The sequence below is a fragment of the Ctenocephalides felis genome, unplaced genomic scaffold (genome assembly GCF_003426905.1).
Source record: "Ctenocephalides felis isolate EL2017-DRISC unplaced genomic scaffold, ASM342690v1 CF-g0.4_SCAFFOLD_01170, whole genome shotgun sequence".
Lineage (NCBI taxonomy): Eukaryota > Metazoa > Arthropoda > Insecta > Siphonaptera > Pulicidae > Ctenocephalides > Ctenocephalides felis.
In genome coordinates, this window is record NW_020537324.1 from 14,316,859 (window position 1) to 14,377,903 (window position 61,045).

Consider the following 61,045-nt stretch of genomic DNA (forward strand, 5'->3'; position numbering starts at 1 on the left):
GATCCTAGACATCCGCTCATAGCGTTGATAGAAAAGAAAGTCAAGACTGATCGGGTTCCAATTCCATGTCTGTAATATTTTTTTTAAATTTTTTTAATACCTTTTATGTTTGTATAGTTGACACTACATGAACCATTTAAAATTGTTAACTCAGTGCATATATTTCACGAACGAAAAATTGATGGATTTGAAATAAAATATGTTCATTCTAACAATAAGACCGCTTAATTAGATTTTGTTTATATATAAATATTTCATTTAAACATATATAAACGTTATCTAATCTAATAAGTTCTCACATTTGTCTACAAGGAACAAATAATGAAAATTCTGGTTTTTATAATATTTGTTCATAGACATTTTTGTTGACTAATTATTTTTATTCTTTGAATGTTTAATTACGGTACGGAAAGTTCTAGCAATTTGCCTTAAGGCACGATGCCGTGCGCCCCACTAGTTGATTATGTATAAGTATCGGCAACTTGCTTTAAGACAACATGCCAACTACTATAACCATTACAACTAATATATCCATTAATTCATTTACCTAGGTCACAGCCAAACGTCCGCATGGAATCTCCTGTGCAAGGAAATGGGAAATCCATAACAAGTGAAGGCACAACAGCCGAAAGTGCGGCTGCCGCCCAGTCGCCGTCCTCCGGTATCAGAGCGCCCGCTTCCGCGCCGCATACACCAAGCGCCAATTCGGATTCGAACCGATTTCCACGCCTTTTATCGGAACCAATCGTCTCCCGCACCAGTAGCGCTGTGAGCAACATGGGAAGTGAAGTGATAAATGCGGTTACTGAAAGTACGAACATTTAGATTTAGATTTAAGTTTATTTTTATGAAAGTTTACTTATCAAATGCTGTCGACAAAGTGGAAGAGAAAAATGAAAAGTTTAAAAATTGAGGCCTTACACAGCCAGTCAATAGCTTGAAGTATTTTGCCATCATAGATGCCGTTGAAAAAAATTTGATTCGCATAATTAATTTTTATATTAAATTCATATTTTATTAAATTAATTAATGCATAGAAGATTTACTTATATGCAGATTGATTGTGGACTGGAAATCAATGCAGTCATTTAAAGTAATATGTCGACAGCCAATAATACTCTGATATGAATATAATTTTTTTTATATGAGTGAAAAAAGTATATATATATATATATATATATATATATATATATATATATATTAGGGTGGTCCTTAATATGGACATTTTTGAATTTTCTTGCTCCCAAGGGCTCAAAAGGTTCCAAATTGATAAAAAATAATTCTCTGAAAGTTTTAGCTCTTAACATTAACTTTTAGATAGTGCGCAATTTAATCAAATTTCGTATGGAAATAGCATATAAAAATTTTGAAAATTGAAAAAAATATTTTTAGGTATAACTTAGCGACAAATTTATTCATTTTATTAACTTCCCGAAGGAGAAGTTTATGTTTTCATCAAAAAATCCGATTCGCTAATTTTATGTTTTCTCGACGTTTCAAGCCATTCTGAATCGAATGAAACCAAATTTGGAAAAAGTATGTGTGTGTGTGTGTGTGTGTGTGCGTGTGCACCAACAGATTTTTCGCCGTAAATCGCCGTTTTCTCAAAAACGGCTGGACCGATTTAAAAAATTTAAAAGCCATTCGATGTATCTCGATGAGGACTATTGTTTGTCAGTTTTGTGCGACGATCGACCAAACCGTTTCTTCGTAAATAGCAGAGAAGTGAAAAGTCTTTCGTCCACGTTTTAGCCCGCAGTTATGAATCGATTTTGAAAATTCAAAAACCGTTCGAAAGATATTGGTTGGGAATCGTGCTGATTAGTTTTTGGTAGAGATCGGCCGGGCCGTTTTCTTGTAATAAAGTTTTTAAAAAAAAAAATTCGACGATTTTTATGATTATTTTTTTGACGATAGATACCATAGTCTTCTAGATCATACTAAAATATTACGGCCCTACGACAACTGGTTCCAGCTTTAAAAATTCGTCAAAGTTTGCAAAAATCAGTATGGTCTTTTTGGCATTTGTCAAAATTAGACTTTTGTTCGACGTTTTCTCAAAAACGCCTGAACCGATTTTAGAAATTTAAAAGCCATTTGATGTATTTCGGTGAGGACTATCGTTTGTCAGTTTTGTGCAACGATCTGCCAAGCCGTTTCTTTGTAATTTGAAAAAAAGTGTTGAACTTTTCGTCCACATTTAAGCTCATCCTACCGAACCGATTTTAAAAAATCAAAAACTGTTCGAAAGATATTGGTTGGGAATGATACTGATTAATTTTAGATGAAAATCTACCGAGCGGTTTTCTTGTAATTAACTATTGAAAAATAGTGTTAAATTTTCGTCCACATTTAAGCTCATTCTACCGAACCGATTTTAAAAAATCAAAAACTGTTCGAAAGATATTGGTTGGGAATGATACTGATTAATTTTAGGTGAAAATCTACCGAGCCGTTTTCTTGTAATTAACTGTTAAAAAAAAATTTAAGCCTTTTTTCATGGAACTTTTTTTGGCGATATACATCATGGTCTTATAGAACTTACTGTAATATTACGGCCTTACAACAAGTAGTTTAATTTTAAAAATTCGTCAAACTTTGCTAAAATTATTATCGTTTTTTTTTAAAGTAGGATTGATGAAGTATATTATTTACACTTTTTTTTGATTAAGTCGATTATTTACACATATCGGGAAGTTCATGTAATTTGCCTCAAGGCTAAATACCAAACCAACTAGTTAAACAATTTTTCACATGCCACTTTTGTGTAATATTTAATATTACTTAAAACTTTTTATTAATAATAATATTACTTACACTTTTTTTAATAATATTATTACAACTTGGTAACGCCACCACATGCAAATATATAGCTACATGGAAAAAAAACAATGAATTTGTTAAAAAATATAACATATATTTATATAAATTAAAACGTCCAATATTAGTAAACATTAATTAAACGAAACTTTAATATCATACGTGAATAAATTAAGTAAATTTTAAAATTTTGATTGTTATTTGTTTACCTTAATTTGTTTGGCATGGGCGTCGCCTCTCTGTTTCACTTGTAATTACAAATTAAATTTTAAATTTTTATTTATTGTATTATAAGAACTATTTTATGCAAACTGTATTAGATTCACAAAACTGTATCACAAATAATAAATTTAAAAAAAAAATTGTAATTAATCTGCAAGCAATAAATTTGAAATAAATGCTGTCAGCTATAGCATTTCATATATGAACACACAAAAGATAAGAAATTTTATTTTATGTATTGATGTGCGAAATAAGGCAGTCGCGGAAATCATATCTCTATACAAAAAATGATAAGTACTAGTACATGTGTAATATTTATTTATAATATGACAAATTAGTTATAAGTGTGAAGAAAACATACATACACTCATTCATATCAGAATTTTTTTTTCGAAATTGCTATTTTGGTGTCTTTTGTTCCAACTTAGAGTAAAATCTGTTGTTGTGCTAAAAATCGTATGAAAAATATTCTAAAGAAATATAGAATTTTGCATATAATAAACAACTTTGAATTACTTACTGCCTAAAATTTAGGCAGTACATCATACCGTGTCCAGGGAGTCCGTACCGTGTAATATGGAAACCGTGCTATAAGAAAATCGGATTTAACGTACAATCCGTTGTATAAAAATCGTGTTAAATGGATTTAAAAATCAAACTTTACACACATATTGTAAAAGATAAAATAACCAATAATAAATCCTATGAAAAACTGTATGCAATATTGAAGAATGCATACTCCTTTCTTCAGCAACAACAACCGTAATGAACTTGGTAGTCCGATCACTGTCAGTATTTCAACAAACATAGACCACCAATGCTGCATTTAATGATAAGAACTTGTAAATAAACCATTTGAAGTTGTATAAAAATATCGATATAATATAGTTATAAAATTGTCCTCGGTTGGTTGAATTTCTATCCATACTATTTTTTTGGCAAATACCTTGACAACTAAGCAAACGGCAACTTGTAAATTTGATTATTTTTATTCTTCAAATGTTTAATTATAGTACGGAAAATTCTAGCAATTTGCCTCAAAGCGTTTCTCAAAATAAATTACTTTCAAAGCGAATTCAGCACGTTAAGTGAGGCACCACTGCATATAATAAAATGAATATTAAAAATAAATTATAAGTCAATAAATAAAATATATGTATGTCATCAATATAATACTTTATTGTCTATGCAATATTTCAGATTGGATAAACAATTCTACATTCTTGATATATTTAGAACAACAAGTTTTCACAAAATTTACATTGACTTGCAAATATATTTTGTCATAAAATATGTGCTCACATCAATAACAAATGTATTGATGAACACTTTCATCTTTAAATTACTTTTCTGGATCATTGTTCCAAAAATTTTACAACACTTAAATGTTCAATTATAAGGCTAGAAAATTTATTATGTTCAACAAGATAGCTCTTATAATATATGATTGTTCATTATTACACTGAACATCGACGTATTATTTTTAAAAATCCCATTATGAAACGATAGGGATATCCGAATATTGTGAATGTATACAAAGCGAATGGGGAATTTAACTTTACATTTGCTAATCTAAACATTTGAAAATCCATCTTTATTTTAGGTTATTTATTAATAACTGGCTACTTTAGACATGAACTATAATTATTTTGCATTTAAAGCGTAGTATCAATGGATCATAAATAAAAATTAAAAAAATATGTACACAGCTTTTATGGATTTTATAAATAAACCTTGCAAACATGTGCTTTGCTTCGTGATTTGTAAGAAAATGGTTTATGCAAATTATTTAAAGAAAAAATAAATTTAAATAGAATAAGGTGATGAATTCACAAAACTAACTTGGTTTCAACATTTTTATGACAAATCAGTAAATAAAAATGATGAATTAATTATCTTATGTTTTGAATAAAATGAAGAGTTATAAATGATAATCATTGAATAACATAATAAGTATCGTATGGAAACGTTCTTAATATGTCTAGAGTCAGAAAGAACTAAATAATATGAAAAAGTGAGGAAATAGTAATATAAAAGTAGTACAATAGTGTTGCAATTATGTGAACGCAAATATTTTTAAATAGAATAAAATTATATATGTTTTCCATAAATATACTTAGAGCAATCCTGAAATCAAAACAACGTTAGAACATTTTGCACCACTTATTATATAATTTTAGACTAGTGAAAAACTCGCCATAAATTTCGTAAGAATTACTATTGCGATTTGTATTTACTCTCAAATTATACATATATTAATTCTAAATTTACATTTCATATTTATATTTATGTGACAGAATTATTAATTATAGATACAATAAATGCATTTATAAGTTGCATACATGTATTAGGCAAAAGACAATACTTATTCAAAAATTATCATTTCATATTTATATAAATAAATATATATATATATATATATATATATATATATATATAAATACTTTGATATTTACGATAGGCATACGGAACAAATCTTTGTTTAGAGAGAATAGGAAGTGATTAATTATTTTTGGGAAAGTAAGCTATATTTAAATATTTTAGTTCATCATAAATCATCTGCCGCAATTTTCAATCCGGCGTGTAAATTATCAAACAGTAATTTTGACTAAAAGATTTCCTACGTGTTTGATTACACCTGAGACATTACATGTCTTGCCGCAATTCAAATCCCAAGAATTCTAATAACAATACATATATTTATATTTACAACAAAACGCTTATGAATATCTTAAAAATAACGCTGTACAAAAAATTATTTGACCAGAATCCAAAACAATTTTTAACACATTTTCAAAATTTTCTAAAATGTTTGAATATAACAAAAAAATCAGACAAGTAAAACGAAACTTAATTTTCAAAGTAGAACATGATATTTGACAACATACATATCTTAATATTGTATGTTGAATTTCACAGTGAAACCGATATTGAAGAAAAGTTTCCAATGCAAATTTGTACTCATACTTATTAGTATGAGTAATAATTCAAAGTACATAGATTTCGTAAAGTACGTTTAATGAAGGATATTCCAATGGTTTAAATAAAATAAACATATAACGTTTCATAACTTTTGAGTAATAACTTAAAAAATATTATTAGTTTTGCAGTTTTTCAAGTCGTTATTTATGAAAGAGATAGGTATGATGACGATCAGCCTCTAGTTTTTAAAACTGATGCCAAATTAGTGGTCACGGACATGTGGTGATATTTTTTATGCTTTTGAATTCAATGCATGTAATTATTGTTTCTCGCACCTATGATATCGGCCTTATAAATTCTTCAATTTTATTTAGAAATATTGTAGATGTTGCAAATGCTAACACTTGATCGTGTGTTCAAGTATTAAAATTGTACGCAAAATATTTTCTTATTTTAAAATCTACGTTTATATATGCGCACAAGCATACCTAGTAATGACTTCTACCAAATGTTCTATACTTATTTTTCAAATCATCTCGCAATCAAACAATGATATTGGAATGTAGCAGTGATATAATATTTTGAAATGGCCAAGTCATATTCGAATAATTTAACAAACAAAATCAGAACAGCTCATCTTTTTCAAGAATTAAAGAAAACAAAACATACTTCAATAAGTTTTATGAAGGAATTTTTACTTCGATTATAAACATGGCCTTTTCGTGTGGGTTTATATTAATTTTTTGTGATATATTAACGCTATGAATACAATTATGCTCGCACATTTTGATAAATACAAAGATTTTGCAAGGCGATTATTTTTCTAAAATTATCTTACTTTTTATGACTGGTTTTATTATCATATTACACTAATAGTAACCGATATATAAATTAACTATACATTTATTTCCTTAATTATCTTTGTTGTACAACGATAAAAACATTCATAAGGTATGATATTATTTCAATATTTGTATGATTTGTGATAAGGTGTGCAAGTAGATTTCTCGAAATTTGAAAAATCTTGTGATACTCTCAATCAAATTATCAATCTCAATCATTTTGCTTATCTAATACTGAAAACGAAACATTTGTACGAAACGTAATGAAATGCAGGGGTCTCTACAATCTCATGAAATAATCTCCAGCTTGTAAAGGTTCTATATAACAACATAAATATATTTTAAAATTCTACTATACATATATATCATATATACACAAGCGCGGAATGGCGCGATCCTACAAAATACATAACACATACGTTCAACTAATTCAATGACAATAATAAAGAAATCTTATAACGAGACAAAAATTGTACAATAATATGACAAACCTATCACGTTACCAGCTACGACTGTTTCTCCGCTCGACTAAGGGCCAGGGCTAGTTCGAGATCCTCTTGTTCCTGCCTGACCCTTTTTAATCTCAATTCTTCGGCCCGCCGGCTCTCGGCTGCCGCCCAGGCCAGTTGTTTCTCTTCCGAAATAATCGGGGCGGAAATTCGGCCACTGGCTGTATTGTCTACCATCAATCTCGAGAATCCAATAAGGGCCTAGGCGGTTCTGATGCTCTTCCATCGTTCACCGTTTGGTTCATGTTACCATCAAAGACATCCAAACCGAAAAGATCTACACTCGAAGCGTTTTTGTTTTTTGCGTTAGAAGCAGCAGTAGAAAACCAATCGTTTGAAGAAGAAAACGCATCGAAATTATTTATTACAGAATTATCCGATGTCTTGTGTTCGTTATTCAATTCATCCATAAAAGGATCAGCTATATTAGCTAAATCTTCATATCTATAGTCCCTAAACGGATCGTCTGTGAAGTCTTGAACTTTAACAGCCGCTGGTGGTGCCTTGTCTAGCCCTTTATTAGGCTTCGTGTTAGAGTTGAATGCCGATGTTATTTGCTGAAGAGTTTGTGATATTAATGCAAGGGATTTTTTTTTCAATTTTTTTCGTATTGATAATTTTTATTGGTACTTATGTAGATCATATCTATTTATATATTTATATGTATATTATTTCTACAGTCTATCCGTAGTGAGTGTATTATTTTAGTAGTTAGTACGATGTATTAAATAGGTGTTATTTAGTGTTAGTCTCGAGATTAAGGCTGAAATAGAATTATGAAATTTTTTGTTAGCCATGATAGAGAAGCAAAGAATGTCCAGAAATTAAAATAATTTATTAAAACACAAATTAGTACTCATCAATAAAATTGGTCATAAATAAGAAACACTTTTTTACCAAATTTCTGGACAAAGAAATTTTGAAGAACATGCAAATTATCGTTTTGTATCACAACAATAACAAACTAAATTCAAACGTTATTAATAGCAAGCTGTTAGTATAAATTATATAAAAATACACAGAATATTATCAGATAGAAAGATGTTATTTTGGTCAATCTCAAAAACTAACACTAAACAAGCATTCAATTACTAACATTCATCAAATTAGAATTAACTACTTTCTCTAGTAGCATGCAACAGAAAACATTAATGTAACTGAAAAGGGGTTTTTACTAAAAATTATATGCAATACTAAAATGAAAGACATGTAGAATAAAAAGATATGATCATAATTAAAAAAATAACTTAAAATTTACACTAAACATCACATTGAACATTAAAATTGATAAAAGATAATATGTTAATCATGTTCACATGTAAATCAATTGAACTGATAAAGATAAATTATTTCTACTTAACTTTTTAAGAATAACGTAGTATTGTATTACCTATTTTTCATACTTTGATTTCATTGGATATTATAACTGAAACATTTTAAAAGCCTTTCGTATTTAGTAGGTAATACAAACATAAAATGTTCCTCATTTTCATTATTAGAGAAATTCGTATTTTTCTTATTATATAGGGACTAATACATATCTACTAGTAATAATGATTTTCATTAAATTTTTTTTTAACATTAAAATTGTTAACAAATAATTATAAATGAAAATAATATGAAATAAATTATCTAATTTCTATGTTTATTCCATTCAATAGTTTATTGAATGCCACTTTAGTTTGAGAGTTTATATGGAGAAACGATATTTTGAGAAATGCTATTGAAACAATAATGACATAAAGCAGCATTCATAAAAATATTACCTTGCTATCGAAGTCCGCAAAATCGGCGAAACTATTGGTGAGCGCCTGCTTCGGAGGCGGTGGTCTCGCGGGGCCTTGTTTTGGTGGTGCTGGTCGCGGTGGTGGATTCTTACTCTTTTTGGGAGGTAAGGCCGGGCTGGGACTCTCGGCTCTTGTTGGTGCATGTAGAACCGCAAATGGATCGCAGCCAAATGCGTCTTTATCCTCCTGTGAAGATAGCATTAAATAATGAAATATTAATACAAAATTGTTCATTATGTCACAAATAATAATTTAGGATTGTTAAATTTATATTTTATATTTTTTTAATAATCCTTACATCTGGCTTGGCAGTTGCTGTTTTATCGCCGAATGGGTCATTTTGTTGAGAAGCACCGAATGGATCGTTCGTCGGTTTTGTAAAAGGATCGCTGCCAAAAGCATCTTGATTTGCAAATGGATCGCTGTCGAAACCGTTGGTTTTAAACGCTTTATCATCTAAAAGATACAATTATGTTAAATTTATATCATTAAAATTTTAAAATCTTCCAGCTTACCTGCTGCAAATGGATCTGGAGTACTAAACGAAGTTTGATTTGGTTTCATACTGAAAGGATCATCCGACTTTGTAAATGCATCATCAGCCTGGCCATTAGTTTTCACAATAGCATCGCGGAATTCTGGTCGAATTTCAAGTGCAAATTGTGGAACAGATAATGGATCACCGGAAGCTATAGCACTTTCACAAGCTTTTACTGCATCGCTTATTTGGCGTTGGTTCTCTTCTAATTGCGTTATTTGAGCTTTACTCTGTTGAAGTAAAATACCATAAAATTGTAACATTACAGTTAGAATACATTTATCTTACTATTAGTTAGACAACTTATAAATTGCTCTAGAAAAATAGTGTTACAATAAATAAAATTATAATTGGATATGCAAATAAAGTGACCTGGCTGAATTCAAGCTGCATATCTTGTAATTTTTTAGTCAGTTGTTCAAGTTGCTGTTGAGCAATATCTTGCTGCTCTTGAAGTTTCTGTTCTTCTTCCTTCAGCCCCTGCAGTTCCTGCTTTTTAGACGTTAATTCACTTTCTTGAGCCTGCAATGTCTCCTCCTGTTGCTCAGCTTGCGTTCGTAATTTGTCCACCTGAAATATGACCGACAAATGTAATATTAAAGTTAGAATAATTGAAACCAAATAACAACCAACAAACAACTATATAACTGGTATTCAATGATACTCTCACAACACTATATAAGAGCAGATAGAAACACAAATAAAATATTACATTTATGGAAAGAGTAAAAGAGTTTAGTTTTCAGAAATAGAAATGTCATCAAAATCTCATGCTTTTTTTCATTTTACATTCGTAAAATAATATAGAATAAATACAAAAATTATTATAAAGTATTTTATATAAATAGTAAGAAAAGTTACATTTCTCAAACCAAGTACAAAATAATCAACAAGAAATCAATAAGACTCAAGGTACCCAATATCAACACTTTGTGAACGTTATACAAAATAATCTCACCTCAAATTTTACCTTAATGTTGAAACCATTTCGACTCACACAACCACTGAATTTCTAATGTTTTAATTGATATAAAAAAAAGAAATCAAATTGATTGCCAAAAATGAAAAAAAATATTTTCAAAACAACACCAATAAAAATAGATGAATTTCATCTTCTGTGTCATATCAAGAGAACAAATAAGATAAAAGAACATTCGAAGGAAGACCATCTTCACAGTTCACCAAGTAACTAACAGAACACATGCCAAATTGAAAATTAGTGCATTTTACCAAGGAAACTCAACTCTAATTCGTGAACAACTCACCTTTTCTTGCTCTAGTGCTAATTCGGCATTCACTTCTTCCAATTCTTTGTCTACGGCTGAGCACTAAAATCAACATGCCAAATTCGAACTCAAATGCCAAATCAAATAATAAACAAATTAATGATTAATTTTATGGTTTTGATTTTTTAACTCAGTATCAAAATTTAGCACACTACTAAAAATTATGCAATATTATAATACAACACAAACTACACATATGTTGCAAATATGTTGTACAAAACTTTTATCACTAACTACGGCACATAAAATATTTAAAAAAATAAGCATTTAAAATGTGAATTTGTAAGATGAATCAAACTATTATTAATCTAAAATCAAGCAGTCATCAAACATTACCTGAGCTTTTAAGTCATTCAAGCGCTTTTGAGCTTCGCCCTTTTGGTTCTCTAATTGTTTGAAAGTAGCAGCTAGAGTATCCAGTTCACTCTGCAATAAATGATAATTTAGAAATAAATAATAACAATGATATGATTAACAAATACCTGTAAACTTTTAACTTCGCCTGTTTTAACTTTGATATCGGCCTCTTTCTGTGTGATGTCAATTTCTAAAAGTCTTCTTTCTTTGGCCAACTCATCGATATCTTTACTTATCATATCTAATTCAGGATTCGAATAAACCGAAACAGGAGCAGTTTCCTGTAATGTAAATAAACGTATCATGAAATCATAATTGTTTAAATTTAATTTCTTCTTGAAGGTGCTAACAATATACATAATAATAAAGCAATTTCAATGGTCGCCAATGCGCAAATTTGTAATTTTTTACTACTAAATTTCCAAATTTATTGATTAACATCAAAGGTCCAATGCATTGTAACCAGAACGAAATAATTTAGATTTGATATATAATTTGTTAAAATTAAGTCTATTTAAGATAAAGATTTGGAAAAAATAAAATTTAAATCAAAGATTTAAAATCTCATTTTAGGTGCATATAATCATAGGTAAACAAGTATAATGCATATAATGTAATTTAATTGCACAATTGCATAAAGAATATACATAATAATTATTCATTTTCAATGTAAAATCTTTCATGTTTTTACTACTATGACTTTACTTTTCAAATTTATTGATTAGCACTTACACATTGTAGTGAAAACAAAATAATTTAGACATATGATATAAAATAATTTTTGAATAAATGAAATTAATTCTACTACTTAACTTGCTAGTTATTTTGGGGTACTATAATGCTCTCGGATTTAAAAGTAAATTTAAACAACTAAAAGAACTTGCATCAAAATTCCAGAAAAAAGAAAAAAATAATTGGATTGTTATCGACGAAAATGAAAACGATTACCCAGGTACGAATAATATAAATCTAAATTTTGTTACTATTATTGAATATAAAAATATATGTACATAATAAAATATATTTCGTCAATAACCAGTGTTAGTATTAGTTATAATTTTTTTTACTAAGGATCTGACAGGGATAAAGTAGATCTGCAAAAATTACTTTGGGAAGACTATTACGAGTGCCTGCGAAAGCGAGCCGTTGCAATAAAAAATACGATTATCCTGCCCCCAAAGCGCTTTTCTTTTTAGATGGTTCGACAATCAAGTAAGAAAAACTAAAATTTAAGACAAAATAGTAATCCGGTCAACTTATTCTTTAGAAATTAGGTAAAAAAAATAAGTACACAAATAATTATTGCAGTTTGTCGTGCGATGTATGCTTACCACCAGACAGGCAACATGAAAAAGAATCCATAACATGGTGGATCGGTTCATTGAAGAACGATAAATTAAGATTAATTGCAGAAGATGAAAGTACTTCGATAGGTATTAAAGATAAATCACTCACTCTTTACAACATTCAAGTGCAACAGTCTGGCAGGTAAATGTATAAAATATTTACACAATCCAATTGAGATATCAATGATACAAAATAATTTTGAGAACGATATATAGATAGAATAAAATTATTACAATTTAGGTATCAATGCAAATTAGGTAATACACCTACTGCTCCTTATTTTGTGAGCGTGGCAGATGTAGATGAATCACTGATGCTGGTATTCATCAATAAATCATATCTTTTTCAATTCAAGAGCATGCCTGTTTACGAATTGTTTTCAAAATACTAGGTAAAACCATCCACAGCCAAATCAGGACCATACGAGTATGAGCCTGAACAAGTGACGTTATATGGAGGATCAGAAATAATGGTTTCTACGTCATGGTCACCGTGGGAACCGTGTTCAAGGTGATCTTTTAGCCTGGAGCTTTTTGATTAATTAATTAATAGAATGAGAACAAAATAGTAAACTCAATCCACTTAAAGCGTGCATCTTTTATTATTGTTAAAAAAAAATACAGGAAAAAGTATTGATCAGTTTTTTTAGTGACTTTTATTAACATTTCAATATCTGAAGATAAAACTATTTTCAAAGGTGCGGGCAAGTCGGCAAGCGTAAACGAATTGGATTATGTCATGTAAGGTTGGAAAAATTTGAACCTATATCAGAGCACGTGGTAACTCATTTATTTCATTTTTACATTCAATATACCTACGAAACATTAATATTTATTTTGGTCTTAGGATGAAATGCCTCATAATGAAAGTAGGTCAAAAAGGAAGAAAAAGATGAAACTATGGTCTCGTTCCATAGACGTCTTACTTTTATTCCCTGACGGAATCCCTTGTCTTTCACAAACATTGCCTAAACCTGTCAGAGAACTGCCACAAGTAAAAAAGCGTAAAACTTTATTTATGATCGGTTATTGTAAGGTACAGTATACGAAATGTGTAAAAATATAATGTTAATCGTTAATAGCTTAATTTCAAATGTTAATCAAACTCACATTATAAGGTAAAATGTGCAGGATCTGTAATATTTGAAGTACGAGATCAAAATGGAAACATTATAGAAACAGCTAATAATTCAGCAGGTACTTTTTTTTTAAATTAAATTTTAGATCATTTTCATTCGAAATATCTTTTTAGGTATATATTCTGCATTGCAAGATATACCAGATAACCAGAAACCCGTTGTTCGCGTAACTATATATGAAAATGTGGGAATGAGGATGTCTATCAAATGTCCAGGGTACAATTTTAATAAAAAATATAAATTAAATTAAAAGTTCTCATAATTTAGCAAACTTTATAATTTTAGCTATTTGGATGCTGATTTGCCTATAAAATGGAAAATTGGCTCAAAAATATTAAATGCTGATACAATCAAAGAACAATCTAGTGGAAGAATACAAATTAATGCAAATAATCACATCATAATAAAAGGCACTCGAATAGTAGATTCACATATTTATAGGTAACTGCATATTTATTAAAACAGGAAGACTTTAATATTATTATTAACTCCATTGCAGTTGTTGGCAAGATGATGAGCTTATGGGGACAGTAAGAATAGTCATCAATAAGAAATTTCGATTAGAAAATGATAAACATATAGTTCTGTTCGGTTCAGCCCTAATAGCATGTACTTTTAATATATATATATTGTAAAGCATATTATGGAAGAAAACGTAAATTGTACCATCTTTCATGAATAATGAAATAAACTTTATCATCAGAACACATAAATTAGAAGATAAAAAATAAAAATGATGTTAAAAAATTATAAGGATGTAATAATGAATGTAAATAGAGAGAGTAATAAGTAACTGAAATTACTAATACTTTCATTATTGAAATAATTATTTATATACTTAACTAATAATAAGTTAAATATATTTAATAAATATGTTGTAATGAAGATTATTAACTAATAATCCATACTGAGTATAAATTAAAACTTTTTAAATTACAAACAATCAGAAGTATAAAATTAAAGAATGGAATATATATTAAATTAATGACCTGAACTTCTTTGTCAGTTCTTTGGCTTGGTGGCACCATTTCTGGTGTTAGGGTTTGTGGTGGTTCCTTTCCAGCTAGCTTCTGTTCAATTAGCCACATTGCTAAAGCAAATTGTTCTTCGGTCAACTTTCCTGCCTGATTGGTATCACACAAACTCCTAAAAACAAACATCATTTAGTGCCTCAATAAAGTAGTAAAGTAGTAAATGTAAATAAATTGTCTTGATAAAATTTACTGACCATATATGTGCAAGACACAATTGAGGTACTCCAGTTCTTAAGAAAACATCACGCACTTCTGCTCCAGTTACTAACCCGTCTTTATTAGCATCACATTGATGGAAAAGAATATCTGACTTTTGCTTATCTTCTGGAGTCACCACCCATGGTAAAGATGCTGGTTTGATAGGCTATTAACAAAAATACAATATTAAAAAATGATTTTACGATTACTGGTATAAATGTAAGAAGTTTAAGATTAATGTAAGACCTGTATCAATTGTTCAGAAATTATCGTTGGAGCAACTGGCATTTCCTGTACTGCTGGCATGTCAGAAAAGTTAGCAAATTCCTCAACTTGAACCGGTTGATCCTGTGGCTTTGGTAAAAGTTCTGGAGGTAGACTTGCAGGTATAGCATGCTTTTCTAAGGCCTTGTATACTAAATGCATTGCCTAAAAGTAATTAAAAGTTGAAACTAAATATTATTAATATTTCATATTCCAAAAATGTCCATACCACAATGAATTCATGTCTATCTAACATTCCATCCTTGTCATGATCAGCTAAGTCCCAAATTCTACCTAAGGTCTCAACCGGAAGTTTTGAATCCATAAGAACACCTTTCACCTACAAAAACAATTTTGCGTGAATAAATATTATATTTGTTTATTTGTATAATTGTTTTACCTTTTGTCCTGGAATCATCCCATTTATTGGTTGTAATGATTCAAACAATTGGTTATATTTTACTCTTTCTGCTGGTTTTATTGTCCAATCAATTAAAGCAGGTGATGTAGATGGAATAATGGGAGGAATTTTAGGTGAACTTGGTGGTCTGGGAGGTTGTGTTGGCAGTTTTGGTACATCACCCTAGAAAATCATTTCATATAGAGCAGAACTTTATAATGTAAATTCCACGAAAGTAAGTTTTTACTTACAACTTTTGGTGCTGGACTTTCCATCATAATATTTCTTATATTTACATCAAAGCCAGCTTGAGCTAAGGATACCATTTTTAAAGCAACATAGAAACCTGATTTGTCGAGAAATCCTTTGCTCCCTGTATCTGATATATCCCAAACCTGATATAAAATATTTTAATTTATAAAAAATAAAGATCACTAGTAAACATATTTGTGTATTTATATACTCACTCTACTTAGTACAACATCACTCAAACCAGATTTTTTAAGAAATTGGGCAGCTACATTTGCACCTATCACTCCAGTACCTTTTGGATCAATCTAAAAATAATGTTAACAAAAATGACCCTTTAATAATGTTTAACAATGTAAATTAACTCTTAATGATAAAGTAATCACTCAACAACAAAGATAACTGATAATACAACTGATATTAATTTAAATTCAAAGGTTGATCACTTATTGATTTTTGTTATGCTGAATATTTGTATATAATTATTAATATTTACCTTATGATAATATGCCTCATAAATGGCACCATGGCATCCAGCCACCTATAACGAATCAACAAGTATAGTAAAATTACTAAAAATCAATAGGCTGATATGGAAATATTGATAATGGCAATCGTTCTGATGACGTCCAAAGACGCATATATTTATAACTCAGCATGCATTATAGATTATTTTGTGCAATTCATTTAATTAAAATAAGTTGTAACTGATATGATTTGAACAAATAATAAAACACGATTAATAAAATAGCACCGCCCGCACTAGCTGTCAAATGCAATATTCTTGTAGGAGGCAATAGAAGGGGTTATTGAAGATCATAATTTAAGAGATAGACACATAAATTATTTCACAATACTATGATACGCAATACTTTTCACACTTTCAAAATATTTAACCGTAAATTAGAAACAATAACTACCTGTGTTGGTGACGGCACCGCAGCCATCTTTTGTACTGTTTAATACCAACATAAAAAATATTCTTGACATTTCCTCGAAGTTCATGAAGTTCGTGCAAGTTCCATAAGCAACTATCGATAAAATTCGTAAGTTCTTTATGAATATCGATTATTCAAACTTTCAAATTCTTGAATATTTCAATGAATGAATAAAAGTCATTTAAATCATTCATTAAAAATTAATTGCAATCACAGTTCGATAATAATACAGATTTAAAGCTTTGACAATTTTGTATCATTGTATAACATGTTATTTTACGCTACTTCCATATGGTTCAACTTTTATAATGTAAAAAAATTAAATCAATTTTCTAATTTGAGCAAAACTTTGAATATTCTCTGAATTGTAATTACAAAAAAAAGTTTTGGTTCACATATACAAACTTTATTTTTCCTTATTGTTAGTCTTATTGTTTGATATTACATTACATAATAATCAACCATGCATTATTTAATTCATATATTTGATTTTTTTCAATTTCAAATACTCTAATACAAATCAAATATTCTAAAGTATATAACTGTATAAAAAATTATAAATATTAATTAAAAGTAAATTAAATATAAGACTTTTTTCCTCGCCAATCTAAAAACTCATCCGTTTCTTCTAGTTCTACATCTGAATCACTTTCTTCTTGCTTTTTCGTATCAGCATTACGAGCTAACAGTTCCTTTTTGCGTTCTAGATCCAATACTCTAAAACGTAAATGGTAAAATATAATGAGTGCAAAAGTCCTTTGCAATGTTAATATGTAATAAATAATTAATAACCTGGACCAATTTCGAATTTGTTCATCTATTTCTTCAATTTGTCTTTCGGTTGTTGCTTCTTCTTGATCTTCTGCAATTATAGCAGCAGATAGAGAAGTCTGTTCTTTCATTTCTTTCTGAAATCGTTCCCACTCCTCTTCAATTGGATCTTTATATTCTTGATTTCTTGCCTTAAAGATAAAAATATGAGATATATTATTGATTTGTACTGAAATTGTAATTTAAATATAAAAATCAGCAACCTTGGCATCCATAACTGGATCATCAAAAAATCCTTCAGGCAAAGGATCTTCATGATGATCGACTTGCATTTTTTGGTCATCATTATTATTTTTTTCGCTATCTTCATTTTTTTCTTCTTTGACAACTATTGTTTCTGTTTTTATTCTTGTATCATCAAAAAAGTCATTAGGTATATTTGATTCTGTTCCATTTTTTAAAATTCCTCTTAACCTTTTTGGCTCTCCTGCATTTACAGGTGATGCTGGCCTCTTGAATGATTCCGGCGTTGGTACAGTTGTGAAATTTTTTGTTTTTTCTTTCAATTGCTTTGCAGCTGCCACATTTTCCTTATGCTGTTTTGCATTTACGTGAACAGTCCAAACTGACTCAGATCTCACAACTGATTTACAAAGTATGCATGTAAGCTGACCTGATTCGTTGTACGTGTGATTGAGTTAAGAAAAATAATAATAATAAATTTGGTATCGATTTGAGCATGAAGTTGAATATATTGAAAATGTGATAAATTGGTTATATGGAACTTAAAAAAATAGCAATTACTACTTATCATCATATCTAAAATAATATGCACATATATATAATCATATGAGAAGTTATATATAAAATACTAAATAAAAGGATATTTTGCTAAAGGTGATTCAATCTTCTTTGTGGTTTTCGCCTGTTTCCCTTTATGTTCATTCATTAACCTCCGAAGATCACTTTGATTAAATTTCTTTTTCTCATTTTTAAATGAAGCAGACATTATAATATGCACAAATATAACAAAACAAATTCTATATTTCAATTCTTTTCTACAATAATTTTACTCATACATAACCTCAATTTTTTGACATTAAATTGTTTTGAGGTGTACTGCCATCTATATGTAAGAGTGACAATCGCGATTTTGTTTTGAAAAGATCGTTTCAAATATTGATAATAAGTTTTGTCTCAATAAAAAGTGATAAAGTAATTATTATATATTATATTACTAGCAGGTGTTCAGGTATTAGTTTTTAAGAGTACAATTACAAAGAACGTACAAATGAGTTGGAAAACTGTCAATCAATCGGTTCCTGCAAGGACTGTTAAATCTTCCGGTGCGCTAAAGTCAAATATTTACCGAAGTCCAAAAACATCCTATACTCCCAATATAATTAATATTCCCAATGTTTCTCCTAATGTTTTCAATGTTCCAAATGCACCCAACACCTTGTACGTTGCTCCTGGTGACTCAACTTCCACGACAAAAAACAAGTGTAAGTGATTACTTTCAATTTTATTTTATTTAAATATAATTGCTAAGATTTTGATAATAACTTATAATGACAAAGTTAAGTAAACATTTGCGAAAAAATAAATTTTGAGATTTCAGAAGTAACCACTAATTACTTACGCAAATACCAACCATTGAGGTAGAAGGTGAAGTTGGTGCATAAGCCATATTGTAAAAAAAAGCAATAACAAATTAGTTATCTCGCATCAGTTATCATGTTTTATGTTAAGAATCACATATAATTATAATAAAAACCTTTAAACTAATCGTTTTTCATGTGTAATTAATTAAAAAAATGATTTTTAAACGTAATATTATGTAATCGTTGTAACTGACATTTGTAGAAAAATTCAAGAAGATGATCAGATATTGGAAGTTGGTAAAGTATCAGGTAACAAAACAGATTTACTGCAAGGAGAAGACAAACAAAAACACCAAAAAACAATAAAAAATCAGTGCATCGACATAGTTTTATATATAATATTCATTATTGTAGCATCAATAGGTGAGTACATCTTATATTTTACAACTATAATAATGTTTTCAGTTGTTAACATATTTAAAATGGCCGACGTGTCAGTTAAGGATATTTTATGAACGGAAAATTTTCTAATAACAATTTTCAGTTCATAAAATAAACTACTGTTTCATATATGATTTTTTTAAAGTGAATCACTATAGTGATCTATATATTAACATCTATAGATGTTAATAATAGGAATTAATTAAAATTTGAAACAACACAATTTAAATAATTTTCTTCAATAATTATTAATATTTATTAATATTATCAGTTAATTTTTCTTTATATTAAAATGCCCAGGGGTGGTCAACCAGCCCCAACAAATGTTATTGGGTGGTGACCAACCAGTGGTCATGTTCATTAACGCATTTAAAAATCTATTCAATTATGTATAGCAAATTTGTATTTATTTATTTATTACAGTGGCATTTAGTTCAATAGATTCAAATATGTTCTATTTAACACGATCTATGGTTCTGACTTTTGTGGACCGCGGATTTGAAAGCACTAGTGGATCCATAACACTTAGAGACTGTGTTTCTGCAAGTGATTTCTGGGCAGTAAGTATTATATTTATTTGAAATAATGCTTATTTGAGGTAACAAATGAATGAGTGACTACAAAAATTGATAATTTGAAGTTAGTTCGAAACTATAGTAACAAATATTCAATAATTAATATTAAAACAAACAAAAATTAGGCAATTTTTCTTGATTTGCATGTGGTAGATAATTCTTTCATATGATGGAGCGTTTTGGATTTTTTTACTGTCCTCCCATTTGCATGAAATTTTGGAATTAGGTTCATCTTTACAAATAATGTGTAACTTACTATAAGATAAATCGCCTGTCTATACACCGTGTATAAAATTCTGTACCATAAAGATGGATAGATTTCACGATCAAAATGATAATTCAAAACTTTGTGGTTGGCCCCTTTGAGATATACGTTTGAACTTGAGCATAAGATGAACCTAATCACAGATAAATAATCATAATGAACCTAATTCCCAAATTTCATGCAAATTGGAGCAAAGTAAAAAAATTCAGAGGTTACACCCTATTTTGCTCTCCATTTACTGCACTATTAATAAATCATCCAAACTAACAAATATCTTGAATTTGTAATTTATATCAATATATTTTACCTTACATAAAGGTATAAATCAATGTTAATTACTCGATATTTTCTGATAGTATTTGGAATCTTCCTTTCCGGAGTCTCTATACAGAACAAACGCATTGGAGAAGTTGGATTTGCACCAGGATAAAACGACAGAATTTTCTGAAGAAAGTCCGGTTCATGATTATGAGGAATATTATAGAACATCTCCTGGCAATAATGGTGCAGTTTTGAGAGAAAACTTTTTACTGGGACGTGTAAGAATGAGGCAGCTTCGTGTTAGAAATAACAGTTGCCAGGTTTAAGTTTTTTTATTAAATACACATGTGATATATATATATATATATATATATATATATATATATATTCCAAAATCTAACATATACTTTATTCCTCTACTTTCTTATTTTCCAATACAAGTTACAATAATAATAATATAGGGTCCGCTAAATAACTTTTTTTTTAGGGGGTACGACTTAAGCAACCCTACTGTGTACTCTGCACTCTTTACATTTTACTTTCAAATAAAAAAAGTGAAAATATTTAGTGGTTTTTTAATAGAATTTTCAAACAAAAAGAAAATTGGCAAAATATTCAGAAGATTTTTTAAGAAATTTTTCAAAAAAAGCTAGTTGGACCCTATATATTGATAAAAATAGGGTATGCAGAATATATACTCATTATGTATAGAATACATTTGATCTATTTTCTAAAAAAAATTGCAGGCAATGCATAAATAATAAATTTGTGTAATAAACCACAAACTATTTTAAAAAGTTTTTGAAAAATAATTTTGATTTGAACCAATAATAATATTTATTTTAGAATATAACTCTAATTATGGAATTTGTAGGTACATGATGATTTCCGACGCCAATTTGCTGAATGCTATGGATTTTTCGACTCCGAAAACGAATTCAATCAAAATTTTGGCCCCGGAAACAGTTCAGCGTGAGTAAAAGTCAAGATTAAATATATATTTTTTTATTAAATTTATATTTAATCTATATGTTTTCATTATTTTATGCAAATTATCTTCTCTTCTATTTTAGATATACTTTTTACAATTGATTTGCATACTATAGAAATGTATATTATATTGTCTGTAAAATATCTTTTGTTTCATATAATAATAATTATTAAATGTTTCTAATTTTATTAGATGGTGGTACACCACATCGTCAAATTTAAAGGGTGCAGTTTATTGGGGTCATATTTCTGGAGGATCATTATACACCGGAGGAGGTTATTTTGTAGATCTACCACAGGACCAGGAAGAAAAATACAAAGAAATAATATTAGACTTAAAAGAAAATAAATGGATTGGAAGAGGAACTAGAGTTGTGTTCATTGATTTTACAACTTATAACCCGAATGTGAATTTGTTCTGCATTGCAAAGTAAGAAATTATAATACCTAATATATTTTATTAGACATTGTGCTCGTAAGGAATATATTATATAAAACCTGGCATATTTTGAAAAAAATAAGAAAGAGAGATAATAAACAAAAAATAAAGCCAGCAATAATATTGTGCATATTAGTATCTTTCTATAAAGAATCTTGCAAGTTTTGAAATAATTTGTATAAAGTCAGTAATGTAAACTAAATGACTAGAAGAGTTGTGCAAACACCTATTTATTCATTATTAACTAAGTGTTTTAACAATAATCTTAGCTTATTAGTTTACATTACTGATTATATATTATTTAGACATAACTTGATCACTTAAGTGAATAATTATACAACTCTGCCAGCAAATGCATTGTTAAATTCGAAAATTTAAGTTTCTAATCATATTCTAACTAGTTATTGCTTTTTCAGAATAGTTTTTGAGTTTCCGCCAACTGGTGGAATATTGCCCTCAGCTCATTTCCAATCAGTACGTCTGATTCCTTATATTACAAAATCAGATTATGTCATACTGTTTTGGCAATTTGTATTTGTAATATTTATTATATACTATACTGCAGCAGAAATTTATGAATTGGCTTTGAATGGTTTCCGTGAATATTTCAGAGAGCTTTGGAACTATATGGAATGGACAATCATTATGGTGAAATAATCAGATTATATTCTTATTCTCTCTTGCACCATTGCATTTTTATAAATGATAGATTTTTAATGAATTGTTCATCTTGTAGAAATTTGTTGTCAAAATATGTACGTATTGCTTTGTGTATATATTTCTATAATGATAACAACTTCTTCCAGCTCTCTTATATTTGCATCATATCTACCATTTATAGATACTTTTTAATGAAAAAAAAATTGGAAAACTTATCGGATGATAAATACATTAATATGGAATACATCAGCTTCTGGCAAGTACGTTTATAAAATTTTAATAATCAAAATATAATTTTAAATATATTAATAATATATTAAAATCGATTTCAATCTATACTACCATTTTGCTGTTTTTTTAGAGGCAATATAATAATGTGATGGCTGTTTGTTTTTTCTTCATCTGGTTAAAAGTGTTAAAATTCCTCAGTTTTAATAAAACTATGCGACAATTAAAAAGTACATTGAAACGGGTACAGTAATAAACCTTTTTTTTTTAAAAAAAAAACTCAATTATATTATGCTTATTTTTTATAATAACTAATTTTTTTTATTTTTAGTGTGTAAAAGATATTGCAGGTTTTGCTGTTATGTTCTTTATTGTGTTTTTCGCGTTTGCACAGCTTGGCTATTTACTATTCGGAACACAGGTGCATTTTTATAATAAAATTTATAAAAAGGAAATTTATGTATTAATAATATTATATTATTAAGGCCCAGGGATATCGAACCTTTGGTGCAGCCGTCGTTACGCTTCTCACGACAATTTTGGGCGAATTTGATTATCACGAAATCGAACAAGCAAACAGAGTTTTGGGACCAATATATTTTTTATCGTATATATTCTTTGTCTTCTTTGTTTTACTAGTAAGTAATATAAATATCAGCAAATTTTTAAATTGGCCCTCTTAATAATTATAATATTCGAATAAATTCATTATCAATTATTGGTTTTCAAACAATTTAAAAAGAAGTTTTCAACCATCATTTTAATTTATTATTTTATCTATCTAGAATATGTTTTTGGCGATTGTGACTGATACCTATTCAGAAGTAAAACGTGAGATTGAGAGTTCAGGAAAAGGCGAAGATGTACATACTTTTATCAAACGTAGAGGAGCTCGTATTTATAACCGACTTTTTATGAAAGATAAAAAGGACAAAAATGAAAAAAATGATTTAACACAAACGAGAAGAGAAAATAATGAACCTAATTCATCGCCCAATACACCAAAGCAGAGGCAGGCTGATGTTTATGCACAAATCAGGAAAACGTTAGAACTGTAAGAAAATATTTTGAACAATATTGTTAGTAGTATTAATATATTGAAATTCAATAATTATAAAATTCTATATGAAATATAGTTAATTATAATAGTTTGGCAACCAATAATATACATAGTAATGATTTGGCTTAAAAGTAAGGATTTGGTATAATTCAAGTTCAAAGAATAGTACTGTTTATTTCTAGTTGCAATTTCAATGATTTAGAGATTGAAATGTTTTTTGCAAAATACGATATTAACGGAGAACGACGTATTGATGAAAATGAAAAACAAAAAATCCTAGATTATCTTCAAGGAAGAAATCAAGAAAATCGCCAATCAGGTGTGACTCGTGTACGTTTTATTAAACAAAACAATTTTGACAAAATACGATTAAAATCTTATAAAAAACATAAAAAATCTTATCATTATAGAAATGATATAATATATAATATATTAGCAGTGATGAAATACTATGAATTTTAATTTTGTATTATCTGTGCATTTTAGAAGACCAGATACGCAGCAGAAAGAGCACGCTGGACATAGTGAATTCAAAAGAGTTCAAAGGGCAAGTAAAATATTTATAAATTTATAATAAAATTTGTTTCAGAAACTAAAAAAAATGCTAAAAAATGTGTTTAATGTAGGTTGGAAAACAGAGTAAGTGCTCTGGAAGGCTCAATAGACCGCATGTTAGAGCGGGTGAATTTTATTGTCAGCAAAATAGAACTAGTTTCTGGAACACCCAGAAACCCAACAAAATGACATAAAATATGTGCAATATTATAAATATATAATATAATATTTATGGTTATCATTAATAATCTTGAATGATTTTTTTTCAGAAAATTTTTATATAGAATTTTGAAATCACCTTTTTGAACTACTTATTGTCTTTAATTTAACAATAAAAATATTTAAAAAAATATTTTATAAATAAATAAATAGACTTAATAGATTTTTAATACTTTTATATTAATTTACTATAGAATTATTAAAACCGATTTAACCGATAACAGATTCTGTACAAAATTATATTTACATAGAGGCCTATTTTGGTCTCATGCAAATACCCTCAACTGCAATTCTGATCATTAAATTATCATTAGTCCGCTGCCGAGCAATCAGTGTAAACAAAAATATTTAATTTTATATATCAGCGATCATCTAAAATCAAATTACAAGAACAACCGGAATTTCCGATTTCCGAATATTTGGATTTATTACTAAGCTAAGCTCTTAGGTTACAGGTACATCAGTATTTGTTTTTAAAAGAGTACTCTTTATCATTTCACTGCTCAATATTTGTTATATGATTTTAAATTCCATTTTGGCTCATCATGATTTTAAATGCTACAACAATAATGTTGTTCCTACAACCCCCAACAAGTGGAACCAGTGGCGTAGATAGATACCCTCCAAATAGTGTCACATTGATGCCCTGCTTTTGGCGCATTTGCGAAAAATACTCGACCCCGGGGAAACACATGGTTTTAGGGAACTTGATAGTATTCAGTGCTAATCCAGTAAAAAGTGATTTTCAGGTATGGTCTTTAAATTCTATTATGCGTGAATTATTTTATATTGAATGATAAATAGATCTGTCTACAGTTGCTTCAAAATATTTAATCTTACAATAATATATTTCAGCAAAGAATTTTGAGCACAATATTTGTTGTAACAGACCTAAGAGTTTCCCTAATGGTAAAGCAATGGAATCACAAGCACGAGAAACACGATCATGCTACAGTCAGGTATCAAATAATAATAAATTATAAATAATTAATAAATTTTAAGCCAATTTTAATTATGTTAGGGCAAAATATTGTATTCTTTTTGCATATGAGATAGAGGAATTAAAAGCTCAAATTAGTCAACTTGAAAGTTTATCAACTTGGAGTCGAGTTGCAAGATTCATGATACTCATGTTAGGAAAAAGAGATATCAGGTATTATTAATACAAGTTATTATCACTAATTATAATTTGAGAATAATTAAAATAATTGTTTGGTTTTTTATTGTAGAACGCTAAAAAAGATGATGAAGCCTATTTTCGAGATGTTCTTAAAAAATGGTAAATAATCATAAGCAGAAAGTCAATCAATAGAAATCATACAAAAACAGTATAAAACCATATAAAATCATATCAGTACAAAATCATATGTGTCTGTTGCTTAAAACATAGATGTTTGATATATAGCTTATAAAATTGATTTTATTTCTTAGGGGTATATGATGTTATGGTGGGTGCAGAACCAGATCTAGAACAGCCGAAATTTTTAATATATTCTTGGATACCTTATGAAGAAGATGCTTGTGGCTCTATTAAAACTGTAAGATTAGTTGATGAATGTAAAGGAATATTTGTCATTCCTCACGCAGACTCATCCAAAGAATCAAAGTTTCCTAAGGATCTGTTAGGATGCCCGGTTAGTGAAACAAATATTCAAACAAATATATTTGGATTATAATGAACCAGTGAATTATATATTATGGAATAATAATTTGTTAATTTTCCGACACAGATAAATGTTGGAGCTGTTGCTACGAGACCATTTGTAGACAGTACGTCTTCATCCAAAGGCGTAGAAGTTCAACTACTTAACTTGATTGGTAAAATGCACAATTTTAAACCAGTGATAAATATTTCACCAGAGAGCAGATCCCTTATTGGGATATACGACAATGGTAATTAATATTCAAATTTTCAACAATCATACAATAATGAGAATCATAAGTAGAACCAAGTATTCTATTTCCCATCCAGGTACTATGAGTCCTTTCTACGCCAATCTAACATACGAAAACAAGAAATCAGATATCCTTATTGGCGGAATGTTCGAAAACTCTCGTACTCGTCATCATTTTGGGGCCACGGTGTCCTATATGAGAGATGATGTCACTTGGGCTGTAAAAACTTCTATCGCTGGCGAAAAATGGCGAAAAGTTTTTGCAGTTTATTCCAGAAATGTTTGGAGTTCAACTTTTGGCCTTTGGTTGGGATTGACAGGAATATTGTACTGGTTCTATAAAGTGGTGCATCCTGTTGATGCACGATTGTCTGCTGTTGGCACCATGGTTTTGAGTGCCATAATGGGATTACCAGGTAGTAAGGGGAAATTGATTAGAAATCTTTCTAATTTTATCCTTGATTTTAATGTTTAGCTTCTGATAAATCAATAAGTACAAATACTGCAACCATCCGCATAATATTGGCAGCTTGTTTCGTTTTTGGTTTACACTTTTGTACTGGATATCATAGCATGCTCATAAGTGCTTTGACAAATCCTGTAGAACCAACGCACATGTCGACTTCTAAAGAATTGTTTGACTCCAACATCATAATGAGAGGTAAAAAATCAGATTTATAATATTACACTATTATTTTGGAAATCTTTTTATATTCCTTTTCAAGGCGGCATAGCTGAATATTGGAGAATATCTCAACTAAGCGGAAGGAAATCTGAACAGTTTGAAATTTGTAAAAACATGGAAAAATGTTTTCATGAAATCGCATTTGGTAAATTAGAGAAATCTCTAGCAATCTCCAGAGTTCAGGTTTTGGACTTTCTTCTCAGATATTCACAAGGTTCTTAAAGCATTAATAATTCTCCTAACATTACCGATTATAACATACAAGTATTTTTAAGCTGGTCAAGCACTACCAATCCACATATTTTCCGAATCAGAAAATTTATATGAATACAACGTAGTGATGTTAGTTAGGAAAGACTACCACTTATTGGATATGTTCAATTTAGCCATCAGAAATTTAACTGAAAATGGCATAATCAGGAAACTTGAAAAAGATAATGGAATCCATTCAAGAGGTAATACAGCATAAAAGAAATATAGCAATCCAACTCCAAATATTGAAATTATTAATAAAAGTAGTTAATAAATTTAATATTTAACCTTAATGTATATTTTTATTCTAGTGGATGGTTTTCTTAATGACCAAGATGAGACAGAATTAAAACTCAGCACCGAGCACCTTGGAGGTACCTTTTTCATTATATAATTTTCAATTTAGAGTTGATTTTTATATTTAATTAATTTTTTCACAGGAGCATTTGTAGTTTTAGTGGTTGGTCTATTAGCCAGTTCAATAGTATTTGTATGTGAAATTATAATCAGCGCATGTCAACAAGTTAATATTGTTATTGAGAAGAAAAATTAAATAGTGAATATATCTCAAACAACTAAAAGCTTATTTATAAATGGTAGTGAGATGATTCATTCTACAATATGACGCTCATTATTTATTGTAAATTTGAAAACAATAGGAGAATAAATAATAATGTTTATAATGCACGTGTTCAACCTATTTCAGTAATACTAATCAATGTTTAAGCAAAGTTCTATGTTATTTATTTATAATTTCTATGTGAGCAATAACGATAAAGGAAAAAAAATTAAATTCGATATTAATAGCATATTAGTCAAAGGTATTGTTCAGAAACTAAGAAATGTTATGCGCAATATCTTATTTAAATAACAAAAACTAATAATTATTACAGTTTAATCATTTTTGTTGTTGAGATTTGTTTCTGCACATACCGTATTTTTTCTATTCTTAGTAATATAAACTTCCAATACAATAATCGATACTAAAATATAAATTCGATAATTTTAAACAAATTTAATGATTTCATATAAATAAAATATTTATTAAAATTTTAATAAAATATTTTCTACGTTTCGGGATTAATGGGATGCCCTCTTTTTCAAGTAATGCGATTGCCAAACCATATTGCTTTTGGAGCAATTTTGTAAATCTACAATAATTTAATTATTGTATTTTTTTTTAACTTAAAACGTTACGAATGCTAAACAATAATCAATTATCCAGCCAGCAAAACTAATATGAATTTTTATGAATCATGAAAAAAACAAAAAATATTCATATTAGTTTACATTAAAACTAATGTGAATATTTTTTTAAATTTCATGATTTAAATTTAATCAATTCACAATCAAATCAAATCAAATTCACTGTTTAGAATTTAGAAAAATTTGATTCTCATAAGATTTAGATAAATTCTAATTAAATTTATCTTATATTTTTATGGATCAATAGAAAATCAATCAATTTATTATGTAATCAAAATGCCTAGAATAACTTTTATGTACAAATTTTAAACGAAAAATCTAGTAATTTATTTGCTAAACTGTAGCAAATCTGGATTAATGTAATTATTATATTTTCTGTAAAATTAACTAAAACATGATGACGAATACAGAACAATAATTAATTAATCCAGCTAGCAGCACTAATATAAATATATTTTTTAAATTTAATGATTTAAATGTAATCAATAATCTGTTTAGAAACATTTGGTTCTCACAAGATCTAGATAAATTCTAATTTAATTTATCTTATTTTTATGGATTAAATAAGGAATCAATCAAATTTGATACGTAAAATCTAGCGATTTGTTTGCTAAACTTTTGCAAATCTGCAATAATTTTAATTATTATAGTTTTTTTTTCTAATTGTCCAAAAACTTTAATACGAGTACTAAGTTTCGGGATTTAAATTTAATCAATGATTCAGTGTTTAGAAACACATGGTTCTAACGAGATTTAGATGAATTCTAATATAAATTAAAATATATTTAATAGATAAATTAATTAATTTATGTTATTTATTAAATTAAATAGGAAATCAATCAATATATGTATTATGAAGTTAAAGATGCATAGAATAACCTTTTTAATAATACTTTGATACATGAAATCTATTGCTTTGATTGCTCAAATAAATTATATTCATTTAAACATTGTAGTTTCTACATTATGTAAATCTTTGATACCGATGCTAAAAAATAATTAATTAATCGGGTAGCAACATGACTACATAAATTAATATGTATGATTTTTTTTATGTTTCATGACTCGACTCTAAACAGCGATCCACAGTTTAAGAACATGTGATTCTAACGAGATTTAGATAAATTCTAATTGAAATTATCTTATTTTCTTCCGAACAAGATAAACGTGGTCGCGTAGTGGGGCTGCGCCTATGAGAGTAATGCACTCTCTATGAGGCATTTCAATGGTAGCTATCATAGTTGTCAGTTCACAAAATATTTAAAAACAATTATTAATTATTAATTTATTAATAATAATTTAATTAATTAATTAATAATTATTAATTAATGTAGAGCAAATTGAACGAAAACATATATGTTATAAAAAATAATTGGACAATTATAAAATAATAATATTATAATATATAGTGATTGTGCTGGTTCACACCACACAGGGGTAATTGAGAAGCAAGTATAACATATTATTTAATATAGGAATTACCGATTTCTAAATTTATTAATTTTAATATAGAAATAAAATAAAATTAAAATTATTAAGTCGTTAAATAAAATTATTACTTATGTTATTATTAGATTTGATTATGTTTATCACAAATTAACTTAAATTAAAATTAGTTAAAAAATTAATTAAATTTAAATAGACAAATGATATGTATTATAATATATGAAAACTGTTTTCATGATCTCTCATACCAGGCACCCCTGTCTGACTGAGATATGAAAATAATGTATCAACAAAAAAAAAAAAAGAAATACATACACCAGAGACTCGACCAGAATCTGATTTTAATGCTAAAGATTTTCAGAAAACTAATCCAACTTGTTAGTTATTTTCAATTTAAATATTGTAATGACCAAAAAACGAACACGTGTTTAGTACACCTCTATTGCATATTTTCTAAAAGAACTAACTAGCCTCAGGCCTATAATATTTTAAATGTTCGTTCAGATTAGACATCTCTGAAGGTATAAAATTTCATAGAGATCATTAAAAACTATTGCATCTAAAAATTATATTCTCACTAAGTTATTGTTTACTAATTGTAAATAAATATATGTGAGTGAAAGACTGGTTAAAACATTTCATAATTTTCCGCAAACATTTCACTCATTGTCAGTATAATCATCTAATGATGATAACATTTCGAACACAATGCTTGTTTATTTTCAAGATAACGAGAAACAATCAGTAAAAAAATCGTGCCGCTATCAAATCGATTATTACACAAAATATATATATATATATATATATATATATATATATATATTACTCCAAATTGCCTAATTTCTTGGGATAATACAATTATTTTTCTAATAGTTATTCAAGTTTACAGATATCATTGGGATTGGAATATCAATATCAATATGAGTTCTGGAGATAAACCATGCATCATAGTGGTCCATGGCGGAGCAGGAGACATTCCGGATGAAAGAGTTCCAGGAAAATTCAAAGGAGTAAAATTGGCAGCTAGGATAGCTTTGGAGATCTTAAAAAATGGAGGAACTTCAATAGAAGCAACTGAAGCAGCCATCAGAAGTATGGAGGATGATGAAAATTTTAATGCTGGTGAATAAATTTGTTACATTTTATTTTACTGATGAAATCTCGTATTTTCAAAACGATTGCCTTTTTCATAACTCGATAGAGAACTGATGGTTTAAATTTGTTCTCAATACACGATCATCAGGTTTACAGAACTTAATTTTTTTGAAAATTTATACGAGTTTTGATGTTATAAGTATGGAAAATGGTGAATATGAATGGTCAATTATGAGGAATAAGTTTGTTACAAATTATTTTATGTTTCTGATAAAATCTCAAATCGTTCTACCCAAAATCACTACTGGTAGAACAACACTTACAATTAGTCAATTTTATTTCATCTCAAGTCATTTTATCTCAAAAGAAAGCATTCCAATTTGTGTATAAAGTTCCTTTATACACATCGATCACTCAACTAACAATTATTTATTTAATTTTGTTTTCTATTATTTATTAGGGTATGGGTCTGTCTTGACGATAGAAGGCAATGTTGAAATGTCGGCAAGTATGATGCATGGTGAGAAACTGCAGGCAGGAGCAGTAGGATATTTAAAAAATATTGCTCATCCCATATCTTTAGCAAGGAAAGTTATGGAAAAGACTCCACATGTGTTATTGTGTGCAGAAGGAGCTACTCACTTCGCCGAAAAGGAGGTAAAATAGATATTGTTGATATATACGTAAGAAATGAACATAAAATGTAAATTTTCTTATTATTAATTATCTGAATGTGCATTTCAGGGTTTTGATATTCTGCCAGAAGGTTCTTTGGTTACAGAAATGGCGAAGAAGGCGCTGCAAGACTTTATAGACAATGGGGGTATTGGTAAAATAGAAATTGGACACGTAAGATCATAAAATTTGTATTCTAGTTTGAGCAACATAAAAAATATAATACCTAAGTGATAATTTATCATGGTAGGCTAATAAAGAAGGTGGCACCGTCGGAGCAGTAGCCCTGGACTGTTACGGTAACCTAACTGCGTCCACTTCAACTGGTGGTATTACTGGCAAATATAGAGGAAGAGTTGGCGACACGCCACAATTGGGAAGCGGAACATATGCTGATAATAAACTTGGCGCTGTTTCTACTACTGGTATGAAATTTCTTAAGTAATATTTGATCCTAAATTGAACTTTTCGAGAATTTACTTTAATGGCATGGAACTGTATTATAATTGAGAAATTAATGTTAATTGGAAGAACAGTTAATGATTGTTACATGTTATGCACAATACCTAAGTTTACCTAATTCACAATAAGTTTTAGTAACAAAACGCAATAATATCGAACAACCAACCCATGCAATTCCATGGGTTAGTTGTTATTTAGTTCTTATTTAGTTTCATCAAATGGCTTTTAAATTTTTGAAGTCATTGCAGCCGTTTTCCAGAAACAAATGTTCTAGTTTTCGCTCAAATACAAAAACACATATTCTTTTTTCTAACGTTGATGTCACGCGATTCAGAGTGACTTGAACGGTCTAGAGAACAAATCTCTAGATAAAGAGAAAGGTAACTAGATGATTCTTTATAGCGACGGCAAAGTATGTGCTTTATAGAAATCTATACTCTTCAGCACAAGTATTCCTAGTATTCTTGCACAAGTATTTCCAAATATTATATCATGTTTAGCATCATCATATAAACCAATTAGACAACATTCCAAAACCATCTTGATCCAAACAAAAATTGAAAATATCTAATTTTTTCTCAATTTCAGGGCATGGTGAATCAATTCTAAAAGTGTGTTTAGCCCATTCAATACTCATGAGAATGCATCTTTGCCAAGGAATGAGTCCAGACGAAGCTGCTAAAATTTCCATTGACTCGATGCAAACGCGTCTGAATAATACAGCTGGAGCAATTGTTTTAAGTCCTACGGGTGAACGAGGAGTGTACCACAATTCAAAAAGAATGGCTTGGGCCAGCTGTAAACTGGGTGACGATGTTTTGGAATTTGGCATAGAGCAAGGCCAATGTGAAACAGAACCTTTGTGAAAGAGTTAAGTACAGAAGGAATGAAAATTATTATCAATCAAAAATAGGAATGAAATCAATCACTGTTGTCTTCTATAAATCATCTTACATATTTTCATAGAGTTTATAGATTTTATACTTTTATACATTTTGGAATTGTTTAATAAAATGATAATAGAAATTATTACGAACGAAAAAGGCATAGAGGGTATTCTTTGAATATCTCTTTGCTATAGATATTGATCATGCTGCATTTGTCAAATGTATGTTTTTTTCTAATCTGAATAAAAAATATAAGGCTTAAAATAATGATTTCTCAATAACCCCGCAAATAAAATGCAAAATTACAGGCATATTAATAAGTAATATATATTATTATATTATTGATAAATATTTCTCGTGTGTACCTTTACAATTTACATTTTTTAGCTCTATAATAATCAGCATCATATGACTCTATAAAATATTAGAAAATTTAAATTAAATTTATAGACTAGAAAATAATACATTTTTTTCCTATATTTAATAGTACAACCAAGCCAGTGATTTAATACCAAGTATTAAATACCTAATTATTTTTTATACTTAATTCTTATTCGTGTATAAAATATATATGTATAACTTTCCAATATTTTAAATAAAAATAAATAAATAAAGTAATAATGTGTGTAGTACAATGGTTGAACTACTATGAACAAATAATTCTTACTTAGCAAAATGGCAATTCTGATAGTTTTATGACGTATTCGAGATGTATTGGACAGATTTCATAGCACATTTAAAAACAGTTTTAATAACACTAATAAAATCAAAACTTACCTTTAAGCCATTATTCGTTTTTATAGCAATAATGAGCATGAATCTTGACAATTCAAATAGGAAAAAATCTTTTTCTTACTCAATTAAAACATATTCAGTCATCTAAGTAGTTCAGATAAGTCAGATGTGTTTGTCAAAGAAATTCCCAATCATTTTCTTTAGTATTAAGAGATTCATAAGGCTCACTTTTTTCGAGATCATTTATATTATTATTAGATGATATATGAATGTTTTCCAAATTCCAACCACCAGGAATATCTATCACATTTGGAATTTTAATGTAACTTTCATCATCAACTCGATTTATATGATCAGTCTCTTCGTTTGGAGTTTTTCCACTGATTATTGTTTCATCAGCCTTAAAATTAATATCATTTGTCTTAGATTGCTTAGGGGAATCTATCATACTATCATCAGTGCTGTGTAAATGATGTCCATTAAATATTTCCTCTGTGGAACTTTTACAATTTTCTAAAGGATCTAATTTAGTACGGGGTAGTTGCAATACTTTTTGAAAATCTTCTAAAAATTTCTTATCGCTATCTTCATTACCAGTGTTTTGTTTTTGGGGAATAGTTATTTTTTCTAAATTCAATAACTCTGCTAACTTATTTTCTTTATATTTGATATCTTCTAAAATTGATGTTGGACTTCTTAGATCTGGTATTGTATAACTAAAATGTAAGATTCAAATATGAAATTTAATGCAAATTATGTAATTAATTTGTGAAAATAGGTGTATACTAACTTCTTTTTCAAATTTAAAGGAGCAAGTTCATTGGAGCAACAATTACTTTCTGATTTTGACATATTGTTAGAGGCAAGGGAAGTTTTTACATCAGCAGAATTTTCCACTTCAGACTGTATGATTTTTCTTTTCTTTCTTATTTCAGACTTATATAATATATTCTCATCATAGTCCAAATTATTTATTTTGTCGAATGTGCAAAGTTTAGTATAATGCAATGAATTTTGAGAAAAGTGGTCTTGGCTATTCTCTTTCACTTCTAATAGGGGCAACTCATCAAACGACAGTTTTTCTATTGGTGGTAATTCAATGCATTCTTCTGCTTTCACTACTTCTTCACTATCAATGGCATTATCTTCTAAATGCTTACTAAATGTTTTGAGTTTAGAATTTAATTTTGATAAAATTGTACTTGGGGTTAAAATAGACGCAATGTTATTATCTGAAAGTAGTCCATTCACATTCAAAACAGATGTGATCATAGAATGGTTGTATAATCACATAAGATATGGTCACATAAAAAAATATATGATATAATAGAAAAAAAATTCAAATCTGTGAAAAACACTCAGCAATTATGTATAGCTAAAATTTGTAACTCACCTGCTCTGACTATATTATCATCAGGAGCTGTAGAAATCCTGATAAGGCTTCTAGGCCCTTCAAGAATAAATATCTCATGATCGATTATGGACACAGAAAGTATACTATAAAAGATTAAATTTATAATTATATATATATATATATATATATATATATATATATATATATAAGACAACTTACTCTCTAAACTCTGTCAAGACGGCCAAAACTTCAGGTCCATTGGGATCTAATAAATACATCACTTGCTGATTATAAGTCAGCAGATAAGGACCATAAGGTTTAATTATTCCAAAATTTGGTAGTTCTGGCTGAAGAGCAAGACAATCTTTGCCACTTTTTGGTTTTGGATTCAACAAAGGAACAGTAAATTTTGGTTTCCTTAATTTATCCTACCAAAGAAAGCAAAAATTAACTTATTTGCATAATAACATAATAATCAAGAGTAGTTATTGATGTACTTTAAATAAAATTGTTTTATCGACACTGCCATCCAGTTTTGCTACCCATAATCTATGGCCAAGTCTGCAATTATATATTCTTGTCCGTTCTTTTAAATTAGATGATGGAATGAAAGTAGCACCCAATTTCGATAAACTGCAAATGATAATTATAACAAATTATTAAAACAATACAATTTACTATATCATTCAAAATATTACCATTTCCTATCCTGCCTTCCAATTTGTAGAACTTCCCATTTTAAAGTTTTTTGCTCAGTTATTATAGTTCGAAATGAAGTAGAAATTATAAGTTTTGGATTATTAAAACATAATTGAACGATTTCATAAGATTCATTAACTAGTTCTACAGATTTGCATATATGCTAAAAATTAAGCAATATTATGGATTGTTTTTATAATTAATTTATTTACATTCAGAATTATCATAATACCATATAAAAATCTATTTCTGTTAAAACTACACAGCCAGATTTATCTCCTGAGAATAATTTCATTCCATTTTTAGACCATTCTAAAGCAGTTATTGAAGATGTATGTAGATCTCTTATACAATACCTTAAAAAAGAAATTTAATGCATATACATGTCTCTGTTTAATTTTAGCAATTTAAATAATATACCTTTCAGGAGGGTTGGCTTTGAATTCATTTCGTACCAAGTCAGCAGGTATTTCTTTAGGAATAGAAAAAACACTAATAAGGCCATTATCAGCACCACATGCCACCATATATTCAACACTAGAGACAACTTTAATCTCAGTTATACGATTTGTGGGTTCCTGAAAAGAAATAATAAAGATTATATGAATAGGAATAAAAAATAGTTTGTTTTGTCTGTCTTAAAATCTGATTAGATATTGAAAGTTTGATTATTTTACCTCGCACTTTAATCTAATAAAATCTCCTTTTTTCCTATCATACCAGATTGCAAATCCTGCATTCGTTCCTATTGCTATATATTCTGTTATTGCATCAATGCATGTTAAACACACATCAGTAATGAACATGCCACGAAGCCATCGTAAAGGAATTTTACTAATAATATCATTCACAGGAGCCCATTCTCTCAGAAGAGATGCATCCATAATAGATAAGTTTTTTATATGCTCAAGTAGTTATAAAAGATTATTGTACAGAAGTTTTATTTTTTTAAAAACACTATTGAATCATGTCGATTCATCAAGTAAAGTACAGCAATGAATGGTGAGACTCTTTGTAATATTTTTGGAGCGGATGATGGAGATGGCATGTTTAAGTAGAACAGTATTTTTGTTCAAATTTCCTACAACAAAAAGAGAAAAAGAAATTAAAAACATGTTTTAGTCCAGATTTATCAATAAACACAAAAATACAGGGCAAAAATAAAGAATTGTATAATCTTACAGAAAGTACTGTAGAAAATATCCTTTTTGCCACATCTCATTTTAGGAATAATAAATTGATATTCTTATCAATAGGAAATTTAAAACAAAGTTTAAAGAAGGGCTCTATGTATAATTGTGCTTGTAAAGGTAATTCCTTAAGCAGAATGATATTAAATTCAATATCAAATATAGAAATTTAAGATTAACAACATTTTGAAACTTACTAACTAAATAACCCAACTATATTTTATTTTTTGATTAACAAACTGTCATCGAAAGCATGCTGATTATATTTATTTAACGTTTAAGTTTTAATATATATTTTGTGATAGAATAATAAGCATCTCACAAAATTCATAGATTTCAACAACTGAAAAACGTTTATATAATTTTTGATTTTTCAATTTTCTAGAAAGATCAACTTAAACAAATGTTATTTGTAATATTTTTGGAGTGGTTGATGGAGATGGCATGTTTAAGTAGAACAGTTTTTCCTTAGAACCTTTTATTCAAATTTCCTACGACAAAAAGAGAATGAAATTAAAAATATGTTTATCAGTAATGGAATAACACAAAAATACAGGGCAAAAACAAAGAATTGTGCAATCTTATGAAAAGTGCTGTAGAAAATATCCTTTTTGCTACATCTCATTTTAGAAATAATAAATTGATATAGTGAAAAATATTCATCACTAAGAAGTTTAAATAAAAAGAAGAACTCTATGTCTGTTTGTAAAGATAATTCCTCAAACTAAATAAAATTAAATTCAATATCAAATATATAAGCTTAATATTAACAATATTTTAAAACTTACTAGCTAAATAACCCAACTATATTTTATTTTTTAATTAACAAACTGTCATCGATTAGTATGGTGATATTTATTTAACATTTAAGTTTTAATATATTTTTCTTTTAGAATAATAAGCAACTCACAAAATTCATAGATTTCAATAACTGAAAAACGTTTAAATAATTTTTAATTTTTGATTATCTAGAATGCTTAACTTAAACAAATTTTATTTACATTAAGTTTTCATTTGACGTTTGACGTTTACAGCAAACGCGTGCTTCGGCGCAAAACACAATTACTTAAAATCTGTAACTAAAATCTTTTTCCTATTATATCTTTTTATTATTATTTGCAAGTGCATTTGATTAAAATATAATTTGTAAGTTTATCTTCGTATTAAAATGGATTCAAGAAGAAAAAGAAGACATGAACATGATGATAGACGAAAACCTAGTAGGCATCATCGTAGAAAATACGACGATGACGACAGGTTAGTAATTTATTTAATAGTAATTTTAAATTGCTTGCTTTTTAATTTATAGTTCAAAATATATAAATGGTTTATAAAAGTTTGCATAAGGTTACTATTAGCATAACCAATCTGCTAATGAAAGACCTAGTGATGAGCACTAGCTTTTTAATATGTAGCCAAGCAATTCTTTAATTTCTTTCATTTCCCTAGGAGAGATTCACATAAGGAATATTCATGGGGAAAAAAAGAGAAGGATGAAATCAAAACAGAACCTAAAGAAGTAAAAAAAGAACAACCTAATTTTGGTCTTTCTGGCAAACTAACTGAAGATGTAAACACATTTAACGGAGTTGTAATAAAGTATGCTGAGCCTCCAGAAGCCAGAAAACCTAAAAGGCGTTGGCGCTTTTACCCCTTCAAAGGAGAAACAGCAATGCCTACTTTGTACATACACAGACAAAGTTGTTACCTCATTGGTCGTGATCGTAAAGTAGTTGATTTGCCAGTAGATCATCCTTCTTGTTCCAAACAACATGCAGCTCTTCAATATAGATTAGTTACATTTCAAAGGGATGATGGATCTACTGGAAAACGAATAAGGCCTTATTTAATAGACTTAGAATCTGCCAATGGCACATATGTTAACAATAATAAAATTGAACCTAAAAAATATGTGGAGCTTTTAGAGAAGGATGTTATAAAATTTGGATATAGTTCTAGGGAATATGTTTTATTACATGAAAACAGCAAAGACGAAACACAAGATGATGACATTGCCAGTGGAGATGATTTGCCAGTGAAGATAAAAAAAGAAGATGAATAAAATTTTAGTTTAGATTGTATATTAAGTACTTATACTTATATGAACAATAAATATAGATAAAATAATACTATTCTATCATTACTCACATCACATATGAGGAAACACAATTGGAATGTTTTAATTAGTTTTAAAACAATCCTCTTCTACCAAAAGATTTATTTAAATCTTTATGTATCAACTGTTAAAATACATGGGAAGAATTTACATGTACTTTAATTAATAGATTAATATATTTGATTACCATAGAACAATGATTGAAAATGAAGTTAATGCTATAAAAGATGTATAAAATATTTTATGGTTTAACAATTAAATTTCATTTTTTTAAAGAATCTGATCATTGGTAATTAATAGTAAAATAATGGCAATCTAAAAATTAATATATATAAAATATAATAATATATAAATTAATTCAAATATTAAAATATAATATAATTAATATATTATTTTCTAGGTTGGCCACACTTTGATAACAAGTGTGAAGTTCTCAAAAAGAAAGATAAAACTTCAAATAAGAAAAATTTACGTTGTGTGCGTTGTGTGTTTGCAATTTTAACGCAAATATTTAGTTTTAAAAAAATATGACGAATATAAACCTTAAAAGTCTTTATTATGTTGAACACAAAAGCATCAAATATTACAGTGGATTACGAAATCAAAGAAAAGATAAAAAAAGTAGAATCATTAAAAATCGCTATAGCCGAACAGAAATCTGCCAATGATATTAAATTTATAGAATATTCTACTTTGCAAGATTTAATATCAGAAGAAACCAAAGTTTTAAATGAAGGAACTAAATATGTTACACATAATCGTGAATTAATTCGAAATAACCGCAAGTTTCATTGTGACAATGTCAGAAATTTTTGCAGAGACTATGGAGTTAGTAGATGTGTTTCAATAATTGAGGATTTTTGCAAAAAGTCTTCGCATAAACCTGGTAATGAAGAAGTATTTATTGTAAATGAAGTTAAAGCTGTACAATTAGCTATTTCTGAAAATGAAACACTCAAGAAACTTTTAGAAGATACATTGTCAGAAATAAATAATTGTGAGACTAAAATCAAAGAACTTCATGATAAAAATGAGAAGTTGGAAGAAGAGTACAATGAAGGATCAGAAATATTAAGGTAAGCGTCATTTGTACATATATATATATATATATATATATATATATATATATATATAAGTATTAGAAATAAGTTTTACATATTTTATAAAAAGAATTATGTCATTGGAGTCTAATCTTCACAATTGAGGCAATCATTTTTCTATAAACTGAGCAATCCATCTTATTACCAAATATATTTTCCTTCTAAAGCAAATTTATTTAATTTAAAAATCCTAGTACTTTCAATTTAAAAACTAAAATATTAAATGTGATATTAAATACTACAGCAATATGAACTTCTAATATAGCTTGAGATATTTTCGTTTAAAAATATATTGTTTTCTACAACTCTGTTTTAATGATTTTATATCACTTATCAAGTCATTTGTACTAAATTAGACTGAAAGCAGCTATAGCATTATCAAGACAACAGAAAAGAGAACTAGAAATGGAATATTCTAAACTGGAAAACAGTTGTGAGGTAAAAGATATAATGGACACAGAGAAAAAACAAATAGAAGAAGAACCTAAACCGAACAAATTACAAATTGCAGTGAAAAAATCAGAAATAGCTCAAGACGTGAAAAAGAGAATTTCACACAATACTTCCAATTCTTTCAAGAGAGTCAGTGATATTTCCATTGATGACATCATAGACGTTCCAAAAATTATGTCAAATTTAAATACACCTGATCATGTGTTACCGAAATCTTCAACAGCTCGCAAATATAAACCACAACATTTTAAAATAATGGATAATAATCCCCAACCCGAATTTCAACAACAGGATGATGATAAACGTGAAACAATACTTTCTAAACTTAATTTAAGAACAACTTATCGAAATCTGCATAAATACTGTTATCGTAAACCCAAATAATAATATATAGAGGGTATGTGAATTTTCATTCAATATATTTTATAACAAACATACACAAAAATAATATAATAAATATATAAATAAATTGTGGCCTAAGAATTTTAGTAACTGTGTTATTTGGCATTTACAACTTGAACACAAGGCTCTAGGATGCACAATTTACAATAAAAGAATGCTAATATGTTGTTGTCACAAGTTGTAATAAACAAGTTTGAAAGACTAATAATATATCTCACCAAGTTATGAAAAATATGGGTAGATTTAAATGAAGATGCAAAAATTCAATAACAGAGAGCTTACTTTATTACTTAAGGAATTATCAGTAACAAGGTAATTAGATAGAATATGAGCCATATGAGCAAATTTTATTGCAAACAGTGGGAGCCCTATTTAAGAAAACTTTATAATACTTTTGTATTTATGAATCATCAAATGTCATTCTTGATACACCATGATTTTTCATGTATCTTCGATATGCTTTTGCTCTTGCATTTTCTGCTAAGTTCTTTTTCATTTCTTCTTCTTGTATTTTTTTCCAAGCAATAAATTTATCTTTTATCCATAACTCCTCTTCTAAATATTCTTCTTTAGTATGTTCTTCAATGGCATTAAATTGATGTTCTCCTAATTTTAAATTTTTACGTATTAAATATAATTTTTCTTCAGTTCCATAAGGTCTTTTTAAGATATCGAATTTCCAAATCCAGGATGTATACCAGATAATATATTTTGTGATTGTGTATGGTGATATTATTAGTTGAACCCAGAGAATATTCCAAAGGTCAGGTTTTGCATAAGCACCTTTAATATCCATATTATCTTCAATAACCATTCTTATTAACTTCTCTAGCTCTTCTTTTTGTTCTTGTTTATTTTTAGTCTTTTTCTTTCCTGCAGCATCGTTGTTTACCTTGGCTAGTTCTAAGGCTTTATGTCTATATTTAGGAACAGTCATAAAGTAACTTATAGCTGTCTCGTATCTTTGCCAAGCTCCATAATATTGAATAACAGAAATAATAGTTATAGTGACTGCTAAAACGATTCGTATATCTACTTTGGGTGCTACACGCCTTCTATAGTATCGATAGTAATGGGCATAATATTCAGAAGGATTGTCTAACATATAATCATAATCACTTCTAGCTTCTTCATCTTTTAAAATTTCATAGGCTGTAGCTATGGCTTTAAACTTTTCTGTAGCTTCTGCTTTTTTGTCTTCACCTTTTTGTAAATCTGGATGGAATTTTCTAGCTAATTGCCTGTAACTTTTTGAAATTTCTGACTTAGTAGATGACCTAGTAACTCCGAGAATCTCGTAACAATTATCTTTACCGCAATATAAGCCTTCTAACAAATGTGCGCTTGTTTGGTCTAAAACTAATACTATAAAAACTAAATAAAACTTGTTGATGATCATTTTAAAAAGTGTACTACAAATTATTTATAAGAATCTCATTTATTTAAAATTTGTGATGTGTATATTGCAAAAACTATAACACGTCAAACACATGTCGGTGAAATTCTAACCTACATAAGTACCTACGTGACAGTAGTATTGCCATCCATTAGAATTTCTTTTACTAGACTAAGGCGGAAAAATTCAAAACCGTTGGATTTCAAAAAGAAACTAGTGGGGTGTATAGCATCGTGCCTTAAGGCAAATTGCTGGAACTTCCCGTATCGTAATTGGAAATCTTGGTACGTAACCCAAAAAAATACACAAAATGTGTACACATTATTAAAATCTCTATAGAATATCTGATAAATTGATGTACATATGTCCAATAAACATTTTTGACCGCCAAATGACATTTTTTTAACTTATTTTTATTGAGAATCCATAAACGCTAAACCTGCATTCCCAAAAATGTATTCAGTTCTTCATCTTGTCAATACAAGTAAAATGTTTTTTGAATTGTTAAAATCGGACTCCCCGTTCTCTTAAAAACTGAGTTACCGTTTTTGGCACTTTTTGCCCCGTATCTTCGGAACGGCTAGACCTGCTTACGCCAAAAACTAACCAGCACATCTCCTTATCAATACGAATCGAATGTTTTTTGAATTATTCAAATCGGTAGATCGATGTTCCCGAAATCGTCGACGAAAATTTGTATCCGCACACACACACATACACACTTATACATCCATTTTTTATAAGGTATGCCAAAATGTTCAAAAACCTTTGAAACGTAAAGATATATAAAAATTATCATTTTTAATTTTTTTGCGATTACTATAACTTACCCCACGGGAAGTTAAATATAGATTGTAATATAAATTAGCACACCCACATTGGAATAAGCAAATCATAAACCAATCATATTTGATGATTTGCTTTTTATACTTTTTGTATTATTGTATTGTATTCAATATGATACCTGTAATTAAATATAATTATAAACTTCACAAATCTCATTTTCTTTTTTAATTTGTTGTAAAAAAAATAGTAATTTGTTGTAAAAAAAATAGTTGTTGATGATATTCATTAAACATTGTGTGATCATAGGTTTCGTGGTCTTAACTTAAGTGGTTGAATTATAAACATTTAACAGTGTTTGAAAAAGTGGTTTGAGTCAAATTTTGAAAACTCTAACATCACTAAATTAAATTAAATTAAAAATTTATAAATATCAATTCTTGTTGGTAAAGTCAATTATTTACACAAATTGGGAAGATTTTACAAATTGCCTTACGGCAAAATGCCACTGATCCCTAGTTTTTAAGCTTTATAGAGAAAAATTTATTTTATTGTATATATTTCAATATAATTAATAATTATAATAAATCTTGTCAGATGAGAATTAATAAATCATTATTTTATGAATGAACAATGAAATGTCTTGAAATTAAAAAAAAAAGATTTCTGAGGGAAAACATTTGAGTATGAATTAAAATATTTAACAGAAATTAGTCTGATAAAGGAACATCAAATATACATTTATGATAAAGATAAAACATATAATATATAAATAATATTTCAGATGGTGAAAGATATTTGCAAACAAAAAGGTTTTTTTATACAACATACATCTAGTTCTGAAAGAGAAAAACTAAATTAGGTTATTAAAAAATGCATTACGTCTTCCATTTGTTTAGATTCCAAATTTTTATAAAAAAAATTAATACGTTTCGATTCCCAATTTGACTCTTCTTCTTCAGTGTATAAAAACACATTTTAAAAAACATGCGAACCTCACAATGAAGAAAAGTATGGTATAACCGTCATATTAATAAAAAAAAAATCAATATAAAAAATTAAATTAGAATTAACCAACTACTACTAATTAATTTATGAATATGAACCAACAACCATGTTAAGTTGTTTGAAACTAATGAAAGTTGAAAGAAAACTGTTGAAAGACTGAAAGACAGTTTTTTTTTTGAATATTTTAATTTTAAGAACTGTATTGACGTCTTTATAAAAACTTTTTTGTTTATTTTTATACATATATATGTATCTATATCCTATAAAATTTCTATTTAATGTTTATTTGAAAATATATAAAAGTGCGCAAAAAACTCTCCTATATAAACTACCCTTTCCTTTACTCCGCGCCATGCAGAAGTGATTGCCTTTGAAAAGAAAGCATGACATCATTTGCTCATATCTTTTTTTAGAGCCACTCATCTAGGACAAAGTTATGAAAATAAATAAATGAAAAAGTAACCCACAAAGATCGGCAAATTATTATTAATTTGATTAATACCTATAAGCTTGTAAACCGAGTTTTATTACTATTATTATACACTTTTTCTGAGAAAAAATGAAATTCTTTTTCTCACAGGATTATATTTACATGGGTGTAATAAGAAATCATTGCTCTTTATGAGACGAGGAATGAATACTCCTAATCAGCCTCTCTTAGGGACGGTGGTGCTTCATTGACGTGCATCTTATATAGAAATCAGAAACGACGGCTAAAATTATTTTTGTATCAAACCAGAATAATCTGGAAATATTGAATTATTAGGAGATTATGGGTAACATATAACTTAAAATCAAAATAAAATATTATTTTGATTTGATAAAAGTTACACGTTTCTTATGAAGAATACTCGAATATTGGTCGCAAGACTTCAAAATTACTCTAAATATATGCTAATTGCTAATTGCTAATTTTTTAGTTTTTCGACGTTTTAAGATGTTTTGAATCGTTTGACACCTAAATTAGAAAACTCATGTTTATCGATGAAAATCAGTAAGGAGTCCCATTTATTAGTTTTGCGCAATGATCAGCCCATCCGTTTTTTTATTGTTATTTAATATTTAGCATATTAGTGCAATATATGCTAATTGCTTATTGCTAATTTTATAGTTCCTCGACATTTCAAGTCATCTTGAATCGTTCGACACCTAAATTAGAAAAATCGGTTGAACAAATTTCAAAAACTTTAAAACCCATCTTAATCGATGAAGATCAATAAGGAGTCGCATTAATTAATTTGCGCGATGATCAGCCCAGCCGTTTTTTTATTGTTATTTAATATTTAGCCTATTAGTACAATATATGCTAATTGCTAGTTTTATAGTTTGTCAACATTTCAAATCATTTTGAATCGTTTGACACCTAAATTAGAAAAATCGGTAGAACAAATTTAAAGCACATCTTTATCGATGAAGATCAATAAGGAGTCGCATTAATTATTTTTGCGCTACGATCAGCCCAGCCGTTTCTTTATAGTTATTTTTTATTTGGCCTATTAGTGCAGAATATTAAATATATAGATTAAATATCAGAATTCTTTGTCAATGTTTTCGCCAAAAATCATAAACCAATTATGAAAATTCCAAAAATATCCGGAAAATGTTGGGATTCGTGCTAAATAGTTTTTGGTAAAGATCTGCTGAGACGAATTGTCGAAAAATATTTTTTGTCGATTATATGGTTTTTCTTAACTTCCTAAAATATCATAGCCCTCCCGAAAGGTTTTGCAATTATAACAATTCATCAAAGTTTTAGGAATCGCATAAAAGTTTCAAAATATGGTAACAATTTTAAAAGTAGCTAAAATAAATTCTTATTGATTAGGTGGATTAGGCATAGATATCGGAAAGTGTCTGCTACTTTAAGGTAGCTTTAAGGCAAAATTTTACTTACACCTAGTTAATTTCTTAATTTTGGTCCAAAAAGTTTTTTTTCTGAATCAGTTCTTTTGTTCAAAAAATGTTACAAGTGTATTATAATCACCAATAAAAAATAAAATAGGTAAAAATAAGCATAAGATTGAATGTATAAAAAAGATCTTACAAAGTAAAAATTTGGGACTAAAGGTGCTACATTTTTATTTGTATTATCCTTAAACTACTTATTGTAAATTTACGAAATAATTTAGGCTTTATGATTATAATCGATTGTAAATTTTCAACGGTTTATTATCTTTTTTTTTAAAACATTAGCATATAAAGATTAATATACAATTATAATATTAATGAGTTCCCATATTAATACTACTCATTTTGATTCTCTGACTACTATAATTGGAAATTGATTGATTGATCTGAATGAAATTTTGCTGAAACTAATGAAACATATAGCCAAGGTTTATATAAAAGAGCATACAATGTAATAAAATAAAAATTCTTGAATGGAAACAAATTGATTTAAAAAATTCAAAACAACAATTTTGCCTAATCGAATGATACCTTTAGCAAATTTTAAAAACACCAATAAATGATGCATTGTTCAGATGTAATAAATCTTGAAATAATGCAATATTATATTATATTATCATATACACATTATAAAAATAACTTAACATTTCCATTTTTATTAAAAAACACGTGTTTTTTAATAAACATGGAAATGTTAAGTTATTTTTATTGGATCCAGTACTGGATCCAATCAGGCGTATGAATACCGTATCTAATATAAGTAATTGATTTATAAATAAGACACTGAATTTAATTTAATATCAATTATCGATAGTTCAGATTTTTTAAATAAATCTAATATTAGGATAGTATTATATCATGGATATTAATAATCTTTAAAAAACTTCAAATTTTATTTTTATTAAATTAAAATTTGGACCCAATCAGGAACTAATAAGCATGGACCCAATAACCATATTCCAAGTACTACCAAAGGTATACATGCACTAATAATCGTCGAATAAAAAAGTTGAGGATTTGATAAGATCATGTTTGCGAATGCGTAGAAGATTTCAGAAGAAATATGTCATCTGAACAGTATATAAGTTGATCATCTGTCGCGGCCGAAGACAGTAGTGCTGTGTCAAACCAACCCCATCCATTTGAAACACTCTGTCTTCTTGTATATAAATAATATTAACAACTTTTATTTGATAATTTGACGATATCTAAAGTTACAACAATTATTACTAACATATTTAAAAAAATCTTTTGCAAGTGGTTTTTGAAAATTATTTTTTCTTGGTGCAACTTGTTTTTCGGTTCAATTGTGGTGATCAACAGAAAGGTAAGTGGGGAAGAAATTAGCCAAAAAATGTTGAGATAATATGGATAGATGATACAACAATTTCCTTGGATTTCACTGTCTTTGCGTTGTGTATACGTATACATATTTTATTTTTTGCAAATATTTTTTTACCCATACTTTATTATATTATTAGCAATTTTGCCTATTAATTTTAAACTTTAAATAAAATTGGATAAAAGGTCTAGCTAAAACTTTAAATAGAATTGGATAAAATGAAATGCATATATAAAATTTTGCATAAGCTATTTTCATAAACTATTTTTTTAATGAAATAATATCATATATAACAATATTGAAATTATAATTATAGTCTTAGTAGATAAATATTAAAGTGTTCTTTCTAATTATCTACTTTATTACGAATTAGTATTATGAATAAATTCTTATTAACAAAAGAAGAAGTACCTTTCCATCGAAACTTGCAAAAATTATATCATTTTCATTTGCATTCAACTTTATTATCAAATTTTAAAATAAAATTATTATTTTATATACAACAAAGTACAAATTTATTCTTCATTATTCTGAGTCAAATGAAGGTTTAAATATGGCTAATAAATTTCATTTTTTGTAAAAATAATTTTAAACTTTTAAACAGTATATTTTTGAAACTGTTTCATGAACAGAGATATTAGTATAGCTAAAACTGCTATTTAAATAATTTTTCAAACTTTATCAAACTTTTCACAGAAACTAAAACTTTCTGTGTAACGTTTGGTTTAAAAATGACTTCAAATTTGCCTCTCATAAGGAAAAAAGCTACGTAAACAAAGGTGGTAAAGAGCCTTTACCTTGCAACCAAATCTTATATAGACTACCTGATATCAATCAGTAGTAATATCTATTTTTACTTATATTTATTAAAATCAGAATTAAAATAGATCAAATATTCGTAGACCAACTTTTGAGTTACCTTGTAGAAGCCATCAGTTGAATAAATTAATAAAACAAAATCTGAATTCATGTCAATGTCTTCATATAATAACAGAAAGAAAATAATTCATTATTTTAAATATATTTTTTAAATTTGATTTTTAACATAAATTTTATGCATCTCAGTCTGGTGTGAGAGATAGTACAAAATATTTATACAACAGTAAAAAATCCATATAATTATTATTATTAATTCATAGATGGGCTACCCAAATGGTTGTCCTATTTCTAAGTGATGAATTTTTTATTATAATTTCTCTGATACCTATTTCTCTTATACAATTTTCTATTGATGCAGCAGTACTGAGTAAAGACTAATTTAATTTTACTTGGAAACATATTGCTATCGTTATTTCCAAGTAATAACCGCGATTACTACTGCTTGATATCAAGCTATCCGAAAAGGGTATCTAACTTGGAGCAACTGATGTGGAGACCATAGCTCTAATTACCAATCCACGGGGGTGACCTTAATTTAAAAAAAAAAAAAAATTTTCTCTTTGTTGACTCCTAATAACCGAATAAAAACAACTGCATAATTTCAGAAAATATTAGATGGTCGTAACTAAAGGCAGCATTCGAGAAAGTAATTAATTCTTATTTTTTTTATTAATATATTATTGATGATTTTTGTTAGGGAAGGCAACTTATACAATTATTTATCAAAATAGTCATTAAATTTTTTTTTAAATTCTTCGACTGCTGTTTCTATTACAATTATCATCGACATTCAGACAGTTATTTAAACTTCGGTGTCCACTTGCAGTTCCTCACAATAGCCTTCGAAAAAGTAAATAATTTTATTTTATTTACTTTAATTTTTTTTTTTTATTAATATATTATTGATGATTGTAGTTAGGAAATGCAACTCACGTGTCTATTTATTAAGTTGCTAAAAATTATTTTTAAAAATATTTTTATTTCTATTTCTATTACAATTATCGTCGACTTTCAGACAGTCATTTAAACTTCGGTGTCCACGTGCAAATCCGCACAATAGCGGTTAATTCAGTATTTTGATAATTATCAAGTAGGAGGTATCCCTCAGTGAGATGTCAAAATATCTTCTACTTAATAAAGCGCATTCATATAGCATTTCAAGTCCAAATAAACATATTAAACTTGTTTACGAACTCAGGAAGAGATGATTTTATTGCGATTTTAAATGTATTTACTAACGCGTAAAGAAAATACATTAAAATTGTCATTAAAACCTTTATTCAAGTTCGATGCTCATTCATGTGCAAATATTATTAAATACGAAGCAATAAAAAATAATCGATAATACTCTTTTTACTACATCATAACGTTAAGATTATGTAAGAGTAAATATAACATTTTAATCGGCTGTGACATTTGATTGAGGAAAAGTATAGATTTGAAAGAAGCAATTATTTATAACGTTAAGGACTTATTTCATCAACATTGCAAGATATCTATTGAGTGCAAGATTACGTGGAAAACAGAAGCACGATTTATTTTATCTGAAATAGAGCCTTATAATTTTGTGTAAAAGTTCGTCTTTCGAGTCACCTATTAAAGACTATTAGTCATTTATATCGACGCAGCTCATAAAAACTCTAATATTCTTGTGGAGTATAATAAAAATATATAAGAAAAAGTTAAATTTTACCCAAAAAATGAGTTCCATAAAAAACCGTGTAACTCGAAAAATTCTCTCTTATATAGAAAAACCGTGCTAACGAAGATCACTTCACAAAAGCCCTTTATATCAGTTTCTAATATGATGAATTACAAATACATTGAACGATAAATAAATATATCAAACACATTTAATACATTTTAAAATATTTATTATTTATTTCAATTTTAAAAATGAAAATTAGAAATTCACCTAATAATAAGTTGATTGCGATTGGTGGAGTGACTAAGGCGGATGCTGAGTACGCCATTATGGGGTGCAAGAAATGGAAAAGGGTAGGCCAGAACTATGGACGGAGATAGTAAGGCAAAAAATCTTCCTCCCAACCAATTTTATAACATTAATGATAAAAGAAAGGATATATGGAATGTTATATAATTATATACAATCAAATAAAAGAAATTGTAAAGATAACTCATAAAATGTATATGATCAATGTATGTGTATAAAAAGTCAACAAATAAACAATAAGTTGATTGCGATAAATAAAACTTAACATTCTATTTTTGTTTTTGATCATCAAACAAGCTAGCTTATACACACATAAAATTTAGTTTGGGTCATAAAACGGGGAGTTCTCATGTTATACACATATTTCCATTATAGACATAGACTACTAAGAATTCGTATTAACATACATTTTGTATTGTTGTATTTTGACAGTAAAATAAAAATGTTATTGTATATATTAGCCAATTATAGTTTATTATTTATTATTGAGTAGTTTAGTGTAGTTTAGTGTTTATTATTGAGAGTATTATTTAGTGTGAATGAAAAATTAATAAATTTTATTAAAAAATATTATTTTAAAAAATCGTGTTAGATTGAAAACGTGTAAAACGAGTACCTTATAAAACGGAGGATAGGTGTATTCTGTATTTTAAAAAATAGATACTATAATCAACTAAACAAGAAAAATCAAGGTTTGCCACTTGCTTACTACAAATATATATCAATTAAAAATTTCAGGTAAATAAGTCGTGATAATAGAATTTTAACTATTTTACTTTTAATAAAAAAATGACACAATTTTGAACAAAGTAGGATCCACATTTAATAAAATTCTGTGTAAAAATTCGGGTTCTGTTTCATCTATGTATTAGAGATGTTGCCGTTGCCATTTATATCCCTGAAGGCAATAAAGACAGAATTACTTGTAAAATATTATAAAAGTATTAATAAAAATATATCAGAGAAAGTTAAATTTTTCTAATACTATATTCTATGTTTTAAAAAAATAAAAATAAAATCATATAAAAAGTAAATGATATATTAAATATATATTGATATACACATATCAGTTAACTATATAGTCTTTATTTTCATATCGAAATCGAAACAAATTTGACTAAATTTTTAATAAATTAATTTTCTTCCGATCTTTCATATCATAAATTTGACGCCTCTATCACAATTTATTAATATTCTCTCAATATTTTGATGCAAATTATTTTTGATAAATCATTCAACCTTTCACTTTGATTACGCAAAATTATTTCCGCGTTCTATTCGGATTAGTTAATTTTATGTGGAATTAGTTTTTATTGAGCATTACGTTACATCCTTAATAAAATAAATTGCAAAACATTAAATCGATCGACGTCATAAGCATAAAATCATATTTGTTTATTTATTATTATAAAATATTATAAAATATAGAGTAATAATGAATAAATATGTACAAAATTGAAGATAAATCAACACAAAAGGAATAATTTTAATACTTTTAGTAAGGTCTCTGTGTTTGAAAGTTTCATTTAATTTTATTCAAGATAATATTTTATTTTATCTTTGTAATAATAATGCTCGATTTTTTGTTTTTACTATAGTATGTATATGTTTTCAAGAGACTTTTCTATATTCTTACCTAATGATAGAAAAACTATCCATCGTTTCCTTATATGATGGATCTCTACTATAATAGCAAAGCTTATTAAATCAAGTCTAAGATAATAGAATCCGTAATGTATTTGGTTCCTCAAGTTACAATGTAAACACCATATACAACATACATATGGAATAAAATATAGAAAAATAAAATATATAAAAAACACGCACATGAGATAAAACATAAAACCTCCCGAAAACATCATTCTTCAATTCATTTAATATTATATATTGAGTAACATATTAAAAAAGAATTTTTTTATATAGTCCATAAAATATTCTCAAACTAGAAAGTCAAGTATTATATGGTTTACGGTTAGAAATAACAATATAATTTATTGTTATTTATTATCACGAGTTTAAACGGTATTGAATATAAATTAATTTGTATTAATGATAAAATTTTACAAAAAATAGTACAGATGATAAATAAAATATATTACTAAACCAGAAAGTCTACAAAATTGTCTTATTTCTGATAAAATGAGGAGCTTTTCATAAACAGACAGAAAATTAATTACTATTTCAGAACACCGGAATAGTTTGAGTAAAAATAATATTTTTTAGATCAAATACGTTATTAGGCACAGCAAATGTTAATAATAATAAAACTTGGATATTTTCTACATTTTTTATGAAAATTAATTTTAATTAATATATGAAACTATCATCTGCCAGTCGAAAAAGTTGAATATTGAATCAATCATATAAAAGTTATAAATACTGAATCAATCATATATATGTACACTCGTATGCATGTACATATATATATTAGGGTGGGTCAAATTGTATAAACCTGAAAAACTGAGGCCCAGTTATCGATTTTATTTCTACGGGTCAATTCAAGAAACTTTTCCGAAAAAAACATTGCTCGAAGTGAGTTCTAATCCAATCAAATTCCAAACCAATCCTGCAAATTTTTCAATAAAAAATCTTTTCAACAGCAATTTGACCTACGTATTCTGTAAGCTGTTTTTACTATATATATCTTGATCTAAAAATTTTCTCTAGAAGACAACCCAGTGGTCAAATACTTCCCTTTTTATGTGTAGACTGTAATATTAGATATGTATTTATAATAGTGTTGGTGTTGCAGCAATACCCACGAAAGGCCATTTATACTTGAAATTATATTCAAGATCTATAATCTCAAGTGAAAATTTGATATCATACTGCTTGATATCATATCATATCATTTGGTTGTTAACTAACTAATCACAGTGTATAAGGTATTGTCTACATATGTTTTAAATATCCTTTCGGAATTTGATACAAATTAATTGATAGTCAAAAGGAACGCCTTGAAATACAAGGATTTGCAGTGCCATTTGAAAATTGATGTCTCTGATCTTTGTATTATTTTTCATCTCTTAGGAATAAATAAATTAATTAATTAATCAATTAAGTAGTTGATATTAAATCTAAGTATATTGAATGAATAATTTTATAAATTACATACATACTAACATCGCACAAAAAGATATCTTATATATTTTCTCTATTTGATATCGAATGTACATGTGAAGTGACTTTTTGCGATCATTTCTCTGGGTTATGAAAGTGAATTTATCGAGCCCGATTAATTATATTTCGCAAACAAACGACGAATTGGCTGTATATTGCTATTTTTTCATTATCTTTCAATGTCCTAACAATAAAGAAGACAAGTTTGTTCGCATTGAGCCGATACTCGCGGGTGGTAGATTAAAATGCTCCAAGGGCAAACTATGGACAAGATGTGGTTATAAGTGATAAAATAAAAATACAGATGACATATACTCGATGATCCAATTGTTGATTGCTCTCTTAACTGATCACAAGACTAACTTTCTATTATTTCGATTGGTAAGTTAGGAGAATTCAGATGAAAACGGAGAACAGGCAAATTGATCAAGGTTCTATGATTGAATATCACATTTTGAATGTTAATTATAAAAATATTCGGCTATTGTTTCTCATCTAGAAGTGAATATTCCATGGCGTAACGGTTAAGCTCACTGTCTTGTGTAAACAGGGCCGTGAATCCGAATCCTCTGGATAACCTTATATGAGTAGAGATATCAATTTTTACTTGAATATATAGATCAACAATATGTGCCCAATTAAAAATAGTCCATTTCGGGAACTGCGGTGTGAAATGGCAATAGGAAATGTCTCACACAATTCTTTCCAGAATCAGGCTGTAGTTTAACTCAGGTCACGCTCCTGCTCCATGGCAACACTATCATTATCTAGCATTTTGGATCTTATAATTTGATGCAATAGATAATAAATTTACTATAACAAATTCGAATATTCAAAATTTTGGTCCTCTTAAAAAAAACTTAAAAACTGTGATACAAAAAAGTGAAGTAAAATAAATTATCTGTCTTACTACCATGTTCCAATAAGATTTATTATTCTGCTTTTCAAAAATGATGCTGTGGAATGTTCTCGGATTGCACGAGTAAAAAGGCGAATTTCTAAAGAATTCACATAGATGTAATTATCGAGGAATTTGAAGCAGCATCCGTATTTTTTTTTCATCCCATAAACTTTATAACAATTCCCCGAAAGAAAGTTCGTCATGATCAAATTGTATAGTTAATATCAAGCGTTAAAGATTATGCTTCAAGATGGTAGAGTTTTGTTGTACGAAATAGATCTACCTGTAGACTGTAGAGAAGAAATATTTAGAAATTGAGTGGTTTTCTGAAAAAATGAAAAAGACATCAAACACTCAAAATTATAGTTATTAATGCAATGTAAAACATCAAAATGACATGCTGTCGAACCCTGTCAGTAAAAACATTTGTGCGCTTTGGATTGGATCATATAAATTAGCAGATAGTTATAGTTCGCATACCCATACTTCACCATGGTACTTAATAGAAGACCACAGATTCTTCAATGGATACATACTATTTCAACTTTATTCACATGTATTTAACTTTTTTTAAATAATTTACTTGAGAATGTTAGAAATTAGAAAAAATATTTGGTATTTACCTGGGTGAAACAGTTGACAAAAACTACCCTAAAATCTTGCTATATTGCAAATTTAGATGCAACTAGTGTGGCTAAACAAATAGCACATTAATATAATACATGATATATATATTTTTGTATTCGTGTTTGGTCATTAACCCTTAAACTACTGGACCGATTTTTGTATAAACCAAATTTGGAATCTAATCTTAATTCACAAATCAGACAAATTATTCAATTAAAGAATTATAATCTACTAATTAATACATTAAGATTTTAAATGCATGTAATGATTTACTTTTTATTGGACACCTAGATATAATTTTCATTATTATTACTAAAACAAGTAAAGTGTATTCCCAATAAAGATATACCCCTAACAATATTAGAATTTGATGTATTCAAATATATGCCCATGTATTTTAATATTTGAAAGCAGAGGGCAAAATTATTATTATTAAAAACAAGTGAAGTGTATTCCCAATAAAGATAAACCCCTGGGCAATATTAGAATTTTAATGTATTCATGGATATACCCATGTATTTTAATATTTGAAAGCAGAAGGCAAAAGATGTAAAACCAACCTTTACCTTGATTATTACAACGTCGCTATCAGAAGATAAATGGCATTGTTTGAAAATTCACAACTAAAATATTTTTTTTCGTTGTTAGTTTTATTTAGTTTATTTAATTGTTTTATAAAATGTATTGTTATTTTTAAGTTAGATACAACAGATTTTTTTCTATAACTTCTATAAAAATCTTACACATAGATGGGGTAAAAATGACCAACTGAACTTTGGCTGACTTTTCCTTGGCAATGGTGTAAGCAATAAAAAAATTGTAAATAAAAATTAAGTTTAAAAGAGCAATTTTACAAGAGATACATTAAATAAATAGTTACTCCAACTCTGATGATGAAATATTTTTGACGAAATACTTGATCAAGGTTATACACAGTGTTTTTTCTAAATTTACTCATGGAATTTATATTTCGCATTGTTTGATAATGTAGCTATTATATAGTAAAATCCCTTCAAAACTAAAAATAAGACATTTGTTTTGTTTGCCTCTTGGATGACAAATTTTAGGAATGACAAATGTTAGAAAAATAATAGAAGAATACATTTGTATAATTAGGATTCATTAGGAATTTTACTGAACATAGTTTGATTGTTATTTGTTTGATACTTGTTATGTGTTGTGATGTAGTTCATTCGGTTTGGACAATAGAATTACTTAAAGCCAAATTGGAGTTTTTTGTGCCCAACCCTATCCTATATAAAAAAGAAAAATACACAGAGAAAAAAATATGAAAAAAAGCAATGAACCTAAAACAACTAATAAAAAACTAATAAATAAATAATCTAATATCTAATGGTGACAAATTGCTGGAACTTTGCGTACCGTAATGAAATGTTCGGAGAATAACAATTATTTTCAATTAAATGTAACTTTCATTATTCGTTTTTTATAGACAAGAGATAAGAGCTTATTAATTGGACGACAGCGTTGATATATGTTTATATGAAAAGTAAATAAACAAAACCTAATCAAGCGGAGTTAGAATAAAATACTTTATATCATTTTTATAATTTCAAATCGGTTGTTTTGTGTGCCTGAAATTGTGGACGAAAAATTGTATCCACACAACACACACATACATCAATTTTTTTCTAAAGAATGCCAAAATGTTCAGAATCTTCTCAAACGTGAAGATATGCAAAAAATTTCAATATCATTTTGGACGATTACAATAACTTACTCTGCGGAAAGTTAATAATAAAATAAATAATCGTTAATTATTACTGATATAATTATTATATAAGTTTCATTGAAGTTTTATGTCTTCTATCGCGATGCACACTTTGCGAGGCGCGTTGCAGCTCGGAGGACCGCAGCAAGTGAATCTCGGTGCTGTCGCGGCGGGCGCATGAAGCGCAGACTGTAAAATGTCGGTTAACAGTGCGACGTGGTCATAAAAGCAAACGCGTGCCCGGTCGTGCGTCAATCGCAAAAAGCGTGCCGAAATGACGTTATTAAGACCATATGAGAATCTGTGCAACCCAGCAACGTGAAAAAGTGCCATCATGTGCCACTGTGTTAGACAATTGTGCCAAAAATCATGTATTCCGCTGCAGAGCGGCAATGTCTCTAATGAGTCACATCCTGTCCAGCGTTACGGAATTCAACATGGCGACGAATTTTATCACTTAGGAGCTCTCATCGAGTGACCGATATATTTTCGAATACCACACTTTTTCTATAAGTTCTATGATATATCACTTATAACCTGATTAATGTTTCTTGAAGCATTTAATTTAATATATTCTAACTAGATCAGGAGACGCTTCACAACCATTACCGGTGTTTTTGAACACGCTAACAAGATAATCGCACACTACTTGCAGTCTGACACATTCTATTAATAGATTAACAAAATATTTCAATCAAAATTCATCTATCTACTTAACAATTCTCAAGGATCAGTGAAATTTTGTAATTTTATTCAATTTTACAGATTAAAATGATAGCCTTACTAATATTCACTAACTAAATCCATTACAAGTGGTGACTTTGAGGACATGGACTTGGTGACCTTATAATTGCACTAGTTTTTATTCAAAACATTGAATAATCTAACCTGGTGATATTTAATACTATTTATCACTAAATGTTTTACCATTGAATGATCTAACCTGGTGATATTAAATACTATTTATCACTAAATGTTTTACCATTGAATGATCTAACCTTGTGATATTAAAATACTATATATCACTAAATATTTTACCTTGTGTTGTGAATTGTGGACATCAGTGTCGGAGAGCGGTAATTTCGAACGATATCTGCCCCGGATGCAAACTTAATGTGCTTTTGTCGTCGAAAAACTTTTTACACGAAAGTGCTATGGTACGGATCACATGATGTACAGGTTTAAGTATAACAAACTAATTAAATGTTCCAGGTCAGTTGAATAATTTTTTGTTATCTAAGGCAAGCATAAATATATAGTAGAGACGTAAAAATTTAAAAGAAGTATGAATGGGTGAAATGTAACATGTTTTTTGTTCGTTCATGTAGAAAATCATGCCTTTTAATTAAATATATCTATGCAAAATGTAAGGAAAGTACTGCAAACTAATTGTTTTAACCTAGTTTGATGTCAAGTCAACATGAGTTGATTACATTTAAGACTAGAATAGTAAGCAAATATGCCCATTGCAGAAGTTGCCTAGTTTTTTTTTTAAATAAGTACATCTACGAATTATATAGGAGTGCCGGCTTATTGTAAAAGGGTAAATAGTAACAATAGGATCCTAAACCATATTAAAATACCTTTTTGTCTCGATAAAACCGCCCTGCATAATATTGTCATAATAGCTACTGTCCCACAAGCCGATGCAGTAAACAGAATTGTGCAGGTGCGTCATTTTTGATAGGTGATATAAGATTGATCTAACATAAAATTAGGCTGCATTCTTATTATCGCAAATTTTAAGTGTTATATATATTATATATATATATTATTTTTTTTTTTTATAATGTTGAGAATAAATTATCTGAGACATTATTGTGGTTTTGGTCGTTTCTACTTGCCTCAAAAACGGGGTAAGTTATATATAACACCACACTTTTTGTAGAAAATTGTGGTGTTATAATGAACAATAGTTTTGGAATTATTTTACTTGATTCGGTAGATGAATAGTTTAAGCATCTGTCTAGCTTTAATTAGTAGAAATATAATCAGTGGATCTAAAGATATATTTGTTTAAAAAAACTGATTAGAATTGCCACTTGAAACGCAATTTTAACTACTTTTGAAAGTTATTAAAATTTGATAGAATCTCTAAATGGATCAAAAACCAACTCATAAATAATGAATAATTCTGGGGGTAACAATGTATATTTGGAAGATAATTATGACATCACCTCAACATTAAAATAGAATGTACTATTGTAGTTTGTCTCTAAATAAAAACATTATTTATTAAGTTTTCTTTATTTAACTGTAATTGAAGAAATAAATATATTCGTACCGAAATTTCAGGATCGGACGATATTTTGAATGGTTCATAAAAATCGCAAATTCTCCCCGGAAATAATAAATACAGAAACATTTATTAAAGGAATTTCCCAAAACGAAATCGATGGCATGTAATTATTTCCTGTTGTCGGTGTAATAAAATTCCTATAAAATAAATTACGTCGATAAATCGGCAAACCACAAGGATGAGATTACAAATGAATGGTTCATATTTTTTATGAACTGGACATATTTTTTGGCCGTTGCAGAAAGCCTCATTGGCATTACCTTTTCTCAAAAAAGAAACCGACATCATAGGATTAACCTGGAAGAATCGGGAAACCCACTTCTTATTTATGACAAACAGAACGAAATTGATATAAAAAATATTCAAGATAAAAGGCGCCAGTTTGACGCATTGAATGTACGGTTCAAAATTAACCAGAACTTAGAGCTCGAACTAAATTCATGTTTAAATTAGTATTGACGCAAATTAAATATGCAAAACAAAGATCTATGATCTAATACTAAGAATTGTCTATCATCAATCTTCTTCCGCCATACGAGATCAAATTCTAATTAAATCTATTCACATTTTCGATATTGTATGTTTGTTATACGCATAGAATAAAGAAACTAATGAAAAACCTATAAAAATCTATTTTTGTATATATTTCTAGTAATTTATTTATTCAGTCAGGCTTCATAAGCTTTATGAAGAATTTATATCAAATGAAATATTTTGGACCAACATTTCACAAAGAAAAATAAATGGTTCCAAGCCAAAGCTCGGTATTAGTTATAATAAGAACTAGTAGTAAAATTTATGAAATGGCTATAAATGATTTTGGGAATATTCAGAAAATAACTATAAATGAAAATAAAATGATCCAAAACATAAGTGTTTGACGTCATATTATTGCATTAGATTTATAGAATTATGACTACCTAATTTAGATGCTATAGAGTGGAATTTACCAAGTGCTAATTATCACGATCACTTATTCTGAATACACAATTAGCAATGGCCAGATAAAATCATACCTATGACACAGCAATAAAATAGGAAGAGCAATAAAATTATTATGAAAATTCGAAGTGGAAGATACCCTCGAAGTAAAAAATTATTCGTCATTTAAAAAGAAATTATGCATTTAATCATTGGTTTTAACCTAAATCAATTTGTAAACCATTCATTTATTCTCTTGGCAAATTTTAAAAAACTATAAATATTTATCTATTCAACATACATTTTCACTCTGTTCTAGTAGGATAGAACAGGTTGATCCAAAACTTGGATAAAATATGTAATTGAATTTAAGTTTGTTTGTATAAGTATTATTTCAAAGAAATTATGTCTGGTGAACATCAGTAATGGACAAAAAATATTTCGAACTCTAATAGAGAATTTTTATAATGTTATTTGAATTAGCAATTTCGTTAGCTGCCACTACTTTTATTATGATGATTTCAGTTCAAATCACAAAAATTATAGTCTCGAATTAATTGAAATTTATTTTGCGTTCCTCTAATTAATAGTTATGTAGATCAAT

At 28.1% G+C, this 61,045-nt stretch overlaps 9 protein-coding genes across 9 annotated transcripts in view; 5 read left to right on the forward strand and 4 right to left on the reverse strand.

Annotated features, from left to right (window-relative positions):
• Positions 1–7,491: 7,491 nt before the first annotated feature.
• LOC113366857 (epidermal growth factor receptor substrate 15-like 1) lies at positions 7,492–16,860 on the reverse strand. The gene is made up of 17 exons (XM_026608507.1): positions 16,834–16,860; positions 16,410–16,454; positions 16,132–16,221; positions 15,916–16,059; positions 15,665–15,847; positions 15,494–15,604; positions 15,247–15,429; positions 14,997–15,166; positions 14,758–14,914; positions 11,409–11,564; positions 11,263–11,352; positions 10,906–10,968; positions 10,013–10,210; positions 9,618–9,870; positions 9,401–9,558; positions 9,082–9,288; positions 7,492–7,872 (listed from the first exon to the last, which is right to left on the reverse strand). The coding sequence occupies exons 1-17, from the start codon at positions 16,858–16,860 to the stop codon at positions 7,492–7,494; spliced, it is 2,616 nt and encodes an 871-aa protein (XP_026464292.1).
• A 497-nt stretch (positions 16,861–17,357) lies between these two features.
• LOC113366694 (zinc finger protein 830) lies at positions 17,358–18,655 on the reverse strand. Its single transcript, XM_026608349.1, has 4 exons — positions 18,510–18,655; positions 17,886–18,309; positions 17,644–17,813; positions 17,358–17,568 (listed from the first exon to the last, which is right to left on the reverse strand). The coding sequence occupies exons 1-4, from the start codon at positions 18,629–18,631 to the stop codon at positions 17,430–17,432; spliced, it is 855 nt and encodes a 284-aa protein (XP_026464134.1). The 5' UTR covers positions 18,632–18,655; the 3' UTR covers positions 17,358–17,429.
• Positions 18,656–18,913: 258 nt separating this feature from the next.
• LOC113366858 (polycystic kidney disease 2-like 1 protein) lies at positions 18,914–24,670 on the forward strand. Its single transcript, XM_026608508.1, has 13 exons — positions 18,914–19,127; positions 20,091–20,227; positions 20,864–21,088; positions 21,643–21,740; positions 21,952–22,188; positions 22,614–22,845; positions 23,004–23,117; positions 23,219–23,329; positions 23,417–23,506; positions 23,571–23,723; positions 23,871–24,139; positions 24,328–24,475; positions 24,632–24,670. The coding sequence occupies exons 1-13, from the start codon at positions 18,914–18,916 to the stop codon at positions 24,668–24,670; spliced, it is 2,067 nt and encodes a 688-aa protein (XP_026464293.1).
• Positions 24,671–31,323: 6,653 nt separating this feature from the next.
• LOC113366859 (isoaspartyl peptidase/L-asparaginase-like) lies at positions 31,324–33,527 on the forward strand. The gene is made up of 5 exons (XM_026608509.1): positions 31,324–31,525; positions 31,959–32,155; positions 32,243–32,347; positions 32,424–32,598; positions 33,224–33,527. Exons 1-5 carry the CDS (start codon positions 31,324–31,326, stop codon positions 33,499–33,501), a joined length of 957 nt encoding a protein of 318 aa, XP_026464294.1. The 3' UTR covers positions 33,502–33,527.
• Positions 33,528–34,432: 905 nt separating this feature from the next.
• LOC113366860 (WD repeat-containing protein CG11141-like) lies at positions 34,433–37,358 on the reverse strand. Its single transcript, XM_026608510.1, has 10 exons — positions 37,302–37,358; positions 36,988–37,215; positions 36,731–36,888; positions 36,543–36,666; positions 36,310–36,473; positions 36,109–36,244; positions 35,831–36,039; positions 35,651–35,754; positions 35,048–35,489; positions 34,433–34,973 (listed from the first exon to the last, which is right to left on the reverse strand). The coding sequence occupies exons 1-10, from the start codon at positions 37,356–37,358 to the stop codon at positions 34,433–34,435; spliced, it is 2,163 nt and encodes a 720-aa protein (XP_026464295.1).
• A 1,164-nt stretch (positions 37,359–38,522) lies between these two features.
• On the forward strand, positions 38,523–39,634 carry LOC113366706 (smad nuclear-interacting protein 1-like). The gene is made up of 2 exons (XM_026608362.1): positions 38,523–38,757; positions 38,950–39,634. The coding sequence occupies exons 1-2, from the start codon at positions 38,669–38,671 to the stop codon at positions 39,560–39,562; spliced, it is 702 nt and encodes a 233-aa protein (XP_026464147.1). The 5' UTR covers positions 38,523–38,668; the 3' UTR covers positions 39,563–39,634.
• A 474-nt stretch (positions 39,635–40,108) lies between these two features.
• On the forward strand, positions 40,109–41,597 carry LOC113368171. The gene is made up of 2 exons (XM_026609740.1): positions 40,109–40,692; positions 41,073–41,597. Exons 1-2 carry the CDS (start codon positions 40,175–40,177, stop codon positions 41,551–41,553), a joined length of 999 nt encoding a protein of 332 aa, XP_026465525.1. The 5' UTR covers positions 40,109–40,174; the 3' UTR covers positions 41,554–41,597.
• A 48-nt stretch (positions 41,598–41,645) lies between these two features.
• LOC113365784 (dnaJ homolog subfamily C member 25 homolog) lies at positions 41,646–43,068 on the reverse strand. Its single transcript, XM_026607327.1, has one exon. The coding sequence runs from the start codon at positions 42,968–42,970 to the stop codon at positions 41,972–41,974; it is 999 nt and encodes a 332-aa protein (XP_026463112.1). The 5' UTR covers positions 42,971–43,068; the 3' UTR covers positions 41,646–41,971.
• Positions 43,069–50,783: 7,715 nt separating this feature from the next.
• LOC113366861 (polycystin-2-like) overlaps positions 50,784–61,045 on the forward strand; it is a 15,209-nt gene continuing 4,947 nt past the window's right edge. The window contains exon 1 of the mRNA XM_026608511.1: positions 50,784–50,885. Within this exon, the coding sequence (XP_026464296.1) occupies positions 50,784–50,885 (102 nt within the window). The remainder of the gene's footprint in view (positions 50,886–61,045) is intronic.

Bases quoted from the DNA above. Each gene is read 5' to 3' on its own strand.
- LOC113366858 (XM_026608508.1), top strand. From the start codon at position 18,914: ATGAGTTGGAAAACTGTCAATCAATCGGTTCCTGCAAGGACTGTTAAA. The intron at 20,228-20,863 runs GTAAGTATTATA...ATTTTCTGATAG, and splicing joins CTGCAAGTGATTTCTGGGCA to TATTTGGAATCTTCCTTTCC. The intron at 24,476-24,631 runs GTACGTTTTATT...TGTGCATTTTAG, and splicing joins GCCAATCAGGTGTGACTCGT to AAGACCAGATACGCAGCAGA.
- LOC113368171 (XM_026609740.1), top strand. From the start codon at position 40,175: ATGTTGAACACAAAAGCATCAAATATTACAGTGGATTACGAAATCAAA. The intron at 40,693-41,072 runs GTAAGCGTCATT...GTACTAAATTAG, and splicing joins GAAGGATCAGAAATATTAAG to ACTGAAAGCAGCTATAGCAT.
- LOC113366706 (XM_026608362.1), top strand. From the start codon at position 38,669: ATGGATTCAAGAAGAAAAAGAAGACATGAACATGATGATAGACGAAAA. The intron at 38,758-38,949 runs GTTAGTAATTTA...TCATTTCCCTAG, and splicing joins AAATACGACGATGACGACAG to GAGAGATTCACATAAGGAAT.
- LOC113366860 (XM_026608510.1), bottom strand. From the start codon at position 37,358: ATGCCATCTCCATCATCCGCTCCAAAAATATTACAAAGAGTCTCACCA. The intron at 36,474-36,542 runs GTATTATGATAA...CTTAATTTTTAG, and splicing joins CAGAAATAGATTTTTATATG to CATATATGCAAATCTGTAGA. The intron at 35,755-35,830 runs GTAAGTTGTCTT...AATCTTTTATAG, and splicing joins GTCTTGACAGAGTTTAGAGA to TATACTTTCTGTGTCCATAA.
- LOC113366859 (XM_026608509.1), top strand. From the start codon at position 31,324: ATGAGTTCTGGAGATAAACCATGCATCATAGTGGTCCATGGCGGAGCA. The intron at 31,526-31,958 runs GTGAATAAATTT...ATTATTTATTAG, and splicing joins TGATGAAAATTTTAATGCTG to GGTATGGGTCTGTCTTGACG. The intron at 32,599-33,223 runs GTATGAAATTTC...TCTCAATTTCAG, and splicing joins TGGCGCTGTTTCTACTACTG to GGCATGGTGAATCAATTCTA.
- LOC113366857 (XM_026608507.1), bottom strand. From the start codon at position 16,860: ATGGCTGCGGTGCCGTCACCAACACAG. The intron at 15,167-15,246 runs GTCTTACATTAA...TTTTGTTAATAG, and splicing joins TTTCTGAACAATTGATACAG to CCTATCAAACCAGCATCTTT. The intron at 9,871-10,012 runs GTCACTTTATTT...TTACTTCAACAG, and splicing joins TGCAGCTTGAATTCAGCCAG to AGTAAAGCTCAAATAACGCA.
- LOC113365784 (XM_026607327.1), bottom strand. From the start codon at position 42,970: ATGATCATCAACAAGTTTTATTTAGTTTTTATAGTATTAGTTTTAGAC.
- LOC113366694 (XM_026608349.1), bottom strand. From the start codon at position 18,631: ATGTCTGCTTCATTTAAAAATGAGAAAAAGAAATTTAATCAAAGTGAT. The intron at 17,814-17,885 runs GTTGCTGATTTT...TTTATCTTTAAG, and splicing joins ATCCAGTTATGGATGCCAAG to GCAAGAAATCAAGAATATAA. The intron at 17,569-17,643 runs GTTATTAATTAT...TTTACGTTTTAG, and splicing joins CAAATTCGAAATTGGTCCAG to AGTATTGGATCTAGAACGCA.